Raw genomic sequence first — 72,089 nt, forward strand, 5'->3', positions numbered from 1 at the left:
TTGAAAATATATGACAGTAATCTTTAAGTGACTAAAATCACGTTAGTATTAAGTTTAGATTCAATCCTTTTCTCCTTAGTTTTTCATTCAACGCCTTACAACCTTCTTCAACTTCCTTCAACAAGCGGCCCTAAAATTAAGAAGAGATTATTTGATTTAGGTAGAAATCGTTTTTCTAGAGGCTTCTTCATTTGAAGATTTTTCAAGTTCGTCATTTATGGAGATTTTGTCAAAGCCAACTTTCTATTTTCAACAGTTTGTGTTCGATTTTTTTCTTGAAGCTTCTTCTTTCTTTGTAGCTCGAATTTTTTCATTTCCTGTTTGATTTATGTTCTACTTGTCTATTTATTTGAGAGCAGAGAATTTGTTGGATTTTCGTCTTCTAGTTTTTCACCTTGTCAAGATTCCATTTTGTGTATCAGTTTGTGCTCGATTTTGTGTCAAATTGTGTTCAAGAAGACTGGTAATTTTGCAGCTTTAGGAACTCTAAGAGAAGAAAATTGTCCCTGACGTTAATCTTCGCCGTTTGTTGATTTGTACAAATTTTCTTCTCAATGATTATCCTCCATAATTTAAATCTATCAATAAATCTTTTTCAATACAGAATTGCTATGTATATTTTGTAAGTGATTCACATCGAATTTATCTTAGTAAATTGGTTTGAAATTTCCAGGCTGAGATTGAGAACCATGTCTAACATCTTCTATTTCTCCTTTTCGATACATCATTTTGTTTCTTCTTTCTGATACACCATTTTGTTGAGGTGTATCAGTTGTTGCTCTGCACCACGATTAGATCAAAGCGTTTTAATCTTTTTACTTAATAGATTTTCAACTTCAACCTTATACTCTTTGAACTTTTGAAGAGCTTCAAACTTATGCTCCATTAAATATAAATAACAATACTTTGAATAATCATCTAAATATATAAAAAAAATGAAGTATTCAAAACTTCATCGAGCTTTAACTTTCATCGAACTACAGAGGCTTGATTGTACAAGTTCTAGAGACTCTTTGGCTCTATAACCTTTCTCAGTAAAAAGGTTTTTTCGTCATCTTTCCTTCAAGACAAAATTCACATGGAGGTAATAAATAATCTTCTAACTTATTTAGAAGTTCATTATTTATCAATCTCTCTATTTGATCGACATTAATGTGATCTAATCTCTTAAATGCCAAAGATAATTATTGTTATTTGTAAAAATTATTTGCCTTTTATTTTTAATGTTAGCCGTTTTAAACATTTTATGATTTAAAATTGTTTTAGCTTCATTAGGTTTTAATACGTACAAGTTGTTTTCCAGCTTAGCTAAACATATATGTACAATATTCTTAGAAATGAATGCTTCATGCATAGAAAAATTAATTGAGTACAAATGTTCAATAAGACGAGAAACGAAAATTAAGTTCCTCTTAATTTTAGGAACTCTATACAAGTTTTCCAAAAACATGAATCTATTTTCGAAAAACAAGTTGGTCTCTCCCACTGCACGAGCGGACATGATATCTCCTATTCCAACTTTGAGCATCATCTCACCCTCCTCAAACTGCTGGAAGAAACTAGTTTCATGTAAAGAAGAACAAACATAACAATTTCGAAAAGGAGCTCTTGGAGAAATAACAAAAAAATTTATGGTAATAGGGTCCATGTCACTATATTTTCTAAATTGCAAAAGTAGCAAATTTAAAAAGTTGATAATTTTATGATTACCATCTAATAGCCCTCCGATAGCCCTATGATTATTGTCTGATATCACTAATTTTCATATTCACAATACACAAAAAAAATAGGTGTCATATAACTTTTTTTTCTAAATATTTTTGTCATTTGATGTAGTTTTGTTTCGAAAATGGATAAAGCCCACAATGGAAAATAACAAAAATACCTCGTGATTAATTGGCACCCAGCGCACGTAATATATTTGGTAAACGATTTAGATTTGACTATTTTTTCCAACATGATCGTTTAGATTTGATCATTTAGATTTAGCTACTCAAATCTAAACGATACTTTTTTTTAAAGATTCTTTGGTACATGATCGTTTATATTTAATCGTTTAAATTTGGGTAGCTAAATCTAAACGATTTTTTACAAGATGTTTTAGTACATGATTATTTAAATTTGGGTAGCTAAATATAAATTATTATTTTTTTAAAAAAAAATGGTGCATACTTGTGCAAACCTTGCTTATTGGTTTGTGGGTGTTTTCTTTCCACATGTCTTTAACAATGTTCTCAAAGATTGTCTATCATCAAGGCATATGGACTTATTGTAGAATGGTTGTTTGTTTGTTTGGTTTGTAGTGTGATGACGTGTCATTGAGTACTGATCATTGCATGCAAAATGCTCCCGATGTTCCCACCACCTACTTCTAAGTCCGCAAACTGCACGTTTTCCTATTGTTTGTCCGAGTGTAAGCAAAACGATAGGTTTACCTAGGTAATCTAAGGTCGGACACAGGAAATTGATATCAAAACTTAGTTCTAGGGTCTACTTATTGGTCGAGCATTTCTCATGCTAAGGAACATAGTTGTTTATGCATAATTAATTCTATGTGACAAGTCATTGGCATGATCACTGTGCATGTGGTACTCACTATGTACCTCTTTATCACATAACTACTAAGTCCTCATGGAGTACACATTTTCCTACTGCATGTCCAAGTGCAACCGAAACAGTAGGTTTACCTGGGTGATCCAAGATCGAACACAAAGAATTGATTCAAGATACTAGTTCTAGGCATCATTCCGCATCTAGGCGGTATGAAAGAATTAAATAATAATGAACTCAACGAATGCAAGAATAGGCTAAACTACTAAGCTAAAAATCTGTAAAGAGGAAAGAGGATAGCAGAATGGTGATACGAACTGACTTGTATAAGATGAATGATAGAAGAAATGTCTATGCATTATCATGCGACTAAGCAATACGATACCTTTGATGTGATATCTTACTAAATCATGCCTCTAATTAAAGCATGCTTCTCTCAAAGTCATTATATCACACACGTGGTCGCTTTTCAGGATCCATATGACTAAGCATATAATGAAGTTTTTTCAAAAATAGAACGAAAATACTTATATCGTATAAAGCAATTTTTAAAAAGGAAAAAGCTCACAAACCCACAATGTAAAATAACAAAATTACCGCGATTAATTGACCTCTCTAACAAAACAATCTTGTACCTAGTTTAGACGATCTTGTACTCAATCTAAACAATCTTGGTACACAATCTTGTACCAAATCTAAACGATATTGGTACATGATCTTGCTCCAAGTCTAAATGATCATGTGAATATATCACTTATCTATTTGTGACAGTGGTCTATCTCTGTCTATCTAAGATAGACAATTGATCATTTAGATATTAGTACATGATCATGTGGTGAAAAAAAAAAGGGGATAAAATACTTGATAATAAAAAAATAACAAGAAAAAAAATATTGTCTTTATGAAAAAGATGAAACTGGAGATGAGAAATGACGAAGGAATATATTCTAAAAGAGGAGATGAAGAAATTTTGGAAGGACAAATCTACAACCTATGAAAAAATTAACTCAAGTTATACGAACTTCATGGTTTTTTTTTAAATTTTGTTATACAAGTCGTGAATATTTTCAATTTTGTTATATATATATATATATATGAACTAACAAATAATATATTAATCTAAATATTGAAAATTTAAAATTAGATTTAGCATATAATTATGAAAAATTAAGAGAAGAAAAAATAATAATAAAAAAAACTATTAAACATATATATGAAAGATTAATAAAGATGGAAAGAATAAATTCAAAAATATTAAAGGGGTTTTTCAAACCAATATTTACACCATATAAAGCGATTTTGGAAAAGAAAAAAAAATCCACAATGTAGAATAACAAAAATATCCTTCAAACACACCTTAATGATAAAAGGAAGGAAAAAAAAAAAACAATAAAACAATTTAAGAAATATAAAATAGAAAGAAAAAGAAAAAAAACCATCAAGGTTGGGAATTGAAGCTAAGGCCTTTATGCCAAAATTTATGTCATTAACGTTCTTTTACACTCTTTATCACTAATAGACTACATGTATTTTGATAAGTCTTTCACCTATAGAATTCAATCAATATACTAATGATAAAAACATAAAGCTACCATTGATAGACTACCCACACACACATTACTTCTCTACGGTTTACTCGTCAAGGTAAAAAAGAGACAAAGTTTAACAATGGGTCAATTTTTTTCTAGCAATCATTATAATTCAATTGTTCACTATAAAACAACTATAGGAAGTTTTAACCATGCATTTAAATTATTGCAAACAACAGAAAAAGAAAGCAAAAGCATTATCTGAAATCAAACATTGGCAACAAATTATAACAGATAAACTAATGTGTCATAGTAGACTAGATAAATTGGTGTTGATTTGTAGTATATCCGTTGATGCGCACAACCAAGTGTCATAGTAGCCTTAATTAAACCCGATTCTAATTGATATCAAAGCAGTAAGATTGAGATTGCTCATCTTGTTATTTATTTTATTGATAAACTTTATCGTTTCAACTTTACAAAAAATCTACTTTGATAGGTTCAAATTATGCATATCAGATAGCTAGAATGAATCTACTTTACTGATAAGCTATCCAAAGTTAGTAATATTATAAGTACTTCGGAAGGTCTTGTTAAAGAATATATAACCTGTGAGAAAGAATTTTCTTTGATCTCTACAGAAGTTAGAAAGCAAAGGTGAGGTGAAGACAACCTAAAAAGCAATAGATCTCACTAAACTATCATGGGAGGAACTCATAGCTCGTTTATGACACATGTGATCGTCATAAAGGAGTACTTGAAGGATAATTTCTAAGATGAAAATATGCATTAAAGAGTATCTCCATGAAGACAACTCTACAAATGATGATGCCTCTAATGAAGATGATGTTGCCAATCTTCCAAAGTATAAAAACTTTATAAAAGTTAAGAAACAATTCAAGAAGCATTTAACCCAAAGAGAGTCAAAATGTGAAAAAAGCAAAAAGAAATATGTTATGTTATGAATGCAAAAAGCTAGGTTATATATGAACAAAATTTTCACACCTCAGATCATCCAAGAAATTCAAGAAGAAAATAAAGCTAACTTGGGATGAAAGTGAGACGAAATGAAGACGAAAAAGTGGCATTTATCTCAAGGATCATAGTGTTAAGAATGCTAACCAAAATGATAAGGTAATTTTAAAACCCATTTGTTATAATGAGTTGTTCGAAACTCCTAAAAATATGAAACATAGCTAATACAGACTTAGTTTCAAATATGTTGTGATTAGAAAGAAATACAATTTCATGAATAGTGAAAACAAAATTACTTGATAATATTGCTTGCTTAAAGGAGAATGAGCATGATGTTGTCTAGATTGAGGAATTAAATTGTTCTATAAGAAAAATGCATCGTTTTAGATTTCTCGAGAATCAATGTATGATGCAGAACATTGAAATCATCATTCTTACAACAGCTAATATTGTCACCTTATTGACTCGGTGCCTGTTGCCTCTAATTCTCGATTCAGATTTATATATTTATACGTATTATGTATTTGTAAAATACACTGTCACAAGAAATGGTCAGATGATTAAGCATGAATATGTGTACTGTTATAACATACTATGAATGACAGATAAACAGTCAAAGAGTAGGAACTATATACAGCTGATATTTAGTTTCTCAAATTCTCCCATGCCTCGGTCCAATGGTGCAAGTGCAGAATTGAATGACCTGAAATAATGTAACAAATGAGTCATTTCCTTCTGAAAGCCATATTATGCTCTAAGAACATTCCGACCAGCAAGAACAGATGATGGGAGGAACCAAAAGCCATCCTCTAAGTTGGATTTCCAACTGCAAAATATGGCTATCGCCGTTGTTGGCACATCTGGCAGAATGTAGCTGACTTAACATTTGCAAAGGTGCAATGTTCACAAGACCAATGGTCAGTATCATCAATGTTTCGACTAGAACCACTACCTCTGAATGCACTCATCTTGCCTTTTCCACCTTTACTCCTACAGCCACCGGTACTCTTTGAGCTTGATGTTTTGCTGCAGGTACCGAGGGAATCAACATCCGACAGACCGTTCTCAAGTGCACGAACTAAATTCTCGAAGTAATTTCGAGTTACACTGTTATTGTAATCACTTGAAAAGTCAATAATAGGAAAAGTTGTGACATAGCATATCGCTGTCAATAAAGCTGAATAGATCATTTGAGGGAAGTTTTTCCAGCAGTGGAAATATTCAATGGCCGTCAACTATGATAATATTACTTCTCAAACAGTTATATGTCTCTAGCATCAATCTTGCATCCTCTAATAAACTTAAATCCTGTAATAATCTTATCAATCCACTTTCAAAGGGAATGGTTTAAGACTAACAGCAATAGCATTAACCTCCCATGCAGCATTTACCCATCTTAATGCCAAAAAAAAAAATACACTATGAATTCATGATTCAATCTCATAATAATTCGGAAAGTTTGATATTCAACTATAACAAAAGAATTGTTGAAGCAAAGAGAATCACCTGGTTAGTCCAGCAAGTTTGGTACGGAACTCGTTAAAATCTTTTGAAGGGCCATCAGCAGCATTTAGGTAAGCATGCAACTCCTTTTCTGCACATTGGTGGAGTCGTTCCAGCCCAGACTCAGCCTCACCTGTATGATAAATGGATCAACATCCCCACCATTCAATCCATCATGTGATGAAAACTGATTAAATGAGATCCATACTATCTCAAAATTTGAATGAAACGACAGACCTTGCAAGTATTCAAAGAATTGTCTCTTGGCATGTTCACGCTCAGGTAGATAATATCCATAGGCATATGTCCATTTAAGAACTCGCCTACACTCAACAATCTGAGAACACACAAATTCTGTTGGGATTCAATAAAGGAACATTAGGAATTTAGAGAAGAGCATAACGATGTACCTGTAGCCATGCTTCGCTTATGAATTTTAGCTGTGATTGAGGTTGGCACTGGATGTCACTTAACTTTTCCAGCTACAATATCGAGAATAATGTCAGAGATATCTTCTATATTTCCAAGACAAGATGAAATGGTAGATTGGGTTCAGAAAATTTCCTTTTCTTCTGAACTTGTTTTAAACTATTTTGGGTCATTAACTGAATGGTTTCTAAATGCTGTGCACTTTCAAAGTTTTCCTCATAAAGGTAGGATTTCGTTAATAACATTGAAATACAGTAGGCTTCGTATTTATACTTGCAACTTGCAAGAGATGGTAAAAGATTAATTGATATATACTACGAAACCACAGTTGGAATATACTGGGCAACTTTAGGGCTTTGGGAGCCTTTGCTACTGGGAGCCTTTGCTACTACATCTAATTTGTGGCACTTACGGCTCCAACGAAATAACAGATTTTTTAAGACAAGTCTCCTAATTTTGACTTTGAATTTTGTACAAAATATGATTCCTGGTAGACCTCTTCACATTCCAAACTCCTTTTGTGAGTGACAATCTGCTGATGATTATCAGTAGCTGGAAGGCACTAGTCAAGAAGACTTTGTGAGTGTTTCCTCTTAGGGTTCTTTTGTTCTTTTGTTCATCTTTTTAATAGATATGGCTGTATTCTATCAAAATAAAATATCGTTGTTTCCTATCAAAATAATCTATATTTTATCTACACAGACACAAAAAATAAAACCAGTCCACTAATCTTAGTCTTTAACTATAAAGCAATGAATAGGTTAACATAATTAACTTACATTGTTTGTTTTCTGCTGGAAACGTGGACCTTTACAAGCTTTATTTTTTTTTAAACCACAAATGTACCAAAAATTTGAACATACAGAAGAACTTGAGGAACTCATATGTCCCAAATAATTTGCACCAACAAAATGGTCGATAGATTATAGGGACCATTTTCTTCATTAAACTAAATCACCTCAGTTATAAATAAAGACCTTAAAGATTTGGCTGTAGGTGGTCCAGAAAGGAGAAATGAAACAAGTACAAAAATTAAAGAAAAATTCATGAATTTTTGTGAGGGGATGAATGCCATATTTGCAGTTACATCATATTTTTCAGATCCATCAGTAATGTGAGATAATTTAAGAGAGTCAATACCAAAAACAATTCTTAATTGAAGGTTTAAGTTGTTTTCGTTGAAAAGAACAGTTAAAGAAAATTGTGAAATGTTGCTTGCAGACCAAAGTTGAGAGAAGGGTTAGACATCTTTCAGAAACGGTGTCAAATATAATTCATAGTCATCTAATTTCAGGATAGACAATAGTCACGGTAGCAGAGTATAAGTCTAAAAGTTCAAATGGAATCTAACGATAATGTATTCTCATCAGTCATCTAAAGAGCAAAGCAAAAAAGACCTTTTAATACTCGACATACAAACAGAGAGTGAAAGGCTTCAGTGGACGTACCAACATTATGAGGACATAATTTAAGAGATGAAAATACCAAAGAAAATGTTAACATATTGGAAACTTCAATCCACGGAGAATGGTATAAACTTTTGTACACACTGTTAATCATATAGTAAATTTAACAGCTAAAAGATTCCTGCCCACTCAACAGAGGCTGAACATTCTAATATTGATAAGTTACGCATGTTCACCATTCTCCCAATAGTCCAAATGTTGACCACGTTATAATAAATTTCTAAATTTTGACACATGAACTTTGAGGGACAAATTTGAGCAAAATGATGTTGGGATGAAAAGCATGAAGTCACTTGATATATATTTCCTTGGCAAATAAAAATGTTGGGATGTGGATGAGATAAATAAAAATATGGGATAGTTGCAAATTTAACAATTAAATTCAAATTAATTAAGTATATAACACAATTTTAAAAAATTTGCAAATATAGCAAAATTTGTCAAATTCTATCAATGATATAAGTCTATCACCGATAGGCCATGTTGCAAATATTGGTCTATCACTTATATAACATATGAAGTCTATCAGCGATACAAGTCTATCAGTGATAGTTTTGCTATATTTGCAATTTTTTAAAAATGTTGCTATATCCTTAATTATTATTGCTAAAATAGTCGTCCATTGCAATTTTCCTAAAAAAATTTAAGGATTACAGGCTTAAAAACATTTAAGAAAACAATACGCCAACTAATCCACAATAGCAAGAATGCATACACTTACATGCACGGTCTGCATTTGATGGAGATCTGCAAGTGCCTTCTGCCTGGACTGCAGTTATAAAGCATGGTTAACTACCGAATCCAAACGTGCATAGTGAGTACATAATGAGTCCAATTACACATAACTTTTTTGAAGAAATCATGAATTTGAAACTACAAAAACAATTATGTAATCTATCAACAAGCAAAGAAAGCATTAAATAAATTAACAGAAAACTTTTATTTTAAAAATGACCAGTATCATGGCAGAAAGAAGTTGAAATGGGGAACAATGTTTTCCCCTTTTCTTTGTAGTAAAAAATCCTTTATCTATGTATCAAAAAGGAAAAAACAAAGTTCAAGGATACTAGTTCCCAATGGAAATGGAAAAATACGTTAGAACCAAAAAGAAAGAAGCTAAAAGTTACAAGATGAAATGGTTGACAAAGCAAACAAAAACACAGATGATAAGCTACAAAGAGAGCTCCACTTTATCTAAAACATATGAAGGTTCTTAAGATGTAAAATAGGCAGGAATGTCCAAGTTGCAGCTTTTCCTCAAAAAATAAATCCATAGAAAGAAATCTTCGATGATGCACTTCCTGCTGAAGAGATGGAAATCAAAAGATTACTTTTACAGTCCAAATTGTTGCACCAGTCAATGCAGTTCTTGACAAAATTCTTCATTCCAACAGACACAAACAACCAGCTTGGGCTACTGTTTAGAAAAAACAAGCTATTTTCGGAAAAAAGGAATCATAAAAAGATTGATCCATTTTCTAGAAACAAATAGCCTGTCAAAAATAACTATTGTATGGTGAGTTTCAAAAGGTAAGTTCTCTCTCCCCTCTCTCCACCCCACTCCTTCCAATCTCCCCTATCCAGAAGCCAGGTTTTTTCAGCAGTCCTCTCCGTTAAGTCTCAGAGATCACCATGGAGGTGGTTAGCTGTAAAATTGACCAGTCACACTACTGTATTTGGCAAGAAGGAGATCGTTGCTTTATTGAAGATGTAGAAGCCGGCAAAAGCATCTCTCTATCCGTTTGCCAACTTAGATGGATCTGATCAGCATTAACTGATCTTATCAGTTTTCCATTAGGTAGACACTTTAGGAATTTTGGTGATATCGACAGAGGCAGATTGAGAATTTCAAAGTTTTAAGCTAAGTTGGGTTGGATACTGAGTTGTGATCACTGGCCATATTCAGGGGGTCTCTTCAATATCAGAGTGTGCTTTGGTAGTGAGAAGCAAGGCTGGAAGTTGTTTTGCTCAATGCTGGATAAGTTTGTCGAAACACTAGATTATGCTAGGTGGTTTTCTAATAATTCCCTCAAGATTCCTCCTCCGAATTTTGATAGGAAACTAAGTTACGTTGAAATGGCAAAATCAAGTCTTTTCAATTCCCCTATTCCAAGACCTAAATTTAAGGTAACTGACCAGACAACTAGTAAAAAGGCTATGGCTGTTGGCTCAAAATTAAAAACCTTCCCTTGGATTATTGATGTAGAAGTACCTTTGAGGTCTTTGAGGTCATTGAGGACCATTTTGGAGGTCTCTTAGATATAGCCTCCGAAACTCTAAATTTGATTAATGTTAGTGAAGCTCGGATTCAAGTTAAGAAAAATTCTTGTGGTTTTGTGCCATCCACGATTGAAATCACTGATCTAAAGAGGGAAAATATATATCTTCATTTTGGAGATTATGAATTCCTAAACCATAATATTCCCCTCAAAGCCCCTAACTTACGAGATGCTTTTAATAACTCTCTTGATTGTTTGAGAATTAGAGAAGTTATGATTGATGAAGACTTTGATCCCTCCTTTCCATTAGTCCAGAAAATCCCAAAATTAGTGTTTGCAACTATCCCTAGAAGCAGAAATCCATTTGAAATTCTGAAGATTTTTTCCGACCAACCCATCGGTGCCGGTGATGAAGACAGTGGCCGGAAATCAGGTTGAAGACAAATTGAATGTACAAGCAACTGAACAGCCTCCTTTTTTGAATTTTGCTAAACCCAAGTCAGACAACTATTGCAAGATGGCAGTGGGGTCCACTTATAATGATCCTGTTTTAAATATTCCAGTAGCCGAAGAGTCCTCTTTTGAATCTTTAAATGAAAGGAATAAAGGAAAAGGGACCCACTTCAATAAATTTTTGAGTTATAACAATTTTTGCCCGAGAATTTCGGAGGACAACTCAGCAGATTTATTGCAAAAAAACGTTACAAAACTTTTCTGTTTTTAATATTCTAGTAGCCGAAGAGTTCTCTTTTGAGTCCTTAAATGAAAGGAATAAAATAATAGGGGCCCACTTCAATATATCTTTGAGTTATAACGAATTTTTCCCAAGCATATTTGGAGGACAGCCCACCAGATTTATTGCAAAAAACGTTACAAAACGTTTTAAACTCTGATTCTTCTCTTTTTGTTAGAACAGGGGGCCAACTTTCTTCAGAAGTGGGTATTTCCAACCGTTCCAAGTGTGCCAAAGACAGTAAGTCTTCTCATATTCCAATAATTTTTAAGCACTATATCCGCAAGCAAACCTCCTTCAACAATGTGTGGACTGCCTTGCTAAAATCTGAATTAAATGTGGTTTGGGACCTTAAAATTCCTCATTTGGACTCTTTTTGGAATAACACCATCAAGCATTCAGTTTCTGCCAATAACCCGGATCTTTGGGATGTTTACAGCTGTAAAATCCAGGTCCCTGAAAGTTTTTACAGGTCAGTAAATAGCACTTCTCCTTCAAAGTGTCTCAACATTTCAAATTCCCCTACCTCCATTGCAAAGACATCTTGTCAGCAAGGCTCCTTGTGCAAAGCTGATTTAACTCCTAAAGACCGGCCCGAAATTTTCTCACCAATCAGTGTTAGTAGTGAAGAATCAGTTGATCTTAGTGAAGTTGACCCTAAATTAGATTCAGAAATTGAAGGGACAGACTTAAATGTTTTGTTTAATGAGGAGGGTTTTCTCACAAATAATTTTTCCCAGATTTGCCTAAAGAGTTGATGTCAATAGTCAGTGATTGTGGAATTATTCTGGCCAAATTTAGAAGTGCAGCCATCCCTATCCTTCTCTCACCCATAATGTGGATTGTCTCATGGATCACTAGGGGCTTAAATGATTCCTCTAAATGTGCAGCATTAAAAAATTCATCATAATCTGCCATCCAAATGTGTTCATGCTTCAAGAGTCTAAGAAAGATAGTTTGAATTCGGTTTTCATAAAATCACTGTGGAGGTCCAAGGTTATTGGTTACAGTTTGTGGAGGTCTCTTCTTTTGGCTGGGAAAGGATTTTCTCCTTGTTCAATTTAGTTTGGACTTTTGATCGCTCTCTAGGCACAAATGTGGTTAAGCTGCTGACAAGTCTGATTTTTTCCAAAAATCTCGTATCATTTGGGTAAATTTGTTAAAAGCTTTATTTTCAAAATTATGGTTCCAGCGATATCAACATTTCTTCCATGATAAAGCAAAATCAAAAAGCAAAAATCATGTATGCAGTAGATCTTAGTGCTGCAGCTTGGTGTTCATTAAAAAAGGAGTCTGCTAATTTTTCCATTCAAGATATTTACCTCAACTGGAATATCTTTCTTGATCGAGCCTAACCGTTGCTGGTTCATTTTCTCTGCATTGCAGTTCTCTCTGCCCGAAGTTTTGAAGCTTTGAAGTCTTGACCTTGTTTAATTTTATTTTGAGATTGTAATTGTTTTTTTGGGGTTTTTTTCTGAATTTTCTGTTTTTCTTTCTGGACCTTGTAATAGGCTGTTTGTTTTTAGGTTGCTCCTCTTTTGGTTTTGTTTTGCTTTTATATTTACTTTCTCAGGATATGATGATCGGTGCTATGGGGGTGTCAACCTAGTTGAGATGTCCTCTTTCTTTTTCTTCTTTATTGCTCCCATTGTATAATTCTCTTGTACTGAGTTCTCATTCACAAAGAAGTTTTATCTCCGTTTCAAAAAAAAAGAAAAAGAATAGCCTATCAAATAATGAGTGAGAAGCCACATCTACTACTCTTGACAGTGTGAATAAAGGCAGTTTCAGAATACCAAGATCTTCAATACGATTGTTAAACTTTATCATGCCTTTCATTTACCTTCCAACTAGGTTCAAGTAGATTTAATAATTTTTCTTTCAAACATTACAATGTTTATCATCTTGAGTTAAAACCAAATGTGGGCACTCATTTTGAAACGATTTCTTTAAAACCAATTGCTTCAAAGCAACCCACATCCTCTAGTACTCCATGAAATTATTTCTTTGAGTCAACCAAAAAGAATCACTAATTTTGAACTGAGGTGGCCAAGTTGAAATTGCAGCATCCGTAGACTGCAAATTTTAATAAAATATAAACTGATTTTTTGAGGAATCAAGGGAGCGAACTCTTCTGGATCTTCATCAACAAACTTTAAACAAGGGTGAAGAATTGTGTCTGCATCAGAGTCAATAGTTGGTGAAGCAGAAGATGAAGGACCAGAAAATTTTGGAAAAAGCAGTACACCTTTTGTCAAAATTCAGAATGACAATCGATAAAGTAATGACCCGATGAATGCATGTTCCAAAGACATTCCTTGAGGGTCTGGCCGAACCAAGGTAAACAAAAGTTTTAAAAATGAGTCTTCAATATTGTATGGATTAGCATTTGAATTTTCTAAAATTGCTAACTCACATAAACTGCCCATCAGTTGTTAGAATTAAACAATCTCATCATGCGTAAGCATTCTACTAAAAGTAACATGCCATGAACCTGCAGCTCCATCCTATCTATTAGGATTAGAATTAGTTCTATTTATTAATTAGGATTAGGATTAGTTTCTTTTTTGGTTTATTAGGATTATGATTGGTTTCTTTTATTAATTATGATTATGATTACTTTCTTTTATTAATTAAGATTAGGATTAGTTTGCTTTTCAATAATAAATAGATGATTTATCTTCTTGTACTCACAACTTTTAAACATTAATAAAATTCTTTGATTTGGTTTACATCAAATTGTTAACTCACATAAATTGTTTTCCATGTTGATTGCCACCGGTGTAAGACCGGAAAACTATTTGTGACACCGATCACAAAAGGGAGCTTTGTGAATTGTGTTTGTTGCCGAACAACACACATCTAATAGGGGGAACCCTTAAAATTAAAAAAAAATGAAACAAAAAAATTATCAAAAATTTGTAAAAATGGAATTTTATGGAACTACTACAATCTTGGACAGAAACTATTACTTTTGTTCTGAAGGACAACCAAGAAAGACTGAGAAATATGAAAGAAATTTCAAGAATCGGTCCTACAAAAATTATGATGAAGAAGCTTATTCAAGAACACCCTATTTGTACATCACTCGTGAAGTGTTTGAAGAAATAAAGACGGATGTCAAGAAAACCTAACGTTCGTTGGGAGAGAACTCAAAAAGTGAAGCAATTTTCAGAACATTTACAAGAACTTGAAAGTAATTCAAGATATTTACTACAAGAAAGAAAACAATGAACACAAATCAGGGAGTCCAACACAAAATTTCTAAAAACGAAGAAAGTACCCATGGGCAAACTGATTTGAAAAAACTTGAAAACCTAATTACAGTCGACATGTCTAGAATAAAAAAAAATTGGGTATTTCATGGGCAAGGCAGAGGTGACAAAACCAAAAGATCCGACCAAGAAGATGAAAGACACATTGTTTGTGGAAAAGAAAGAAGAAAATCATGTGGTTGATGAAGAAGATCCTCAAAAGTATGTTGGCAATCTATTTGCAGTTGCACTTGAAGAAGAAGACAACATAGCTCTTTGGCAACCCATTTGACCTCGGAAAAGTTTTACCCTTTTTTCAGACCCTACCCAAAAGACCCCTGACTTGTGTGATGTTTCTACCTAAAACACAAACCCAAATCCAATTCAAATTTGGACCTCATTCCCTTTATAAGTCTATTGTCCGACCCATACACAAATTCAATGAAGTGCAAAATAACCCGTCCCCAATTGGATTTTCTTCACTCTTACAAAATGGGTTTTTCCTCATTTTCTGAAAAATCTACACTTATTTTATAATAGAGAATTTTTTGAACAAATTAGTTCTTGGGTTAATGAGCTTAATCATTAAGATTGGATATTTTTTAAGTTGAATGTTCCAAGATGTTTCCATTTGAGTTGCTTACTTTTTTACATTTACCTTCATTTATGTTTTAAAACTTGAGGGCGAGTTGTATTTTTTGGGAGGGATAGAACGATGTAGTAGGAATAGGGTATTATGGTCAAATCCTTAATCTATTAGGATTAGGATTAGTTTCTTTTATTAATTAGGATTACTTTTATCAAATGGTCAATAAAGCATTGCAAAATACGCTTGAAAAACATGATTTTGGAGAAAAAACCAGCAATACGGGAATCTAACCAAAATGAAATCTGCTAACTAATCCCTAACTTGAATAAAGCAAAGTTCTCAATAGTCAACACAGCCAAATTGATGTAATAGGAATGGGATGATTTTTTTGAAAAGGAAACCAGCCTTTTACTGGTAATATTAAAGCTCAAAGTATAAAAGGTTTATATGAAGAGGGAAAATAAAGAGACCAAAGAATCAACGAGCACACCCAGACATCTCATCTAGGTTGACACCCCCTTAGTGCCCTCATCACTTCCAACAACAATTACACCCAATATACGTAATAAACATTTTACAACAAAACAAACAAAAACTACAAACAAGATAAACAATATAAACTAAGAAACAAGAAGACAGCAAAAATGAGGCAAGAAGATGGTGGCTTCTGATGATCTGAAGAAGTGAAGGCAAAAGACTTTCAAAAAATGCTGCAAAAAACATGAGGCATGAAGGTGACTTCTATTGGTCTGGAGAAGGAGAAGTGAAGGCCTGTCAATTAAGATTAATTCCTTGAATGGAGAAAGCTTCGAAATCTTTGCATAAAATACACCAAGCTATCTATAGCTTTCCGATTGGCTATCTCAAAACGATCTAACCAGCACATCTCTTTATCGTGAAAGATCCTTTGGTTTCACTCAAACCAAATTTCTGCCAAGGAGGTGATAAATTTGCCTAAATTAATCTCGGTCCTTTCTTTAAAATGGGTCCCAGAAGAACTTGTGGTACGTTTGGATATCCAAAAATCTAAGCAACTTCAAATATGGAGAACTTCCACCAACAGTTAGAAGCATATGGACAGTAAAAGAACAAGTGCCACAAATCTTCTCCTTCTTGCTTTCACAGCGAGCATATTGAGAGTGAGAGGCAGCTGTTTGGTAGCTTTCTTTGCATGACTGAAGACCAGTTTAGAAGTCCAAAAATCATAACCCATATAAGGATGTTTACTCTCCTCAGGCATTTAGATTTCCACACAGTTTGTAGAGTTCTCTATTCAAAGGGGATAAAGCTGAGAGGTACCTTGTGAGAGATTTGACCAAGTTATGGACCAAGAGGATATTGAGTTATCCGAATGTGCTGCAATGGATCCATTTGGTAGGAGTGCAATCCTTAATAGCTGCAGGTATTGAGTGGAAAGGGGTAGATCATCAATCTACAAGTCAGTCCAGAAAGAAATTCTGGATCTATTACCAAGTTCGAAAAAGGCCAAGGACTTCACCTTCCTCCAAACTCTTGAGAAGCTAATTTAAGGGCTCTTTAAGTTATGACTAGATTTTCCAACCATGTGCCTATTAAACGACTATTTTCTGTGAATGCCTTGAACAACTTGCCTCCACAACGAGTCCTCTTCTCCATAAATCTCCATCCTCACTTGGCCAGGAGAGTCAAATTCTTATTTTGGAGCCCTCCCAAGCCTAGCCGTCCATCATGTTGAGGTCAAATAACCTTAGCCCATTAAACCAAGTGGTTGATTTTACTTCCTAAATGCCCTTCCCAGAAAAAAATTCTCATTGATGTCTCCAAAGAAGACACTACATTGTCCAGCAAACAAAGACATAGTATGTAGGAAGATTGGCCAAAACGGATTGACATAAAGTTGCTCTTCCTCCTCTTGGCAACTTAAATCTTCTCCATTTGGCTAACTTTCTCTGCACTTTATCAATCATCGGCTGCCAAAATGAAGCATGTCTTGGGTTTCCCTCCAATGGAAGCCCTAAATATAAAAAAGTCATCTTTTCTGCAGTGCAACTCATCTTTTCAGCCATATACTTCAGCCTATACTCTTCCAAATTATGTCCGCACAAGGCTGACTTATACCATTTAATTTTCTGCCCAGAGTACTATTCGAAAAGCGCAATTGTGTCCTTTAATTTTATTAACATGCCTTCATCATCCTTGGAAAAGAGGAGGGTGTCATCCACAAATTGAAGAATGGCTATCTGAACCTTCTCCTTACCAACCACAAATCCAACATGATGCCCGTTTGCAACTGGATTGTTCAAAAGAGCTTCCAAGACCTCACCTAACTAGAAGGAAGAGGAAAGAAGATAATGGATCACCTTGCCTAATTCCTCCGGAAACCAAAATGTGGCCCTGAGGTTGACCGTTAATGAGAATGGAGTATCTTGACTTTTTTAGACAGCCCATAATCCAAGAGATTCATTCATGATCAAATTTCTTGTTGTACGCAACTTTCTCTAAGAACTCCCAATCCACACGATCGAAGGCTTTTTCAAGATCAACAATTTTTTCCTCTTGGCTCGGTATTTTTCCACAATCTCGTTTGCAATCAGCACTGGATCAAGGATTTGTGTACCTTCTATGAAACCACTTTGAAAAGGTCTAATAATATTGACTAATAACGGATTTCAACAGTTATGCTAAAACTTTAGCTACTACCTTATACGTTGAGGTCATGAGGCTAATTGGTCTGAAATCCTTTACGAGAACAGCATCCTCCCTTTGTGTTAAACAAATGTAATTCTTCTGCACGCAAGCATCAAGTCTTCCATTTTCATAAAAAAAAATTAATTGATACTTTGAATGAGTCCTTCACCAACTGCCAATGCTTCAAAAGAATTCAGTCGTGAATCCATTGGGGCCTGCAGCTTTGTTCTTTCCAAGGGCTTTTACAACCCTAAAAGTTTCTGCTTCAGAAAATCTCACAGTAAGAGCAACAATCTGGTTGGGAGTGACAAATAGGATTAGGATAATTTGGTAAATTCAAATCAATCTTTGTTAATCCTTGATTAATTACATTTTAGTTTCCTTTTAGTTATCCTTTTAGGATCCTATCTTACATTTAATTCTTTATAAATAGAAAAATCCTCTGTTGTAAACAACTTTTGAACTTCTGATTTTATAAAGACTTTGATTTGATTCAAGCTACGCCACAGCTCTTAGAAATATTGATCTACGAGAAAGTAAGATTTCAAACATTATCTAAGAACAGAAAATTGCATGAAATCCCCAAGAGATCCACATGCTTCAAAAATTATTTAAGAACAGAACACCGCAGAAATCCCCAAGAGAGTAAGACTTCAAAAGATCCACAAACTTCATAAACGTTGCGAAAAGAACAGCTAAGAGAAGGAAAACAACTTCCAACAAAGGGGCAACCTTGCAACTCAGAATGTACCAATTTGCTACTAATTGTGAATGATTGCCCAACCAGCAAACAAAGGATTATATTCTTTTAAGTGAGCAGTTTTATCACCAATAAGGTAGCCAATTTTCTCCAATCCACAAACACATATACATACTTCTGTTTGAGTTCAACATTGGGTGAAGAAATCAAACCATACACCATTCAAGTGAGGTATACACATGCCCGTTGAGCTATGTTCGCTTTGGCAGTAGGTCATAAAAGACGGATGAACATATGGCAGTAGGTCACAAAAGACGGATTATATAAAATGACGATGATGACTAGGGTAGCCATGATTAGTTTTAATGTTTATTTTTCCCTTTTAGCTCTACAGCTCTAATACCATAAAGAAATATTACATTGCAAATAAGGAAATAATACAGAAAATACTTTTTAGAAGAAGAAATAACCAGCACACAATAAACTGAAAAAAGTTCAAAAGTCTCCCAGAATATTATTCTTTGGTGAGCAAGAAAAAGAAAGCATACCGATTGGTTGGTAGCCCATCTTTCATAATAATGTGTATACCTCTCCAGAGAATTCTTTGCCATCTCTCTGCGCTTTTCTGCATCATCATACTGATGAACAGAAAGGAGAAAAACATAATCAAGATTTTTTCTTTTAAACGGAAACAAGACTCTTCATTGACATAAAGAGTGAAACAAAAGCTCAAAGTACAAAGCACAAAGTAATGAGTCAAAATACAATGAGATTATAAGGAACAAAAAGGACCACCCCAAAATATCTAAACCAAGAGAACAGGCTATGCTAAAGAAAACGTGTAGAATCAAGAAAATCTAATAGTCGAATTATAAATAAGATCTATTCTTGTCTTCTTTATAGTTATAACTCATTGTGATTTGAGCATTAGTCTCTTTTGAATTAATCAATGAAAAGTGTTGTTTACATGCCAAAATAAATAAATAAGGTCTATGATAATACCACTCCCTCTTGCTTTGCAGTTTCATAGCGATTACATGCATAGAATCCTCCTGTCCTCTCTCCATGATCAGACCATGGACCAAGGCAAAGCCTGTGAAAATTAAACAATTTTTTTTAAAAAAAAAGAAAGAAGTAATAAAGATGCTATTAGCAAATCGCTCACTCTCACTTCAAATAAGGGAATTTCCAAACAGGAACGAAAACAATGCAACCGTGGGCAAGATATGCTATACAACAAATTTTAAAATAAAGAGAAGTAACACATCTTAAAGATTCTTGTGGCACAAAATTACCAGCAGAACTCAAATTTACAAGGTGGTGTGCAAGTAAGATGCATGCATCCTTGATTTTTCTCAATTGGTCGTTTACATTTCGGACAAGGTTTGGAATTTGCCAATATCCTGAAATCAATAAAGGAATATTTACAATACTGGAAAAGATATAACTAAAATGTTACTAGAAAATGTCTAGTAATGCTACAATATTTATTTTCTCGCAAGGAACAGATATTTCAATAAATAAACATAAAAAAAAAAACATGTAATAGAAGTAAAATAACTATGTAAAAGAAAAAATCTGAACGTGTTGTAAGAATTTGAAATGATAAATTTGAATACTAATGTTTAGTTTCAAAGATTTTTTATTCTTCTAATCCAACCATAACTCTGAAAGTAAGGCTTTAACTGTTAGATGATGTATAATAATTAAATTTATCTTCACCCACAAGCTTAAGCTTTTGGGTCAATTAGTGATTTAAGATGGTATCAGAGCAGGTGGTTTAGGAAGGTCCTATGCTCCAATTCCTACAATGTTATTTTCACTACATTTAATATTAATCTCCACTTGTTGGGCCTTTTCCATATTTCAAGCCCACAAATGAGGGGATGTTAGATGATATATAATTAAATTTATCTTCACCCACATGATAAATTCAACCATACCAATATTTGAACACTTCCTCTTCACTTGTGGATTAGAAATTGGTAGAAAAGCTAACAAATGAAAATCAATATTTTTTGGGATCAAAGTGAAAATTAATATTAATCAAGGTGAAGACTATTAGGGACAACCATCCACATATTTCCATAGTTATATGATAATGTCCACTTTGAACATAAGTTGTCATGGCTTTGTTCTTGGTATCACACAACAGATCTCATACCAACAAAGATGTTGCTCATCATTTATAGATATGATCTTTCTCTTTTCTATCCAATATGAGCTTTGGTTGCACTCTCAACAATCCACCTCTAGAACAAAATGTCATCAAGCCTCCCTTAAACTCTCAAGTCACAAATAGCCATCTACCGTGTAGCTTTTATCAAGGCTAACTCCTCTTCTTTAAACCACATCACTTTTTTTTTTTTTGATAAGAAACAAGTATATTCATATAACAAAACAGAACAACCTAAGGGCGAGGGACAAGAGGGCCCTCCCCGGAAGAAGCTAAGGAACTAAGAAATGATAGCCTTCCAATTGTTGAAAATCATTGAAAGGCGATAATTACAAAAGTGTTTGGTGTAATTCGTACTCCACCAAGAAGCTGTGTGTTGTACCACAGTCCAAAAAGAATCAAAAGAATTATATCTATCTTCAAAAATTCTACTATTCCTTTCTTTCCAAATGCACCACAAAAGGGATCGAGTCGCACATTTCCATAAGATGTTTCCTTTTGGGCTATAACCACTAATGTTGAGTCCTTCAATCATCCAGCTATCAATCTTACTAGGAAGACAAAGCTCCAAGTCAAAAATCCTGAACAGAGTGTTCCAAGCTTTTTTTGTAAAGAGACAGTGTAAAAATAAATGATCCAAAGTTTCCTCTTCTTTAGAGCATAGACAACACGTCGAGGGGCTAAGCAATGTGTTCTGAACTTTGTAGCTTCTCATGAGTGTTAAGGCTTCTGTAAGCAAGCGACCATAAGAAAAACTTCACCTTCTTCGGAATTTTATTCTTCCAAATATGACGAATCAAAGGAACAGCAATGGAGGGGGATCTCTTAGTTAAGTTAAGAAAAGTAGACTTCGTAGTAAAGTTGCCATTAATGTTAGGAGTCCATTTAAGACTATCATTCCCTTCAGTGGGGGCCCAGGAATGAAGAATTTCTAAAACTGAGGCCGCATTGGCAATCTCATTATCGAGCATATTTCTTCTAAGGACCAAATTCCAGGAATGAGTAGCAGTACACCAACATTCAGCCACATAAACATCCTTATTCAGCAACAAAGAGAATAAGTTAGGGAATTTTTCTGTAAGTGTTTCCGCGGCACACCATTTGTCCTCCCAAAATCTGATTTTTGTTCTCCCAGAACAAAAGCAGAAAAATTAAAGGTCTCCTTGTGCTTGAAAATACCAGCCCATAATCTGTAAGATTTTCCCCTGTTTGGATCTTTGGTAGACCACCCATTCTCCTCTAGGCCGTAGATGGCCACAATTAACCGCCTCCATAAGGAGGTTTCTTCCTTACTAAACCTTCAAAACCATTTAGTGAGAAGAGCAATATTCTTTTGCCTAAACGAGCCAATCTCAAGACCACCATAACAAATCAGGGTGGAAGTGCAATCCCATTTGACGAGGTGAGCAATTGGATTCGTAGACCCTCCTGTCCAAACAAACTTCCTGATCATCTATTCCAATCTATTAATAACACCGACCGGAGCTTGAGCAAGGGAAAAAAGATAACAAGGGAGGCTATTGAGAACTGATTGCACCAGAGTTAGTCTACCCCCTTTAGAGAGGGACAACCACATCACTAATCTAATGAAGATCAGTCACAGGTCTCCAAATGACTTTGATTGCACTCTCAAAAATCATCATCACAAAATGTTATCAAGCCTCCCCTCAAGTAGTTATCTAGTTGTCTAGCCTTTATCAGACCAACTCCACTTCTTTGAAGCATATCACTTGTCTAATACAGATCAATCACAGATCTCCACGTGATTATGTCATGGAGGCTCAGAACTTCAACACATGAGGATTTTATCAACAAAACTAAGCCAAGGGCATAGCCACATGCTCGACCTCAATCATAAGCACGTGCCAAGCAATGGACCAATTTACTAAATCAATCTACCACAACCATAATTGCATCTGTCACAAAATCAACAATTAAGCAATACAAAAACGTATAAAAATCAACACAGAGATATACGTGGTACACTAATAGTTTGTTAGCTTCTCTATTATTCTCATTGTATAACTCTCTTGTACTTTGAGTTCTATATTAATAAAGAAGCTCGTCTTCTTTTCAAAAAAGAAAAAAAAAAAAAAAAACAGTGTATTAGCTACATCCATGAGGGAAAAGGAGAACAATTTTATTAGACAGAATTTTTCAGAAATACAATACAAAGCCACTATGCTAGAGAGTTTACATATTGCACTTCTCTAAACCCCATAATAAAAATTGTAAATAACTCATAGATAAGTACATGTGCTAGGTTGTTCATAGCGCCACATACCAAAATCAAGGCATTCCAACGACATCATATCCTCCCTAAGTTTTTCGTAATCCCAAGATAATCGACAAATCTTCCCAAATGGTTGAAGGGATAGATAGAGGAGAGTACAAACCAGCATTTGAAGATGTTCCCTTGGCCATTTGACAAATTTAACATTGGACAAAATTATTTGTATCTTTCTGGAGTCATGGCCAATAAAATAGTGCATAAACTAGCTCAAACATTTTATCTTGCCCAAAATGTCCTGTCAAGCTTCCCCCGACTGTGCTTCTTTTGTAAGAGCTTCTCGAAGTGTGTGGAATACAAATTTGCTCCTCCTTAAACAAAAAACCATTCACTATGTATAAATCTTGAACTTTCAAGCAATGAGACATTCATACCACAAATTCGAAAAGTCACGATCACCTTAGTCTGAAGGTAAGAGAAGGTAATAACCTCAGTGGATAAAATAGTGAGTGAAGTATCCTTGTGACTAAAAGCATTGACTAGTTTATTGTCCTTGCACGATTGGTGGTTGATTACAGAGTTAAATCTTTAAATAAAAGAATCCACCTCACATGTATACGGTTGAAATCATTTTAAGACTATGAGTGATTCAATGAGAAATGGTCAGCCAATAAAAGGAAAGCCTTGGAAAGGAGATAATGCTCAAGGCTCAAGCATAAAGCTCTTGTTCATAAGTACTCCAATTTTGTCTTAAATTATTAACCTTCTCACCAAAGTACTCAATTGGGTAGCCTTGTTGAGACAAAACACTGCCAATTCTCAAGCCACAAGTATCCACAGCTACTTTAAACGAAAGTGAATGAAAGATTGGGTCATTTCAAAATAGAGCTGGTACTTCACTTCTTTTTAAGGCGATCAAAGGTGACATGTTGCTTTCCACCCCACAAAAATTTTTCCTTGTTCAAACAATCAGTAATGAAGGCTGCAATAGAGCTGAAGTTTTCAATAAAACAAAGTCAAACAGAGAAAAGCTTGGATATCTTTTACTGAGGAAGAAGTTGGCCATTGCATAACAGCTTCAATCTTCTCTAGATTTACCTTTACTTGATGTTGGCCTATTAAGAAACCAATGAATGAAATCTCCACAAGAAAGAGACACTTCTTGTTGTTTATATATAATTCATCAGCTGTTAGTCCACGCAATAAGGAATGGAGATGTTAATCTTCCTCGATATTCTTGTTATACGCTTATTCTCAAAATACACTACAATAAACTTGTTAAGGAAAGGATGTAACATTGGTTCATTAAGTGCATGAATGTGCTCGGTGCTTTGGATAACTCGAATGACATTACAAGTCATCCAAATACACCTTTATTTTACTTTATTTTATTTTTTAAGAAGCATTGTTCCTGGTATGATTATTTTTACACTCTTCCACTCATCTTTGGTCTAATGGATCTGGTGGTATCCACTTTGAGAAGCCATAGAGTGTAGTCTCTTACCCAAAGTTGGTACAATTGTGGAAAGAAGCACTAGAAAAAAAAATTCCTGGGATCTTTACTAAAACCCAAAACCAACCACTTGAACTGAAAGTTCGTGTTGGCTCGCAATAACCCTATACCACAAAGAATTAGGCTCCATAAGGAAATGCCCCAACTATTTCATCAAAAAAGTCTCATTACACAATCTCAAGTTGCCAAAACCTAAACCTCGAAGCTCCAAAGGCTTTGAAACCACCTCCCACTCAGTAGTGACAGACCAAACTAATCGTCACCCTCCTTTGAAAAGAACCTTTTCCAAGTAGATAATTATTTCTGAACTTTCTTTCCCAAACAAAATTATAAGAAACAGCTAGAACAATTAAGAATAAAAAGTAAAGGATGTTACAATAATAATAATTGAAAAAATAGCCCAAAAGGAAGTATTTAAGTAGAAAAAACTCCAAACCTCACAGGACTCCTCAACACCCTAAAGACAAATTTCAACATTGGGAGGATGAGAAAATGTTACAAATATGACTCGTCATTTACAAAAATTGATGGAATGGTCTCAACCATATCCTTACGGATTTTTCCTTTATTTGTTCACCAATAACATTCTTCAATTTATTACGTTCATGAAGTTTTCAACAGCCTCAATTAATTGTGAAATTGAACAAGACATCTAAATTGTCAAGAACCAATTACATACCAGTTCATATTTTCCGACTCAGCACTATTCTTCAATATCCATCTAGCTACAGTGACACAATCAACAGGACGATGAGCTTCCTCAGTACACTGCGAAAGAACATATTTTGTGATAATGATTTAGAATGAAATTTACAAATCATTTTTCTAAATAAGGAAATGCATAACACTGTTAAATGAAAAAGTTCCAAGACAAGATACCAAAACCCACAAATTCCCAAAGAAAACAAAAATAACACATAAAAAAAAAGCCTAACCCAATCAAAGTAGATTGTAGAACTTAAATTACAAAATACGTAGACAATGAAGAACAATGAAACTTAGCCAAATCCAAAACATCCCCAATCTCTATTCTTGAGATTGAGTACATTACTTCTTTCCAACTAGTCTTAAACAGATTCTTTAACTGCTTCCATTCCAATCATTTATTTCTGCTCTACCTGACAGACCATGTCGACATAATATTAGCATCATCAGTAAATCATAAACCCAGGAAACATGAACCTCCTTGCCCAGAAAATCCCAAAAATTTCTATACCTATTTTAGCATGTGCAGCAAAGGGTGTCTTTTTCTCTCTTTCTTTCTTTCTTTCTTTTTTAATTCTATCTGATCTTATATTAAATTTCACGTTTTAATTGGCTTTGGGAAAAAAAAAAACATTGTAAATTGTTTTGACTGTATGTCAAAATAATCATTAACAAATCTGTGTTTTGGGTTTTAATGCATGTACACCACAGCACAATCAGCTTGTGCAGAGCAGAACTTCAACCAGCACACAGATGATTTTGTGGTTAATGCTTGTACAACGTTTTTGTGTACTGAGTGGAATGAAATAAACAACCATTAAAAACCTGCCGTCTTCTTGAGCTCTTAAATCAAACTAAGAACCTCAATAAGCCATTCCTCGGCATGATTAGCCTGCAGATCATCATTATAAGGGAACGACTCTTTACAATTACTATGTAAAGAGAAGAAACCGAGCAGATGGGGTCTACATTCAGCGACTCGATTTCCCTTCAGTTTCTTGAGTATTAGAAGATGTAGGAATCATACGGATGATCTCATTTTCTAAAAATGTTGCAATACCTTCATTAAGTCAGATTTCAAAATGTTCAAAGCTCTTTCAAACAACTGATAGGCTATACTGCCCTCACCAAGCTGACTTCAATTTCCCACCTCCGCCTTGTGTAGCTTCTGTTCTATAAATTGGGATTCAAGGCATTACTTCCACAACTTTTGTGGGTCAGACCCATCCATATTATCAAAAGTAGACCTCTGACGCACACGTTCAGCGTACATCTAGCAAAATAAACCTACAAGTTCATTCTATATTGATCCTCCATAGAAGAGAGAGAGAGATCATACTTTTCCTTACAGAAGCCCATTGGTAGATAAAGTAATCTATATTGATCCTCCATAGAAGAGAGAGAGAGATCATACTTTTCCTTACAGAAGCCCATTGGTAGATAAAGTAATCTAACCATAATAACTCTATGAGATTGAGAAATAATGATAAATATAGATGAAAATTACAGTACGTTTTCAAAAAAGGAAACAGCCTCGTTTATTTTATCAATAAATATTGAGACAAAAGCTCAATTACAAGATGATTATACAATGAGCACCCAAACCAAGGATCAGGAGATGCACCTGAACATCTCAACTAGACACACCCTTAACACCCTCATCATATCCATACCTGATAAAAAATCACTAATAATGTCCAAGTTCAAGGCTAACCATAGCCAATAGAACTCAAAAAGAACTTAAGAAGCAACTTCTATCCAGTTATGTTGAATAAAAAATCTAGTTAATAAACAGTATGAAGCTGACTCACATTCCAGCAAAAGCTATAGGAGCATCTGCAAGTAACATCATAGCTTCCACTTCCAACTATAAAATCTACAGCATAATCACATCCTGGAGCGGGGCACCATTTGGTCTACAAAGAAACCGAAATATGGCATTAGCTATGCCTAATGTGAACACCAACTTTGCTGAAGCAAACGCCCAACGTAACTGGATAATTATTATACATCAGAAATATTTAAATGGAAATATAATCATTGAGCAGGAACAGAAATAATTTATGATATTCTTCTTGAATAATTTGTGATGCTTTTGAAATGAAAGATTTCAAAATCATGTAAATGTAAGAACGAGCTCATCTTCAAATTCAATGCATGATTAATTTATGTTAGATGGCTTAAAGAGGCAAATTTGTGTTTTTTCAGCAGCTACTTCTTGTTTAATCAAATGCAATGTTGGGCGTTCTTCCTGTTACTTTTCTTTTTGATACAAAACAGATATATGGTCCTCCAATAAACCATGGAACATCCAACATTTCAATGCATGCCTAATCATTATTTAAGCTATTCTTGCGTATTACAATAAAAAATAATAAATAAATAAATTTGTAAACATAAGAGTTCAAATTGCAAAATACCTTCCGATTGTCCTCAACATATGATCGAACAAAATAACGAAAGTACTTCTTTTTTTCGTCATCAGAAACTAATAAATTTATCATATCTTGACCGACAGCAGCACCACAAGATGGATCTGGACATCGCAACATTAGACATCCTGGACCATCATTGATAGATGTGCTAATGTAACCTACAACAAGAGCAATAAGAAAAAAAAAGATAACATTATCTTCTTTTCTTCTCTTTTTTTTTCTTTGATAAGAATATCACAAGTGAAAAGAGAATTTAAATTCTAACCTTTCGTACATCATCACTTGCTAAAAAATGATGAGGTTATTGAATTTCAAAATGTGATGGGTCAAATGTTAGAAGGTTAAAATTCTTTTTCTTTTTCCTTTTTCGAAAAGGAGACGAGTCTCAAATTTTATTAATAAAACGAGACTAATGCTTGAAGTACATGAGAGTTATCCAAAGAGCACTTAGATGAAGAGACTGAAAATCAGTAGACACACCCGAACATCTCAACTAGGTTAACACCCCCTAGAATCCTCATCATATCCACCAAAAATATGCTAGCGCCAAAATATCAATCAATCAAAGAGTCGAACTCCTTCCCTATCCCATAATCTAAGGGAACAGTGATACAACAAAGCTACAACTGAGAATAAGTAAAGAAATTCAAATAGCTAGCTTATTACAATCAAGACAGAATGTTTAATAAATCTGGAAAAAATAAAAACCCCCAATTTAAGCTTATCTCCTAGATGCTATAGGCTTCAAAGTTTTTATTTAGGGAACAAGCTGAAGCGTTAGGGGCTGCCAACTCATAACGATCTATCCACCTCATCTCCTTGTCATGAAATGTCCTTTGATTCCTCTCAACACAAATCTGCAAGCAGTACTTTGACCACGTTTTCCCATAACAACCGTTGTTTCTTCTTCAAAGAGTGCCCTGATAACAACTGTTGTACGTTATGACTAAAAATATTTTCGACCTCCCTCCTTGGGTGTTAGTCTTCCATAATGCTTTTTAAAGGCAGCTGCTTATCGGCAAGGAAGGAGAGAGATGGGAGGATAACAACTTTACTGAAAATCTGCCCGTAGGATTAATGACCAAATTCATTTGTCTAGGTTATCCGACACTGCCTTCCTAGAAATTAGCTCTAACAAGTCTTCGTATTCCAAAATTTCATCATCTTTGAGCAAGCGACGAAAGATAATAAACCATGAGGAGATTAAGAAGTACCAATGTTTCTCAGACACCAATAGAAGATGTGGTGTCATGTTCAAGTGCGAAATCAAAATCTAGAGCAATGACAAAGTCTGTACGTGAATTGATTTGGATATATCAACTTCTTGTTGAGTTGGGATTTGAAATCACTACACCAGAAAAAATGTGTTGTGATAATCAAGCAGCACTTCATATCGCAACTAATTGAGTTTCATTTTTTCTGTTGGTTTTCGCCTTTTTAGCTTGTTCTTCGCGATTGTTTGTATTGGTCGTTTTTTTTCCCTTGTATTGGCAGTTTATTTGGATGTTTTTTTATTTTCTTATTTAGTATAAGTCTTTTGTACTTTGAGCATTAGTCTCATTTTCCATTATTAATAAAGAGGCTTGTCTCCATTTCAAAAAAAAAAATTGAAGGATGTGAATCCAATCTGAATCATCAACAAGGGGGAAAGATAAAGGCCTGCCAGTTTAATAAGATATCTTGCATAGAGAAGTCTATAAATTGTTTACTTAGAGAGCACTATGAACAGGCATCCAGACGTGCGAACTCATATCTATCAAACCAAGAGGATGCTTTATTGTGAAAGACCTGTAGATTTCTCTCAAACCATGAAAATTCTTATTTCCATTTCAAAAAGAAAAATGAAATGCTCCCAAGTGATTACACTTCAATTGTTCTTTTGTAATTACAGTCTGTCCTTTATTATTAGAGATTCAAAGGCTCTTTTGTGTAGCTCTTGTTGTTGTTGTTGTCAATGTGTGTGCGCTTGTGGGGGGAGGGGGGTGCTGTTCTCTCTATCCAGGCCCTTAGGTTGTTCTGCTTCACCTTTTTGGAATATATTGTCCTTGAATGTTTCTTATGCAACAGAAAAAAAGGCTAGAACCAAGCAAGTATAACAAAAATGGTTTGTTATTAGTTGGCAAACCTGTCCAACAAGCATTGCAAAATGGATGGCCACAAGCAGCTGACTGGATCTTATCAAGTGGATAGATTTCAAAACATATACCACAAGGTAGCTGCCAAAAGATAAGATATATCATAATGCTGTTTACATTCTCAATTTTACCAATCAATTGTTTATGCAAAAACAGTTAACAGAATCTCAATAAAACCAAAAAAAATGAGATTGCTTACTTCTAGTTCATTTGAATGTCGCAAAACTGGTTTCTGTAGTAAGCCAACAGATCTACGAACCTTTTCTTCATCTGCAAACCATTCATCATGCACTTTACTGACACTCCTGCAAAGCAAGATCATTGTAGAATCCGCAGAATTTAGAATATGGAATTGGGCATACGATATTTACAAAGTGGAGAAAACATGAAGTGAACGCAGGTGAGGAACATATTACGGAAGGTCCCCAAGACAATATTGTCGTGTAATAATTAAATCTACAATGTTATGTAATAAAAAACGTTAAGACATGTACTTTTCATTAATAGGGTTCACTATGTAAACCATCTGTATTCAAGTACTTCACATACAGTTGATAAATTTATACCAGTTGTAATATCGGAGCAGGATGCTAGCGGCTACTTTTGAAATAGAAAGGACAGTGGATACTCTTGTGATGTCTTCCTCCTGACATTGTTGAATATCTGCCTCGGCCAAGATTATATAGTTTTGCTGAAAATTTATAAAGATAGATACTTGTGAGACATTTTTATAGGAAACAAATGAAATTAAATATGGGCGTTCCTATCCAAAAAAATTCAGAAACATTTCAAATGGGTAATAAATGTAGTTAAACCATGATTACAAGGGGTTCAATTTACACCTAGTGAGAGCTAAGTAAGACAAATATGAATGAACCAATATCATGTTCCTCATCGAAGAAAGTAAAAGAATTCCTTTCTAACCAAGTAGACATGAACGCCCTAACGAAATTCCTTTCCAACCAAGTCGACGTAGAATGTTCTAATGAAATTCAGTCACAGCATTTTCTTCTCATTAAAGCAAGCCGATATTGGAGAGAAAGAGAGGAAATACCAAATGTCGAACAGGAAAGCCAACAACCAGTGATTATAAAATCCATGAAAAGCTTGACAAATTGAAGAGGTTTAACCTAACCCAAGGAGGGAGAACTACTCTTTATAATTACGTCCTTGCTAATCTTCCCACTTATTATATGTCAGTTTTCGCAATGCCTGACAAAGTGGTATCATCTATTGAGAAAATCATAAGGAAATTCTTTTGGGAAGGAAACGCTTAGTAAACTTAACAATTTGGTTAAGTGAGTAGCCTTATTTTTTAAAAACGGAGACAAGCCTCTTTATTAATAATAGATGAGACTAAAGCTCAAAGTACAAGAGTATTATACTGAGAGCAAAATATGATAAATAGAATATCATCCAAACAAACTAAACAAAGATGTACTCGGGCAATACAAATGTGAAGACAACCTAAAAACGATCACAAAGTAGAAACAACAAAAGAACCAAAGCAATAGAGAATTGAAATATTAGTAAAGAGCTTAATACAAAGAAAATATAAACACTTGGTCGAAAAGCACCCACATCTAACTGAAATTTTGTATTCCACATGCTTCAATTTGGAAGGAGAAGGAAAACACCAAGAGCCAATCATCTACTTCAAAACTATCAACTGAAATAATTCTTTGCCCATAGTTCTTTGCAGTCCACTGGTAATCATGATAACGAAGACAAAACATCCAAAAAGTTACTTTTAAGCTACCAATGTTCTTGATCCAGATCTAACTGAGGAAGAAGATGAGGAGGTGGAAACTGAAATTGATAAAGAGGAAAAGTTTAAAGGCCTTTTGGAGGGAAAATTTGAGGTCACTGAAACGGCAAAAGTTTCAAATGGCAATGAGGGAGTCTTGGCTAGAATCTTCACTTTCCTCCTTAAAGCTCCTCTTCTCCATTATCGGCTTGCTGCTTTTAAGACTGAAATTCTCTCTCTTTCTTCTTTAAAACAGACTCTTCAGCTTTGTCTGAAGTTGTTTCCACTACTTGTGTAAGTTCTAAAAATTTACAATTCTTATGCTTCCGCATTTTTTATAATAGCTTTATTGGAAAGGCAGTTACATTAACATTTCTCCTTGGCCAAATCTTCCATTTGTGATGTTTCACTATTTTTTTTATTTTTTTAAAAGGAGACAGTCTCTTTGTTAATATTAATATAATAATAATAAGACAAAAGGTTATAGTACAAGAGAATTATACAATGAGCATGTAACCATGGATCACAAGGTGCACTTAGGCATCTCAACAAGGTTGACACCCCACAGAAAAGGCGACCGAATAGGCTTAAAACTCGCATTGGGACAACACGAGATCCTTGGAGAAGGAACACTAAGAGGAAGTTGAAATGTGATGACTCCATCGGGGTCTTAAGCTAAGAAGCTTGCTCTGAAAAATCTCTAGAATCTTACCAAGCACAATTCTGACGACAATGCAAACCAGTTAAGAAAAAGCAATCAAAACCAGGTGCTGTAAAGAGTCACTAGCGGTAGAGCACAAGTGCAGATTGAAGGAGACAAACAGTGCCCAAAAACCATTTTCCAACGTAGATTAATGATTAGACATAGACTTCTGACTTCTGAAATCCCATAAAGTTTTCACAGCTTTTTATTTAGAGGAAGGAAATAACTCAAGAAATTCCCAAGGGGGCCAATGGCCACTATCTTTGATCAATTATAACCCCTTTCTTTCCAGTGTGACTAAAGCCTTAAAAGAATTTGAAATTCACCCACTTCTTTAACCTTCAAGATTTATTGAAACAAAAGTTCCAAGCAAACTACTTTATGTTAAACAATTAAACATCTTCTTCTTTCGAGTCATACTGACTGCTGGAAACTGTCTTGCCAAACTTAATTACCTCCAAAAGATCAAGGCTCCAAAATGAACTCTGTTAAAGAAATAACTTCAAATCAAATACACCATTTCTCTATGATCAAACAGTCCATATTCAAATGTGATCAAGAAATATTTTTACAAATGGTTCATAAGCATCAAAAGAACAAGAGATCACCACAAGGAATTGAAGAATCTGGAACAAAACTTTACTTTTTGATATTAGTAGATAAACCAAAACCGGAATAATCTTCTTTATCTGCTTCCCAACTACCATTTTTTTAAACTTCTAGCTCCCTTGAATTCCAAAAGGACTTTCAATGCACTATCACATCAAAGACTACTTACAATGCTGGAGAAAAAGTTCAAAGAATTCAAATGAAAGATGTCACAAGCTTCGATGATGTCATGCAAGTGCTTTGGGATTTCTTCTCTGAATTTCTGGAGAGAAGGTTGTTCTTCTTCTAAACCTTCCTCCACAAACAACTCACAAACATTGTTGATTATGATCTCCAAAATCTCATAATCTTCAACCCCTTCCCCTGCATTAATTTCTTCTAGTTCCTCCCTACGTACACTTGGAACTGATTCAACATTTGAGTCAAGAGCTTTTTAAGCATCATGACTGCCACTGCCAGCTTCCTCTAGATTAGCAATCCCATATTGCACCTTGCTTGGATTTTACTCTCATCAACTCACACTCGTGATGAGAGTTCAATGTACTCTCGATGGGACTGATTCAACATCTGAGTCAAGAGCTTCTTGAGCATCAAGACTGCCAAATTCCTCTGGATTAGCAATCCCATATTGCACCTTGCTTGGATTTTGCTCGCACTTATGATAAGAGTTCAATGTACCTCGTCTGGTATTGCAACCAGTAGCTTGGATTAGAGAGCTGGAAACTTCCAAAGATCCGGATTTACATCAGTGAACAAAGACTTGAGAGATTGATGACCCTGAGAATGCTTCTCTTGAGCCTTGAATGAACAAACTCCAAGAGACTCAGAATTGAAAGAGCAGTCCAAACATTGTTGAAGGAAGTCTTTTTCCTTATAAAATGCTTCAAGAAGAACTCTAGGGGCAAGAGATCTTTTTAGCTTTATTAAAACAAGCTGACAAGGGAGTAGAAGATCCTTTTTCTTTGATGATTGACTTGCTTGGTGACACAGTAATTAGAGAAGAAGCAAGAGTGTCACCTTCTGATGAACAGAGAGAAGAGAAACCGTAAGAGATTGGATATAGAAATTCTGACCTGGTGACGCTGTTATCAGTAGGAAAGATACAACTGTTTTTTATTATTATTTTTAGAGTTGGGTGACCTTTGCTCTCCTTTTTTTGTCTTTTTGCTTGCTATATTTTCAAAAATAGGAGATGTTGGGGGATGCCTGGGACCCACTAAATTAATATCAGCTGTCTTCTACACCTTTTTCTCTCTTCTTTAATAGCATCTCTTCGTTTTCTAGCGGTAAATGCAACTCCCATCTGAATTTTATTATTGACCTTCATGGTGATTAATGTCTTGTTGGCACTCTTGTTCATAGAAAAAAACATTATTATTATCTTTATTGCTGCAAATATGTGACCACTAGACTCCTTTAAGTGACTTTTCAAATGGAATAAAATTAAAAGAAGTCTCCTTTGGCGGGAAAACTAAGTCTCTCCTGCTTGGTGGTTCTGATTTTGAACGTCTTTTGGAATTCTCTGATTTCCATTTGTCTTCTGCCATATGTTTACTAATGGAACTGCCAATAGCCGGAAGTTGAAGAGAGGACTTCCCAAAATCTGACATTGCTTTGCATTTCCGATGAGTTGATATTAGCCTCTGATGAAGATGTTTGAACAGCCTTTCAGACAACTTATAAGGGTTCCTTTGCGTGCTTGGGATGGAGTTCGAAGGAAGGAGAAATTCAAACTTGGAGCTAAATGAAACTTTCTCAAAACCTTCGTCCTTCATAACTTGGTTTAATCTGACAATCTCTAAATTGTGGAATGGTGATGTTTCACTATTTCACAATTTAGAAATGGCAACTCCTATTTTGAGAGTCCAAATAAAAAGCTGATCTTTCTTATGACCCCCTAGCCACCTCCATCTCACTTTCAATGAGAGGAATCTTCAAACTTTATCTTAATTAAGAAGGTGAGAACCCAGTTTCTCTTTGTTTCCCTTCCAAAGAGTTACAAAAACTACAAAGCAATGCTTCATTTGATGTCAATTACTTGGAAGGGATGGGGAAAAGTTAAAAGAAATATGTTAGGAAGGTTGGACAATGTTGGCTTGGATAAGGACATGTTGGCCAACCTATGAAGGAATGTTCTGATAAAGCGTTTCGTTTTTTTCCACCTTCCCAACAATTGGAGCCCAGAAGAAGGAAGTTTTAGGCCGACCATTCACAAGCAAGTCCAAATAGGTCGCAGGCAAAATACCCCAATTAGCATACTTGTTGTCTGGAGTGAAGATCAATCAAAGATCCATGTTGATTCCCTAAAATTCTAGGGTTAGAAAAAAAATTTCTTTTTTGAAAAGGAGACAAGCTTCTTTTATTATTAATAAACTCAAACAAGGTTGACACCCCATATCACCCTCATCATATCCAAAATACAAAGAACAAGAACAAAACTAAGGTCATGAAAAGACCAAATAATAGTGAGGCTCAAAGTTCTTTCTAAGAGCTAATGGATGCGATAGATTGTCAAGGTGTGTAACTTTGGGGATGAGAACATGGTATCAACTGCAAATTGAAGATGCATAATCGTTAAGGAGCAGTCTTTACCACAACAAAATCTTTAATCAATCCATCACTTTCTCTGTAATCAATCCATCACTTTCTGCTATATTTAACACCCTATAAGACAATCCATGATAAGAATGAAACATTTAAGGGTCACCTTTCCAAAGACCCCTTGAGGCTATAAACTTCCCACGAGAATTGCCATTTACAATATTGGAGAAATTGGATGAAGAAATATAGCATGGATTCATCTTCTCCACTGGGTGCTGAAGCCTTTTGATTCAAATATTATGATAAAGGAAATCACCCACTCTCTTTGAGGAAATATGGTAACAATAACTTCTCAAAGCCACTCTCTCCTGTCTACTCACCTAACCTCATTTCTTCTTTTTTTTTCTTCTTCTTTTTCTTTTTTTTTTTCTTTTTCTTTTTCTTTTCTTTTTATTTATTTTCTCTCTCTTTGCTACTAGCAAATGTTTTAGAGGAGAGCACCACAAGCATTGGTCCACAAAACTCTCCAACAGTTCCTGAGTCTTTGCCCTACAACTAAACCACCAGATTACCAGCCAATCTAATCCAGAACAAGTCCTGTAGAGAAGGAAAGCTTCCAAAAGCTTAGATCACAAAGTAATCATTGCGTGGCAAAAAGAAAACTACGCTCTTGGTCTTGGTTATCTCTTGTTGTTCATACTATTTTAAGTTAGATAAGCCACTGCCAGCAGGCTCAGCTGCTACGCTCCACAACAAACCAGCCATTATGCTTCGACCTCAACCTCGGCATGGAACACTGTAGTTCTTCCCGAAAAAGTATCACATTTCATGGTCTAAAACTAAAAGTAACAAACTCCAAGAGTTTAATTTCACTTGACTACCCAATCAAACCATCAAAATGAAACAAACCCGTATGAAGAGAATGATAAAATTTATCATGACTAATGAGGTGCCGTTATCAACAGAGTGATAAAAAAAAGTTCTCTAGCTGTGTATTCGTGGAAAGAGGCAAAACAATCCCAATTTCACACTCAAATTTGGTAAGAAAAACAAAGAAATAAAAAAATAATCGGAAATTGAGATTGGTATAGAGTAGAATAGAGCAATCAACAAATACCAGCATTCGCAAAACCACAAAGTTTGAATGCCCATGGCGAACACACAGAAAATAAAAAATAAAGATGGAACAATAAGAACCTGGTGGCGATAGGAGACCATGTCGTCGGAATCATCGGAATCATTATCAACAAACTCATAATCACCGACATCAGCATCGTCGCTATCAATTCCAGCAGCATCGTCGTCGCCGCCACTGTAGAAATCCTCCTCATTGTCAACAGAGTCATCGTCGTCGTCATGAGCATCGTGCATGTCGAGCTCATCCTCCGATTCCATTTATGGCGTGACCGTTTGGAATCACGAGGCCCCAACAGTGACTCAACAGAAATTGAGATAGAGGAAGTGATGAAAGAGTAGGAAGGTGAGAATGCGAATGATCGAAGGAGCTGGAAATGGGGGAGCGAGGAAAGTGAGAAGAAAGAGGTAGTGGTTGATGACTGATAAGAAAAGAGTAGCAAAGTAGGGGTTCGTACTAAAAGAGAGATTGAAAAACCGAATTCACATTTTCAAATTAATATTTCTTTTGGCCTCAATGTTTTTTCTTTTCTTTTTTCGGAAAAAACATTTTTTAGAAGTTTTTCAAAATTAAAAAAAAAAAAATGCAAACTATGGTGTAATATTTATTAGATAAAGTTATAAAATTTTAGAACCCCCTCCAATTTTATCCTCTAATATATACTATTCTATGTCTCATAAATAATACAAATAAGGTTGGAGTGTACACTTAATATACACCATAGTTAAGTTCTTTTGCATTCTTATTTTCTTTTCTACTCTTTCTTCTTTCTTCCTAATTTTCATTTCGATCATTTTAAAAATAGCAAAATAAATTAAAATATTTATAAAATATAGTAAAAAAAATTTATTCTATTAATGATAGCTAGCGCGGTTGAGATACTCTCACCTATGTAATTCTAAGGATAATTTCATTTGAAAAGAAGGTCATAAGTTAGCTCAAAATTAAGATTAAGTTGCTTAGGTCATCAAAAATCAACATAGTCAGTTTTTTACAATCAACGATATTATAATTTAAAAGTGACATTTCATGGTTCCATTCTTATGTAAACTTTTTAGGATGTCTCCACTTTCATGTCTTTACATGAACGATTCAGGTTCACATCGTTTGTACTAACTACAAAGCGGACTGCATCCATAGTGTACCCAAAATAAGGTGTCCAACCTTATTCATACTATTTACCGTTTAGGTAATATACTCGAACTTGATCCACGTTTATGTCTCTACATAAAATTCAAGTCTACACTAAATAGCCTTAGGATCTTAGTTTATTGAATTCAAGATTATAGTATTCAATTTTCACTAATAAGTTCTTAATATCAACTTTATTGAATAGAATATAATCTAAACTGCAAACTAAGAGTTTTAGGACATAAATTCCAAAATAAGGTATTTTTCTATTTATTTGAATTAAATTATTTAGAGTTGTACCTTAAATGTAATGTCCCAAGCCTAGGATTCAGAATTTTGATATCCGATATTCTCCTACATCCTCTACGACCTAACAACATCTTTCTTACTTGTCTTAAAGGCTTATTAGAGTGAAAGTCGTCTCCACAAACCAACATGAGTCCTTTCAGCATGCTTTATCCTCACTCACATGTATTCTAGAAAAATTTACAGAAAGTCATCCAACATAGAATTGTTTCAAGCTAAGCACACTTAACTTTGAAGTTCCTATGATCAAGCCACTGAAAAGGAAGATGCACATTATTGGTATAGATAGTAAGTTTTAATTCTTTTATGTCTTTCTTATCTTTACTTTTATGTCATCAGTATCCCTCCCATTCAGATGTGATATCGATTAATTAGCGATTAACTCCCATCATTTGTGTCTCGAAAGGAGAACAAGTGTGGTATCTTGGTGCTGAGAGGTTATCCACCTTAAAAGAGAGGCAATGTGATTTCTACAAATAAGGAAATTTAGATAGCTATCGCCTAATCTATCTTTATCATTTGTATCCCCAAAGTTGAGCATGAAGGGGTAATAGTCCTATGTAGTGGAATATTTAACATAACCATAACTCAAATTAATTGGAATCTAAAAACACCAATACATTGGCAAATTATAGAAACTGATTTCTATAAGGCTAAGCATGCTTTCAAAAGACATGAAGAAATTACAAAGAATAGGAAGAAGAGGCACTTACTCTCATTGACGACTCTGGATCTGCCAATCACTAATTGGGGGTACCCACCACTTGAAAACTTTCTTATTCTCTAAGTTAGAGATCTTGGTTTGTGGGAACCAAAAATTGGAAGAGAATTTTATTGGAGAGAATAATTTGAGAGAATTCTCACAGAGAATTTTTCAGAGTTTTCCAGAACACTTTTGTTTCCTGACGTCCCAATATCTCCCTCTTCTTTAAGTTGAGAGAATATGGAAATGTGGAAAAACCTCAATGTTCCCTATTAGATTAATCAATTAATATTACACTACAAGAAAGTGGGGATTTGTCGGCCTGCATCGACATAGATACCCAAAGGCATCGAGAAAAGGTTTCCCGACGTGTGTGGTGTCGTTGGGAAGGAAGTTGGCAGTAGTGCATTAGAGGAGGAATTTCTGATGTAAAAATGGAAAGGCATTGATAATTCCTTTCTCCCGACGTTGCTATTGCTGACGAATAAAGAACATAAAAAATAGGGCACTGCATGTCACACCGCCTCCTGAATCACCTGCTTAGACTCGAGAGACAGTGTGATGTCGACTGAAGCCATTCACCTTTGAAACAACTTTAGTTGACCTTTACTTGAAAACATAAAACATTTGTCAGCGAAAGTCTTTAAACTTTGATAATTGAAAAGTCGTAGTGTAACCCATTTGTAATGCCTTTTATAAATACCAAGTAAAGTGTATAAAACATGAAAATATAAACTTTTAATAAAAGACAGTAATGCTTTTAACAAATATGTTCCTTTCATGATTGAAAAATATTGGTTTCGCAACGGTAAGTTCAACATGCGAAGATTCACAATCTGTACCTGGAAAGAGGGAAAACATTTTGAAAGAGTAAGTCGAAAGACTTAATGAACAACAATTTTATAAAACAAGTTTTCATAAACAATTTAACATAAAACTAAAGCTTGAATATCATTTATCTATAATAAGTCATTTCATAACATGAAACTTGAAACATTGAACTTTTGCATAGCTTTTGGAAGACAAAGATCCTTAGCCACATGCAATACTAAACATCTTCATCCTAAGATGAAATAATCAATAGGAAAATAGCTTTCACTGTAATCCTCCTCTTTTAAGGCATAAAAATATACCATTCCTGATGGCCTATAAACTATAGGTTCGTCAACCCTACCATTAGTATGAAGTTAACCACATGTATACAATAGGTCCCGTGGAATATTCAGGCTAGGAGAAAATATATTGAAAACATTGAAATATTTTATTTGCTTTCATTAGTAAATCATTTAAATATAGTATAACTTGCAACATCGGTTCAATAAACATTTATCATAAATCATAACTTTGAATAATAACTTGGAAATCATATTTTATAAATTATTTCACAAGCTACTGTTTGTGTAGCTTGAAACCATGTGTAATAGTTAGCTTTCAAATCAATGTGTTACTCATTGCACTTGAATGGATCCTTAGTCAGAAAATTCCTTTACAGCCTCCTTGATATGAAAAATTCACATTTTAATCCTTTAATCATGTAAGTATCCAAAACTTCCCTTAAACTTTCATAAAATATCAATACAGCCCAAACAAAAAAAAAATGTCCCTTCAGCACTCATGGCATGATGTTTGGGGCTTGGCGCGCGCGCGCATGGCCTAGGGGCCTTGCCGCATGTTAACATCACTGAGGTGGGGCGTGCACCGCGTGCTAACCGTACCTTACAGTGAGAGATGTCGCAGGTGTCCTGGCTATAAACCCAACTGCCCATCGCGTGCCTTGCGCGTGTTGTGTTGTGCGCACAATCTACACACTAACATGTTTTCACAAGGTCATACACATAGCCTGAGCGCATGCGCTACCGTTCGGCTGTGTCATGGCCTTGCCATGTCTCAAAACAACCCAAAATAACCTCTATGAAATTAAATCACGTCCATCTCGTCTAAACAAGCATGACAGTGACTTACGATCCAAAAGTTCATTTTTGTTTAGAAAATATGACCTGACTATGAAAATTCATAAATTAAAATTCATAATTATTTTGATAAAACTTTCTTCTAAAAAGTTTGTCTAAAACAGCGTAGCTTTCTTACCTCAAAATCTCATAACCAAACTCCAAAAGACCAGCTCTGTTGCCTTTTGGAAATGCACCTTGCTCAGTTTCTCTTTCACAATGACCTTCTTGCCTACTCTTGATCAAAATGCCAACCTTCTTTCTTTTAAATTTCTTAGCAACCCTTCTTAATAAACTAAACACAAATTTAAAACTTTTAGAACTGATCTGAAAGAAATGGCACGTGTGAATTGTGAGAATTCATTGAGTGAAGTTGCCTATTTATAGTGAAGCTTTTCATGAAAATGAATTGAGACATCCATCTTGCTTAATTCACCTCTTAATCTCCTTATTACACCTTTGGCTTTTAATCCACCTCATCCCTGGCTAAAAAAATGCATGTAATTTAATGGGGCTTTTGCAAAAATAGCAAAAAAAATTATGATAATAGAGTCTATGTCACTACATTTTCTAAATTTCAAAAGTAACAAATTTAAAAGTCAATAATCGTCTGATAGCCATATGATTTTTCGCCTGATAGCCATTTGATATTACCAATTTTTTCATATTTGCAATATGTAAAAAAATAGGTGCCATATGCTGTTTTTTCTAAATGTTTTTGTCATTTGATGCAATTTTTCTAATTTAATTAGGATATGCAAAAAATAGGTGTCATGGGTTATTTTTTTCTAAATGTTTTTGCTATCTAATGTAATTTTTCTAATTTAGTTTGGATGCCTAGATTAGCTTTAAATTGAATGCCCTTAATTAGCCACGTAGTTATCTAAAATGCCTAGCTAACCTCCATGACTTTCTCGCATGCCATCCTTAAACGACTAGTCTTTGCTTTTCGCCTAAATAACCTATATGACTCTTCTCACATAGCCTTGACGCCCAACTCATGCTTGCTAACCTCATAATGCCTTCTCGCCTAGCACGTGACCAACAAAATCAAATCTTGCTAACCTTGCTAACCTCTTTAATCATTTCGCCAAGCATTCTCTTAATGTCTTCTCACCTAGCATCATTTGTCTACTAACCTCTAGCATCATTTGTCTACTAACCTCTAAGCCCTTTTTCTCGCCTAGCAAGTCCAACATTGTCAATCCATCCAAAACGCCTTGACTTATCTTGGAGGTTATTTTTCATGATTTTGGCCACATAGGTCATCTTCCAAAACGCTTAGCTTCGAGGTTTTTCAATCATCATTTGGTCACCAATGAGTGTCATTTAGAGGTTATTTATGCACTTTTGACCATTATCCTAACCTCTAAAAACCTAGCATATTCTTCTTTGACACTTAGCCAAATTTTCCCACTTTTCCTTCCTTGATCACAGTTTCTCTTATCTTTGCCAATTCTTAACAATTTCCAATATTCTTAGACATTTTGGAATTTCACATTGTCGATGTCCCATTCAAGCGTTGATAGAAAGGGTTTTCCAATGCCACATCAGAAGAACGTTTCCCTAATTCGTTACTCATGACGTCAAGGGACGGGCATCATTCTTGATGTCTTGTATGCGTTAGGATATAGTTTTAATATTTTTTTCCAATATATTGATTTTTTTTAACTGCAGGTACTCTTTTGGGTTCCAATTCGATTTAAATTGAATAAAGATCTGAAAAACAACTAACACAAAATTAACAAATAGTTATATAAAATACTAATTCAAAATTTATATTAGAAACTAAATGTTAACGTTGAATAATTAAATTTTTTAAAAAAGAAATTATAAAAAAATAAAAAATGCATTCTTCTAATTGTCACGGAAGCCATATTTCTACAAGTTCACAACTACAGTGACATAAAAGTAAATTTAGATATATATCACCAATAACAAATTAAACAACTTAAAAGCTGCAAGTGTTCAAGATCCTCTCTATGCCCGAGTCATTTCCTTAATAATCTTGTTCATTTCTTCCATTTGTCGGGCATGCATCTTCGATGTTTTTCGTTGTTATTTAATTAATCGTTTAGCTCCTTCAAGCTCATTTCTTTGTTTTTTAATCTTGGATTTCGAGCACTCAAGGCTAGCTTTTAGCTCGCTAACCTCTCTATAGTGCATTTCTTGCAAATGTAAAGTCGAATAAATGTTATCACTCTTTTGGGACTTGGGCTTGGGCCCCCAACCAAAACCTTTTGAGTAGCTCAATAGTCTACTCAAAATAGTCTCCATATCTTGTCCTCAAAGAGTGGTGAGAACCTTTTGGGTGGGTTAGGATTGAAATTTGATAACTTGTAGAAATACAAGTTATTGTAGCATTTTAAGTAAAATAATGAAATCTTATCACTTGAAAAAGGGAAGAAAATGGAGGAAAAAGTAAGCGATTTGGTTACTTCGCAAAATGAATGTTACAAAAGAACATTATCCTTGTTTTATGGCTCATTAGTGTTCTTATCGCAGAATTTTAGGCAAAATGGAGCGTAGCATTGCTAAATCATGTTTACGCGAGAAGTCTCGCTCAACCTTTACATCAAAAAGAAGATAAAATACAAGTTAGGCAATTAAACGACTAGCAAACAAAATCGATTGACGGGAAACTCTGAGAAAGGACGAAAAGACGTTTGTGCTTTTTTAGAAGCATTAATGGCGTTGGACGTTTGGTCAACATTAACTTGCACCTTTAAATAGAGTTTTCTACTTCAATTTTTGGTGTGTATTTTTTGCCAGAGAGCAAGTTCAGATATCATCCATCTTCCCCCTTTCCTTTGAGTTTTAGGTGAGAACTTGGAACAAAAAGGGTGAGGGAGATCATCCCTACCACTTCTCCTTCACGAATAGGCAAAAATTAGATTCAAGGAGCGTGGGAAATCATGCTTTGAGACGTAACATTTCTATTGTAATCCATTTGTATCTTTTTATTGTATTGTTTTGTAACATGAACACCATGGATGTGAGGCCTAAAGCTATTTTTATTAAAACAATGCATTTCTTCTTCCACTCTCCCATCTTTTTCATCTCTTCCATGTTAAGATGTTTGGTTACATAGTAGTGATAAATTGTATTCTTGACTCTTAGAGAATTAGAATGGATGTTTTATGAGTTTTGCTCAGTTAAATATGAATGCTCATTACATAATCGAGAGAAGAGCAATGACTGATATAGTAATCGCGTGACAAGTGAGAACCTCATTTAACTAAGCGAATGATGACAAGACTAGAGAAATACAATCTTGTCATCAAACTTATCCTTTGCATACATTATTGAGAGGAAACCATGTGTGCAGCGAAAGCATCGAAAGGTTGCCCCTTTGATTAAGGATAAGCTATTGATAAATCATTTAAGATGATTAGATACAAATCATATATTAACTTTGTGAATTTGCATCCCGAAAGGTGAGCAAGTATGTCGAAAGCATCGAGAGACTGCTTGTCTTAATGCTTAGTTAATACATGTTTTGCATCACCTCGAAGTGTTGAGGTACAAATATTTTCCATTAGATAACTAAACGTTCCTTCTAACATCTAATCTATAATGAGTTCAATTTTCCACGCTCTCATCTGTCATGCTCACCTTGCACCATAGTGTAAATAGCTAGGTTATAATCCACATATTGTTCATATCCATATACTGTATAGACCATATCACATACTTTAGCAAGTGATAATGTTGTTTAGGAGCTTCAATTCCTTAATGTCCTTGACAGCAAAAGATTTTTCAAAGACCTTAGATCAATTTAATTGGGAACTTAAAAATACCGTACATTGATAATAGTAACTGAAACAATTTTCTAATTGAGGCTAAGCATACTTTAAAATTATAGACTAGAGAAAGAAAAACTCACGTAGTTTGACGCATCTGAATCTACTAAAACTCCAAATTGGAGATACCACTTGTTGTAGAGCTTCTTATCCTCTTAGATGAGATTGATTTGTGGGAACCAACTAAAATGGAAAAATATTTTGAGAGAATTCGCAGAGAGGAAAAGGCTTAGGTCGAAAAATATGTTTTCTTCTGCGTATTTATAACTCCCTCTTCTTCATAAAGTTGGAGTGAATCATGATATTCTATTAATTTAAAAATATTAAATTAACTTATTAATTAATTAATTAATTAATTAAATTAAGTTAATAATTAAATAAAGAGAATTTCGAAAATAGTAAATTTTACAAAATACCTACCATCTATAGCAAAAATTCTATCATTGATAGTCATTGATACGCTATAGTGATAGAAGACTATCATTGAAAGAATCCAAAATTTTGCTATAGCTTGTAAATATTTTAATTTATTGTGCTATTTTTAAAAATGTCCCTTAATTAGATCATATTTAATTAATATTTCATTTAAATCATGTTTAATGAATATCTCTTTTATATCCTATAGTTTTAATTTAATTTAATTTAACAAAATTAAACTAAAGTATTAATTAATTCTCTAATTAATTAATTGTTAAATTAAATATCTTATATTTAGTTTAATTCAAATTTAAATCATATTCAAATATAAATTTCTAACATAACCTATAGTTTTAATATGTATCATATAAAGATGAAATTTTAACCTATAGTTTTAAATATGAATCCATTTAACATTAAATTAATATTTGAACTCATTCAAATATTTTATCTCTCATAAATTAATTTTGAATCATATCCAAATTTTAATTTATATAATAAAGTTTAATTAAAATATAAATTTTACATTATAATTTATTACCATACATTATACTAATTTCCAAAGTAAATTTGAACATTTCAAATTATAACCAATATAAATAAATCTTACCCTTTACGAGCTAGAAAAAAAACCTAATGGACCTATAAATCTGAAACTACAATGATATGAGATTAATTGGCTAAACTCACTAATTATATTAATCAATGTTTGTTAACTATGTGTACACTTCGCTAAAGGCTTACAACAAACTCTTCTCACTGTAGATATATTTTTGTATCAATGGATATAGACCAATACTAGTAAGGTAGTCCTTCACGAGTGTTTGTAACATCAGCTAGGTCAAATTACCATTTTACCCTAGGTTACTTCTAGTCCTTAAATACCAGTGCTTCTCTAATGAACAATCTGTTTATGGTCCAACTAATAAACAGAAACCCTTCTCAGGCCATAGAGAGGGTAGGACTCTTTTTGTTCAAGTCACAAAGAGACCATTTAAGGAACACTCATCTACTTACCCTAAAGTTAGGAAGGAGTGAATTCCATTTTGTGTGATTTTGTTTCCAATTCTCCACTTGGTCTTGTCCCCAAAATGATAAACATATTAAGTTGGCAATCTGGTCATTCATATTTGTACAAATCAAAGAACAATCTTTCGCAAACAAGAGTTCATAATACACTTAGGATTAAGACTGAGTTACCTAGGTCATTGCTTATTTTCTTTCATGCAATAGATTCTCTCAAGTGTTGCATTCATAGATTATCATGAATGGCTGTGAGTTTAGTGACTACTTACGGTAAAACAGGGTTATGTGATAAAATGTACACACATATTCATGCATTGCTAACATGATAATTAAACATTGTCATGCAAGTTTTCTTCTCTATCGCCCAAGTATAAGCGATGAGAGGTTTCTTAGTAAGCCCATGGTCAAACTGAGAGAATTTAAGCTCCTAATTCATCTAATTGCTTACTAACTCATGCAATATACACTATACAGTAGATCATATGAACAATATATTAATTACCCTAACTATTTACTCTATTGTGCTTGGCGGTGCAAGGTGAATATGGTGTTGTGGCGTGATAAAATGTGAACTCAGTATAGACATGGCGGGGAAGAAAAATTAACTTAATAAATAAAATGACTAATGTTTCACTACCTTGAGGCAATACAAACATCTATTAACTAAGAATTAAGGTGGTCAACTTCTTAGTGTACTGCCATACTTGCTCACCTTTTGGGATGCAAATACACAAGTTAAGCGATGCATGTATCTAATCATATTGAATGTAGTAACAAATAATCCTCAATTACAACATACACACTTTAGTGTGTTAGCAACACACATTTACCTCTCGGTAATGTATGTAGAGGATGAGCTTCGTGACAAGAATGCACTGCTGCATTCTCTTACCACTTGCTTAGTTCAACGTGGTTTTCACATGCTTAGTGATTATGATCTCTACTTTTGCCCTTCTTTAGAATGAAAAAGATTAAGATACTCATGTTTAACTGAACAAAACTCTTGTGACATTCATTATAACTTTCTTAACATCGAATACATCATTCATTACTATTTAGCTAATCAATTACATGTATATTGAAGAGATAATGAAGATGAGAGAATGGCAGAAGAAATGCATTGCTTTCATAAGTAAAACTTTTAAGGCCTTTCGACCATGAGGTTTTGCTTACAAAACAACACAATCTAAAAACTAGAAAATGGAAATACAATGATGTGTTACGCTGCAGAGTTTAATTTGATCTCTCATACTATTTGGCTATGATTTTTGTTTATATATGAGAGGGGCAATGGAAGGGGTGAATCTCTCTCTCTTTGTTTTAAGCTCTCACCTAAAACTCAAGGTAAGGGAGAAGAATTGATGATATAAGAAGCTTGCTTTCTAGCCAAATGTTCACACTTCATTTTGGTAGTGAGAAGCTCTATTTATATACAGGGAGTGATGCTGACATGCCGACATGCACCATTAAGATCTCTGAAAAGTATAGCTACTGTGCAGCCTGATTTATTTGTCATTTTCTGACTTTTCCGCCAACCTCTTTTGTTCGATAGCGGCTTGATCGCCCGACAACTACTTTCTTGCCTTGGAGAGGTTGGTTGGGTCTCTTTGCATTTAATGTGATATTCATCAAGCTTCACTTTTTTTCGCTTAGAATCTTGCGATTTGAGCATTAAAACATAGTAAAGCAAGGATGAAGTTCTTTTACGTTTGGCTTTTCGCGGAGTACTCAATTTAACTTCTTTTCTCTATGTTTTCTTCTATTTTCATGCGATAAAGACTTCATTATTTTAATTAAAAGGCTACAATAAATTGTATTTCTACAAGTTATCACACCTATAAATTTAAAATAATGTTTGTCCTCATGCATCATCTCAAAATTCTAAACATGATTTCTTTTGCCCTCGCGCTAATCCTCTCAGAATGCTTTTCTAAGTTTTCCTTGCACACTCTTATTTCTTCTTTTCTTCGCATACTCCAAACTTGAAAATATTTCCTACTTTTAAAATGGCAAGTTTAAGTCTCAAAATACTCTTATTCACTTTCAGAAAATCTTATTTTCTCTTTATACGAAATGGTCACTGCTTTAAAAAATTCTTAGTTCGTTTCTTTTTCTTTTAAACTTTTTTATCAACCACATTATTCCTTTTTACATTTGGTGTTGAGTTGGAAATCATAGACACTCTATGAATCGGTTCCTCTCCTTAACTATAACTCTTATCTGTACTTATTTATTTAATCTTAACTTTTGGTGAAGCTTTGCTTCTTATTTACTTGTGTGATAGGCGGTGACATAGGAGTTCTTATTCTGATTGAATTAAAGAAGAAAAACAACACATGGGAAACTTTATTTGGGTTTTGTTTCTTCTTCTTCTTTTTTTCGAAAGAAAAAGAATGAGTTCCTTGATTTTCTGAAAGCTTTGACTCAGACCTCGCACACCCCCAAATTTAGAGCAGCGCAAGGTCTTCATTGCGAAAAAGTGAATGGTAAGATGAACATTGAAGAGTTTAGAAAAGAGGTTTGAGGTAAAGCTTGCTCGCCTAAAACCTTTAAGAAATATTTACGAAGTTCATTTCACTAGGAAAAGCGTCAATACGAGGGACACGAAAATTATACTTAGCATAATTGTCCTCATGAAGTATATCCTAATGTGGAACAAAGGAACACACAAAAATAATAACTAAATGAAGCATTTATCAAAAGAGTTGTATCGGGCAGAAAGAGAAATCACAAGAAGATTTATAAAAATTTCATTATTGTGGCGAAAAGCATACCCAAAAGAACTATATAAAAATATGCGAAGTAATAATTAAGCAGCAAAAAATTCCAACAATACGAACAATACGCCCCCAAATTTAGCTCTTGGGGCGAGGAGTAGGGTTAGCATCGCCAAGAGTCGAATCTGGAATTTGGAGAAGGGGAATTGGCGCAATCAATTGTGGTGCGATGATAGGTTGCGGTACACGCTGCACAAACACCGCGTGCATGTATTCCATTTGAGTTTTAAATTGCCTATATGTCACTCTGCAATTTGATGCGATTGGTTGGATGAGCTATCATCAAACTGGTTAGGTTGGTCAGGGTGGACGAAAGTTAGGTTGGTCAGGGTGGACGAAAGTTAGGTCGTCATGGAGTTGAGGTTTAAAACTGTGGCTTCTAATCCTTGCACTTGAATGCAAATGCTAGCAATTTTGTCGATATAGGTTACTTGAGACAATACTAGCATTTTGTTCTTACGATCTCTTATGATTTGGATCCCAAGAACATATTATGCCTCTCCCAAATTTTTTATTTGGAATTAGGTTGCTAGCCAAATTTTAACGTCAGTTGGGTATCCTACATCATCCCCAATGAGAAGGATATCGTCCATATAAAGTACTAAGAAAGCTACTTTAACTTTGTTGATTTTCTTGTATACACAATGTTCATCAATGTTTGGTCAAAATCGTAAGATTTGATCGCAATATCAAACCTATTGTTTCAAGATCTGGATGTTTGTTTCAACCCATAAATGGATTGATTCAGCTTGCAAAAGTTTTGCTCCTGACTTTGAGTTATGAATACCTCAGACTGAGACATAAAAATACTCTCTTCAAAATTTTGCCATAAAGCCTATTCCCCACCCATCGAAGAGTTATGAGTATGGTTTATTGGAGTAGGGGCATTTTTGACAATTTCATAGCTGTACTTTTTCATATTAACAATAAAAAAAATTAATTTTTATTTATCCAACCTTAAAATTTACCATTTTTCTAGTCAGTCCTTGAATTTTTCCAATCTCAATTATGCCCTTAAGCCCAACATTACAACAAAGGCAATAGTGAAACTTTTTAAACTACAATGTTATAATTGAAACTCACATCAAAGTTAATTTTTTCTCCGTTCCTATAAAGTCTATGGTCAACCTCTACGACCTTCTTAACTTCCATGGCCAACCATATGATCGGCTTTCATGGTTCTTGATTTTATGATAAGACTTGATATTTAGCATTTATGATTGAGTTTATGGGTTGGCCTCCTTACTTACCCAACCTCTATTGGAATTAATTCACTCATCCTTAAGAGAGGCATGATTCATTGGTTCATCCTTTAGCCATATTGTTTTACCAAAACAATATGTTTCAATCTCTTGAGATGTCAGGTAATTCGTAAAGCAGATGTAACTTGACAAAAGAATAAATGTCTTCAAATAAATTCTGATTTTTTCATTTCTTTTTTTCTTTTTTTTTTTCTTTTTTGGTCGTCTTTTCAAGCACTCTCCATGTAGACATAAAAAATATTTCTATACAACAAGAAATAAGAGCCAAATGTGATAAAAATAGGAAGAATAAACAAAACCCTTTTCGAAAAACTATCAAACTGGATTGATCCTTCTTCAATAATGGTCTCCAACTTGGGACAACTTGAAGATCTTCGACACGATACGAAAGTTGATGGTGCCACTTCGACCCAGTTTTGAAAACTTCTTACGTCCTTCACCATGTTTGAATAAAATGGTTATTGGAAAGAGAGTTATTTGGATGGTCAAAGTTTTAGGTGGGAGAGATGATCAGCTAATGCAATTTTTGTTGGGAATGAAGAAAATTGATGGTAGAACCTCATATATATAATGTTTAAGATGGAAAAGATGGAGGTTAAGAATAGAAGGTTTACGGTTTGAAGGGTTGAAGGGTTGAAAATCAATGGTGGAAGTGCAGTCAATTGAGATTTTATTTGAACAAACCAGCAACCTTCTTTTTTCACCTCCATTTCAAATTTTAGTGATATCTTTTACAAATACCATATTTAGTAAATTGGATAAGGCCGAAGTATTTATCCCCCCTTTGAATGAAGAAAACATATATGTTTACAAGCAGTGTCCATACAAATATTTAGTTAAGAATAACATGTAAAAATAAGTAGATGTGAAATAAAATATTCTTTATACTAAAAGGATTTTTTAAATCCATAACTGTTTCAAAGGATTGTTGAAATCCATAATTGTTTCTTTTTTAATTTGAGTTGAAGTAAATAATGACAAGCATACATTAATTCAATTAACATGTGATATAACAAAATATTAGTGAAATAAGGAATAATTGCAAATGTACCTACTCATGCATGCTAGGTGTCATGAGGCGTTTTGAGCTATTTTTTGTGGTTTTTGAGAATTTTAAGTATACTTTTGATGTTTTTATGGTCATGAGAAATTAATTGGATAACTTTACCATATTTTCAAGTCAAGAGGAGATTGGACACATTTATAAGCTACGGATTTAAGCTTGTATCTGTGAGTGGAAAATCTTTTATTTAAAGTGATTTCAAGCATGTTTTTAATGATGATTTATAATTAAATGTTTAAATTATGTTATAAAAATTTATTCAAGTATCTTATGGTTTGGAAGTATCTATTCAAGATTATTGTTTATTGAGAAATGTTAAGTTTATTGAAAAGGAGTTTATCAAGGCATTATTGTTTAAGGTTATAGTTTTATATATGTTTTATGAAACTAAGCTAACTAAAAAATTACTCGTTACAAGGTAAGCTTAAAATTACTTGTATGGGGCAGGAATAAAAAACTAGTCGTAACGTGGTAGCCTTAAAATTTACTCGTGATGGGGTAGGATGTAATTTACTTTTAATGGGGCAGGATCATAGATGGTATCGAGTAATCTTTACCATCTCCCAGGAGTAGATGTTTGGGTTTCAAACAAAAAAAACTAGAATTTATGTTACTGTTTCAAATTGCTTTAAAAGTTAAAGCTTTTAGTTTATGATTCAATGTTTACCGTTTAACGAATTTACATATTACTGTTACAAAGATTTATGAAAAGTATTTAGAAAACTACACTCTTTTGTTAACCAACAACGCCAAAAACTTGCTTCTATGAGGGTTGTTGTGTGCACAAGTTAACTTAGGACTTCAGGGAGTAAAGAAATACACAATTAATTATGTGCAATAAGTCATTAGTCATGATCACTGTAGGCGAAGTACTCACTATGTACCTCTTTATCGCGTAATTCTTAAGTTCTCACATAGTACAAGTTTTTCTATTGCTTACCCCGGTATAAGCGAAGCAATAGGTTTATTTGGGTGATCCAGAGTCTAACATAGGTAGTTGCTATCGAAGCTTAGTTTTAGAATTTACTCATCATTTAGGTGGTGCAAAAGAATTTATTAAATTATGTGTAAACAGATCAAAACTTCCTACATATGTACGCTTAGAGAATCTGTAAATGGGAATAGATGGATATGAAATGGAGATGTTAACAAACTTATGTGAAGGAAGGAGATGAAGGAAGGTCTACGCATTATTGGGTGATTAAGCAATGTGAGAGCCTCGATGCAATATAACTGGCTTAACCAATTTATGATTAAGGAGAGCTTCTCTCGAAGTCTTTAGAAGCCACACTTGCTCACCTCTTGGGATGCAAATGACTAAGCTTGATTAAGCGAGGTATACCTTAAAGAACTCACTTATAATATATGTTGTTCATATTGTAGAATGGTCTAAGGCCTACATTCTTTATATATATTACATGTTTATACCCTATCAATCCATTATTTGTTAACTTCTCACTTGTTTATGTGTTATTAGTATTTAGATTTGTGATAAGTTCTTGAGAAGGAGTCTAGCTTATAATTCTTATCGCATTAGCTGAGCTATATTCATTGCTTGGTGATAACGTGTATAAATACCTGTTATTACAACCTGTTTTATTAGCATAATGAGATCAAAACGCATAAGAAGATGACCAGAACGTGTAACTTACGTTGTAAACACACAGTATTTAGAAATACATCTTACATAAGTATCATGCTCTTTTTACGCGATTGGTATGTCTGAAAGTAGGGTAATGGACAAAGCAAGAAACTAGCAAAGTAGAGACATCTCACACAAGAACTACATGATGGAAACTTATCTAGTGATTAACATCTTCGAGTGAGGGGCCACGTCATCACGCGAGAAAGGCTCACTAAAGGATAAGAATGGTAGTTCAAGATGATGTGGCGTGCAACAGACACCTTTCGACAGACAATGCTGACATGCTTAGAAGAACATAAATTTTTGGCTAAAAGTTGCCTATACAAAGCCTTTTCCTTCATCAAAAAAAGAGAGAGCCTGAATGGATGCAGGGCTTGAATGAGCTAAAGATGCCATGGGCCAAAACCTAGAGAGTCGGTAGTAAGGATTAGCCTAACCACCGTGTGTACATCAGTCATTCGTTTTCTTTGAGCAGATTGTAACGCAAATGCTGAGAGTTTAAGAAGAGAAGAGTCCATATCCCGTTTCCCTCTAACTTGTAATATCTTTCCATTCTTCTCTCTTTCCATTTTTGCATTTCATTGTAATATATGTTGTTCATGTACAGTGGCCAAAGGCCTACATGTTTATACCTTTTCAATCCACCATTTGTTGACTTCTTATTTGTTAATGTGTTATTAATAGTTAGGGTTGCGATAAGTGTTTCATAAGAAATCCAGCTTATAAGTTTTATCTCATTAGTTGAGCTATATTCATCGTTTAGCCAGTGGCAATCACCAACTACACGAGAAGGCATCTAGCAAGGATCAGGCTGACCAACAGAGTTGCATTTTCATTAGGGTTTCAGAGAATTCAAAACGTTTCATCTCTTTTTAAATTTGAATTTTATAGGTAATGATTTCATGCCGCCCTTGAAAGTCTAACGGTCATGTCAGGATATCATGTCTCAATTGAAATGCATGATGTTAACCTTGCAATAATCAAACCTTAACTTCAGTTAACGATCTCCTTGAAAACCCTTGCGAAACCCTAATCACAATCTTTTCGTCGTACGAGTACACTATTATACGATGAAGGGGTACATAGTGAGCATTTTGCATGCTATGATCATGACTCATGACCTACCACATAGAATTAATCACAAAATACAGAAAGATATAGTGGGCACCTTATGCTCGATGAACCTGCTTTGTGACGTATTGCGATTGTACCATACAAATACAAAATCACTAAGTCCGTCACACAGTCTTTCGAACCACTTGACCAGTGTCAATCGCCAACTACTTGAGAGGGAAAGTAGCAAGGATAAGGCTAATGCTCGCAAGGAAGAAGTTGAAAACAAGCTCTACCTTAGTAAGATACTTCCAACATTTGAATCCCGAAAGGCAAACAAGTGTGGACATATTGCTCTTGGGTTAAATTAGTAGAAAAATCGAACATTTTGTTGGATAATCTCACTAATACTTAGTGAGATAAGTGGCTACATGAGATGTAGACACCTATTTTCACTAAGTTTCACTAATAGTTAGTGAAATGTTAGGTGTTGAGTTTTGGCCAACTAATCATATGCAAGGTTATAAATATGGTTCATTTCAATTTGAAAAAATCTTTGGCCAAAATTTGTAATTTTGAATTACAAAATTCTCCCCAATTTTATTTCCCTCCCAATTCTCAAACACAAATTTCCACCTCCAAATTTCATCTCTCTCTAAATTTCCTCTACCTAATCGAATCCCACAACTTGGTTCTAAGCCCGAAGAATAGTAGGTCAATTCTAGTACGTGCTGGTCCCATCTTCGAGTTCGTGAAGAGATATCAAGGATCGGGAGGCTATGAGGGTATATATTTTCTTTAACACTAATTTATTTTAATAAGAGCTTTTTAAGCATGTTAATTTCTAAATATTTTAGTGGCAATTAGAGTAATTTTTATCAGTAATTGCGCTATGCTTGTATCAAATTACTTCTCGTTTAGAATATAATAGCATATTCATGGGTATTATTATACAATAACATGCATTTGAATAATAAATTTTATTAAATAATTAAACAATAAACCAATTATCCATAAAATTATTATCGAACACAATAAAAAACCAACACAACCTCCTTTATGTTTTTTGTATTTTTAGATTTTTTCAAGAAACCAAAGAAGGTGATTTCATCTCTTCGTTGTTGGATCAAAGCGTTCAACACCTTCATCTTCAGACTTGTGTGGTTGGACTGAATTTACTACTAAAACTACAAAGTAGTCTAGGTTGTTCGGATTGGTGTTATAAATTACTTGATTGATTGAAGGTCATGAAAATCTTTGGTCCATCAACTACTAAAGTTAAATCCTTATTTTTATTTATGTTTTGCATAGTTGTTGTTTAAGAATTTTATTAAATTCAAGGCTTTTAAATCTTGAAACACTAGTTTATCTAGGTTTTGTGAGAAAAGATATAAAGGTTAATTTTTCTCTATACCTCATATCAACCCCATGTGATGTAAGTCCAAAAGTTGAGTGATGTCCAATATTTTAGGTTGAAATTTTTTAGACTTTAAAGCAACATTCAACATACAAATTTGAAACTATAATTAGTTTACCATGCTTAAAACTACTTTTCCCCCTGTAAATAAGGATTCTTAAAAACTCCAACCATTTCTCTAATTTCTCGAGAGATATTATGATCATTTTCCACCCTTCATTTTGGAACCTTGCCAACGATGATGATACAAATCCATTTTTAGCTTTTACAGTCAACTATGATTTTTGTATATATATCAAAGTTCGTCTTCCTTTCTCCCAAATCTTATAAGTTCATGCCTTAAAAGCCTATTTGTTACACACCTACATCGCTGTGAACAAAATACCACACAAAACAATACATCAAGAATAGATATGATGAATGGAATGCAAAATTGTGTTGAATTAGCACCAATAATTACCGTTCCACATAAAATGTGTTCAAGTTCCCCAAAATTAGACACCATTGTTGAAGAATACCCTAAGGGTTTTGGGGTTTTAAAAAGGAGCATTTTATTTGTTATTCCAATTTTGTTCTCTTTGATATCTTATGTCATTTTGTATAGGCAATATTAATATTAGTCTTACGTTGAAAAAATATTTGCTTTTATTACTTGGGTTTTGTGGTATTCAATTTTACCTTAGTTTGCAACTCAACCTTTAAATTATTAAAAAAATTACCCCTAGTATGCAATTCATTTAAAATTTTAAAACATTCAACTACAACCGAAGTTATATGCAAAATAATTCGACAAATTTTACTAGATTGATGAGTAAAAAGAAAAAAAAAAATTATAGCACGACCATGCATTTTCACAGTCAAGCTTAATCGAGGGGTCCAAAGATATCTCTTCATTAAAAGAGCGATAAATTCAATCTCGTTTAATCATTGTCAACTACATAATTCATAACGTATTCGAGTACAAACTTTATAGTTATCCAATTAAAGATAACATTTGATTAGGTTTAAGGATCAAAACAATCAATTATTTGAGATTATTTATGACACATGTGCATGTAATAATCTCAAAAGGGGCTAGTCTAATTCTTATTCTCTAATAAGAAAGTATGATTATAATTTATGTCTCTACGTATAATCTTAATTTATTATTGTTCCTACAATGATAATCGATTAGGGACATTTAAAATATAGTAACATATTCATCTATATTATTATACAATGACACAAATGAATAATAATGAGAACAATAACTTTTATTAAATAATTAAACAATAAACCAATTATCCATAAAATTATTATAGATCACAATAATAAACCAACAATTCTCCCACTTGCTCTATACATAATCAACTAGGTATCTAATACCCATGCCTCTAGTATGATAATCATGTTTTGACTGAGGAAGAGCCTTAGTCAAAGGATCTGCTACATTATTATCTGTAGGTACTTTGCATATTCACATCTCCTCTTTCAACAATATCGCCTAAGTATGTGTTTAGACCGTTGATGTGATCTAAGTTCCTTTGATTGTGCAATTGCCCCATTGTTGTCACAGAGTAAGGCAATAGAGTTTGCAATATTGGGAACAACTCCTAGATCCCTAATGAACTTTGTTATCCAAATATCTTCCTTAGTTGCATTCGAGGCAGCTAGGTCATCACACCCCCCCGCCCCCGGGATCACATACTCTCAACCAAAGAGACAGCGTGACATCAACTGACATCATTTATCTTCTAAATAACACCAATTGACCTTGACTTCTGAACCTTTTGTAATGCTAAACAACTTGAGTAAATTAAAAACTTATGGAGCAGATACTATGATAAACACACTTGAAATAAACTTCTTCACATTAACTAAAAATAAGTTTAGGCTAAACGCCATTTCTTTGGAGACAACACATTAAGCCAAAAGAAATATCCGAACTAATCTAACCCAAAACAAAACTTATGTACATGACATATATAAATCTAGAATTGACCACAACAACAAAAATATAAACAAGATTTACACAGCAAACTTGGAGACAATGGTTAGGCTCTAGGATCACAATCTCTTATTGGAAAGTGGAAAACATTTGGAAAGGGTGAGCTAAAAAGCCCACTGAGTGACGATTTTGTAAAACATGCTTTTTTTTAAAAAATACACTTTAAAGAACTTCCTTGTGCTAAACTCTTTCAATCTTTCAAATACTCTTTTATCTTTGTATATTCTATACCAAGGAAACTCAGTCACGATAGTAACTAGCTCGACTTATCGTGCTTGATTGAATAATTTTGATCACAATAGCAAAGCACCTTTGGTCTTACCATTCTGCCAAATCTTGGTCAAGATAGTGACGCACATTTGATTTTACTAGCCTGCCAAATCTCGGTAGTAGTTGGCTTGTGGTTAGCAAAGCCTCATACCTCAGACTGTACACATTGACCGTCGAAAACTCGATATATAGAATACCATAATTTTCTCTAGAAAATCATTCTCATTAAACTCATAGTTTTCAAGTAGCTTTCTAAAACAGTAAACAATTTTATTTCAAAAACTCAAGCTTGCTCATGAATCATTACTTTCAAATCTCATTAATAAATACATGCCTTTTCAAACTAAGCATACTCAAGTACTTTTCATAACATGCTTTGCAAATCAAATCATAATCAGTAAAGCTTAGCAATGATTTCAAACATATTTAGAATCATCATTTAGAAATCATTTTGTCACTCATAGATGGTAGATTAAACCATTGACTTATAAATTTGTCTGATCTCCTATTGACCTGAATTAATGAGAAATAATTTCATTTAATTCTATTTAATCCTAAAAATATCAAAATACTACTTAAAAATTGCAAAAATATATAAAAAAAAAAACAACAAAAAAATGCCTTTTAGTATTTGTTGGCACATGAGGATGGACGCTAGGGGGGCTGGCGTATGCTGATGGGTGGCAAGGGGGCTTTGCACTTGGCCTCCCTATGTCATGCCCAGAAGCTGGGTTCTTGGCTAGAATCCTTCTTTCAACTTTGGAGGGTAATGTCTCAAAATTTAAAACTTAAATGACAAATCTTCTTTCTAAAAAGTTGCTTACAAATGTCTTAAGTAACTTACCTCAAAATGACAACTTCCAAATCTAAGTTATGTGTTCTATAGCCTTCCAGAAGTGCACCTTGTTCAGATTGCTCCAAAAATTGATCTCTCTCTCTTTTTTTAACTCAAACTTGAACCTTTTTTTACTCCAATTTGTCTAGCAACCTAAGACTACAAAGTATACTTAATTTTTTGAGATGTTTGTATGGTCATCACTTGACACCATCTATTTGGTTACTTTACACTTCTTACTATCCTCTTTACACATCACATGCTTGGCTAATGCTTGTCACTACTTACTTAGCTACTTGACACCACCTACTAACCTCTTTACATCATATGCTTGCTTCACTCAAAGGCCTTGCATGCCTTCACCTCCTACTTAATAGCAACAAAATTTTCTTGTCATGACATGCCTACTTCTTTTTACCACTAAACCTATTCTTTTGATAATCTTCTTCCCTTTTTAATCAAAGTTTCCATCACTCTCCAAACATGACACTCTTATAATGACCTACTTCCTATGAAATTTAGAAAATATTACTAAAATGCCCTTTTTAACTGAGTCTTGAAATACAATTTCCTTTTCGTCCAAATTACTATACTTGTCTTAAATAGGTTTTTACGAGCTCTTCGATACAACTATAAATACTAAAAATCTCAATACAAATTACTTTTCAAATTTTCCTAAGTAAATCCTTAAACTCCTTGGAAGTTGTGAAAATTAATGAATTCCCTAAATACGTAGGAATCAGAGTTTACATATGTACTCAACTTTTGTAGTTAATCCACTACAAGAAATCGAGGCATTCCTGATGTTGAAATGGATATCAGCGAAAAGTACGTTGGGAATATCCCACCATTTCCAACAACGCTAGGCAAGTGTCAATGGAGATATCCACTCCCAACATCTATGGTTAGATATCGGGAATGGTCCACTAACCCCCAACGTCAATGTTCATAGGGTCAGAGAAAGATATATTCTTATTTTAATTTTTAATTTTTCCCAAAGCCATGCTAACACACATTGGGGATGGTGTTAACCATTCTCGATGCCATAAGTGAAATGTTAGGAATGGAGAGAACTTTACCTGATGTTTGACTTTATGTTATTGGAAATAGGGGAATCTCCTGATGTTTTCAAAGTGCGTTAGGAGATGCCATACATATTTGAGTTATGTGTTCATAGAATAGAGAACTCAAATCAAAAGGAAAAGAGGAAGAGGCCGAGAGAGAGAGAGAGAAAAAAAGAGATTGTCTGCTCATTGTCGTTGTCGCTATTAGTGCCAGTGCGTTGTCATCATTAGTGGCCGCTATCACCACTCTCTCTGTCACAACCTCTTAGTTGGAGGTAATTAAAAGTTTAAAATCCTAAATATAAACCTCTTTGCAATTGTTCTTAATTTCCTTTTCTACCATTGGGTTTTTTTATTTTAACTTTTCCAATATTTCTTTTTTATTTCTGATTTTGTTATATTCAAAAGTTTGGAATGTCTTGTAATCTCTCTTTATGTTCTTGGCAATAGTGGTGAGTTTAGAAGGTAAAATATGATTTTATTTTTCTTGTTGTTTACTTACTGCTTAGTATGTCTTCATGATTTGAATTTTTGCCTGAATCCTTGTATGTTTACGCTTGTTTGCACACAACAGCTACAAAAGAGGAGAAAGTTGAAGAAGATGATTAAATAGATGGTTACCCTAGGAATGCAGATGATGACGATGGGAAGGTTTTTTTTTTTTTAAATGGAGGATCTAGTGGTTACCCAATAAACCAATTCATACACTATGTCAAGGGATCTTCGGACACTATATTTTTTTTAAATATTTTAGTGGCAATTAGAGTAATTTTTATCTGTAATTGCTCAGTGCATGTATCGAATTCCTTCACATTTAGAATATAATAACATATTCATGGGTATTATTATACAATAACATGCATTTGAATAATAACTTTTATGAAATAATTAATCAATAAACCAATTATCCATAAAATTATTGTAGAGCACAATAAAAAACCAACATATCCTCCTTTATGTTTTCTGTATTTTTTTACTTTTTCAAGAAACCAAAAAAGGTGATTTCATCTCTTAGTTGTGGGATCAAAGCATCCAATGCCTTATTCTTCAAACTTATGTGTGGTTGGACTCGAATTTACTACTAAAACTACAAAGTAGTATTGGTTGTTCGATTGGTGTTATAAGCTACTTGATTGATTGAAGGTCGTGGAAATCCTTCGTCCATCCATTACTAAGGTTAAATCCTTATTTTAATTTATGTTTGGCATAGTTGTCGTTTAAGGATTTTATTAAATTCAAGGCTATTAAAACACTAATTTGTCGAGGTTTGTTGAGAAACGAATTAAAGGTTAATTTTTGTTTATATGTCATATCGAACTCGAGGTTATGTAAGTCCAAAAGTTGAGTGTAGTCCAACATTTTAGGTTGAAATTTTTTAGACTTTAAATCAACATTCAACATAAAAATTGGAAACTATAAATAGTTTACCATGCATAAAACTCCTTTCCCCCCTAAATAAGGATTCTAAAAAGCTCCAACTATTTCATTAATTTCTCGAGAGATATTGTGATCATTTTTCCACCCTTCATTTTGGAACCTTGCCAACGATGATGATATAAATCCATTTTTAGCTTTTACAGCCACCTATGATTTTTGTATATATATCAAAGTTTATCTTCCTTTCTCCCAAATCTTATAAGTTCTTTCCTTAAGAGCCTATTTGTTAAACACTTACATTGCTACCAACAAAATACCACACAAAACAAAACCTCAACAATAGACATGGTGAATGGAATGCAAAATTGTGTTGAATTAGCACCAATACTTACCGTTCCACGTAAAAGGTGTTCAAGTTTCCCAAAATTAGACACCATTCTTGAAGAATATCCTAAGGGTTTTGGGGTTTTAAAAAGGAGAAATTTATTTGTACTTCCAATAATTTTGTTCTCTTTTATATCTTATGTCATTTTGTTCAGACAATATTAATATCAGTCTTACGTTTAAAGAATGTTTGCTATTATCATTTGGCTTTTGTGGTATTCAATTTTTTCTTAGTTTGCAACTCAACCTTCAAGTTACTGAGAAATTGGCCCTAGTATACAATTCATTTAAATATTTAAAACATGCAACTACACCCAAAGTTATAAATAGGAAAAATAATTCGACTAATTTTACTAGATTGATGAGTTAAATGAAAAAAAAAGGAAGATTGATATGACAACCAAGATTATAATTGAGTAATAGGTAGATGAACAAGTGATTAAAGGTGGTAATAGTTAATAAATATTTACATTAAAAGTAAAATTGATCCAACCATTCATAGATATATCTTGTAGAACAAACGTGAAGTTTTTGGCGATCTAACACATGTCAACCATTCATAGATATATCTTGTGGCAAAGTCCTTGGCCACCTAGCGACCTTCCTCGCCCAACAAGCTTTATGCTAATAACAATTTGACTCTTCTCATCTAGCTTCTACATACTGCGTGAGTTGACAGTAGCCACTACCAAGTGATGCTTCTGCAAAGACATGACAGAAAATCAAGGGTTAAAGTTCAACGTTGGATGTCCTTCGCTACTTGGAGGGGGGAATAAAACAAAACCTTTGAAAGGGTTAGACGATAGTGAGTGGGATTCTTTATCAACACTTTTATGAATCAAATTTTACCTTGACAAATTACAATCATTTCGTTAAATTAGTCTATACAAATACATTGTGTTTCAATAATAGATTATAGAGTTTAAAGGATAAGACATCCCACACGAGAACATACAGTATGTATGAAAAATCTCATCCATAGGGTACAAAGATCATCTCATTTCATCATTTCAACTCACATCAAAACTTATACTTTTATAAATAACATGCATTTTGAAACTATAATAGAAATCATATATCTCAAGGTTTTAATGAAAACATATTGAAGGATTTAAACACATTGAAAATCCTTTTTTGTTTTTGAAAATATTTGAAAGAAGAACCACTCACAAATAAGTTAGCTTCTTTGTCTACTTCCTAGTCACGAACCTTCTGGCACTTTCTTGCAATGCTTGCCAAATTCAAGCTTATAAAAATCTCTAGAAATCTTGGGAATTCTATCAATTCTTTATTAAATTAGCATAAGGTAAAAGCAGCTTCAGAATAGCGTGGGGTCTTATCGCCTAAAGGTAGATTATGATCAAAGTCTCACATACTAGAACACAAACATGGTTAGCGCGAATGTTAGAAAAGGACAAAAGGGATGTCTATGGCACATACAACTTTATCATAGAATTAAATGAAGCCTAGACTATGTCACGACTTATCCTACCTTGCCTATAAATAGCAGTTGCATCTTCAAGTCGAAGTGTGCAAAAACCTTCACCAAAGCGAAAGCTCTAACCTCCGTTCCCCTAATTTGTTTTAAGTGAGAGCTTAGAATAGAGAGAGAGATCCTCTTTCTGCTTCCCCTTAGTATAAAAGGCAAAAATCAGAAACAAAGAGTATGAAAGATTATACTCCGCCCCTTACCTCACTTCCGTGTATCTGCAGTTGTAATTATATTGTATTAGTTTGTAATGAAAACTCCCTAGCCAAAAGGCCTAAAGATTTGATTATGAATATGATGCATTTCTACTTTCACTCTCCCATTTTCTTATCTTGCCACATCACTTAAATTTAAGTAATCATGTGTAAATAATGTAAGGCATAATGAATACTAAAGAATCTGGATGTCTATGTTACTTGTCTTGTTTATTTAAATGTGATCATGAATTCCTTGTCCTATTCAAGTGAAAAAATGAAGTATTAATTATTGTCACTTGATGGGTGATGACCTGAATTTAGCTAAACAGGAGGTCAAAAGATTGTAGCAATAGAATCTTGTCGTCGAACTCATCCTTAGCATACATATTATAAATGTGAGTGTGTGATATGCAAAGGCAACGAGAGGTCCCTCGCCTTAGTTTAGGATGAGTTGCTTGTATTTCATTGAGAATGATTAGGTACAAATCATCTATTAACTTTAAGTATTTGGGTCTAGAAAGGCAAGAAAGTATGACAAAGGCGTCGAGAGGTTGCTCGACTTAATTTTAAAGTTAATAAATGTTTTTATCACCTTGACATGTTAATTATCCTTGAGTTTAACCTAATTAGATAAATATTTTGTTTAACCTAATTAGATAAATATTTTTGCATGTCAGCGCCTAATACTTTAGTTTGCATTTCATTTCATTTCATCGCCATCTCCATCTAGCTACTTCCTCACATATTAGTGTAAATACATATGATAAAATTATATTGTTCACGCCCATATACTATATACATAGCATAAGGTTAGAACACAAGATTAACCCTTTAGGTCACTGAAAGCCCTCATAAAACACATACTACAACAGAACATATAAAACCATCATGTCAAAATTTTCTCTTGAAAAATTACTCCCAATTCTAGAGAACAGTTTTCTAAAATTATTCTTTTCTATTCCCCTACCATATTTTAACAGAGGTTCTTACAAACTAGATTCTTCAAGAGTCATAATAAAGAAGTTATTGTACAAAAGGAAGGATTTAATGAGAAGATTATTGGTTGATCAAGAAGTTCTTTTTGTAGTTACATATCGATAATAGTAAGTACATTGACAAGAGATCTACAAGTCAAGGCTAGTTTTCTTACTGACAATTGTATAATTTTGGGCAAGTTCACTTTGAAGAAGATTGGCAGTTCTGATCTTCTGCATGGGTTGTGTCTTCAATCTGGGAAATATCTCAGCTACACATTCATCAATATGTGCTATCACTAGTGATAACATTTTTTTGTGGCATCAAAGACTTGGCCATCCTTCTACTGACGCCTTGAAGTCATTGCAAAACAATTTACATTTGAAATCCTTTGCCTTTTCTCATAATTGTGCTACATGTCCTTTAGCAAAACAGAGAAAACTCTCTTTTATATCAAATAATCATCTGTCTTCCAACCCATTTGATCTTATTCATGTTGATGTTTAGGGCCCTTTGTCCACTGCCTTTCATGCTGGTTACTCTTATTTCTTACCATAGTTGATGATGCTACTCGTTTCACATGGACTTTTATGCTAAAACAAAAAACTGATGTAAAGCTAGTCATTCCTCAATTTTCTAAACTTACTGAAACTCAATATGGCAAGCAAATCAAACAAATGTGTTCTGATGCTGTCCTAGAGTTAAAGTTCAGTGATTTCTTTAAGGAGAAAGGAGTCCTACATCAATTTTCATGCACTAATTATCCTCAGTAGAATTTTGTGGTAGAGAGAAAGCATCAACATATACTTAGTACAATCCGAGCAGTGTTCTTTCAGTCAGGTATTCTCCTAATCTTTTGGGGAGAATGTATACTAGTTGTCGTATATTTGATCAACAGAGTTCCTTCAAGAATGTTGAATTGGAAGTCTCCATTTCAACTACTCAACAACAGTCCCTATGATTACAAGAACTTAAAAGTGTTCGGATCTCTATGTTATGCCTTCAATTTGTCACATAATCACTTCAAATGTCAACCAAGAGCATCACCAGTTGTATTTGTAGGTACCCCTAAGGTATGAAAGCATGAAAGCACATAAACTATACATCATTGAACAATAGAAGTTTTTTAATTCAAGAGATATTTTTCATGAAGATGTTTTTCCTTTAAAAAACACACCCACCCACAACCTATGAAAGATCCATTGCCTGGTTTTTCCCCACCAATGGCTTTTTATGACGCTTTAAATATCCCTTCAGATACATCTCCCCTTTTCACAACCACAAGCCATGACAATATCCTAGAGACCATAATTCAATCCACAAATATTCCACCTTCACCAACCCAATTACCCATACTTGAAGAAAATACCACTGAAATTTTCAACAATCCTCCAGTAAGAAGATCCACCAGAGCCACCAAACAACCATCCTACCTACAGGCCTACCATTGTAATCTCCTTGAATCACAATCCCATACCAAAATTCTACAAAATATCCTTTAAACCAATACTTGTCATACCAAACTCTTTCCCCTTCTTTTAGGCATTCTATCTTTTACGTTTCCACCCTACATGAACCATCCTTTTACCATGAAGCTGTCATTCATGAGAGTTGGAGAAAGGCCATGGAAGTTGAACTAAAAGCTACGGAGGCTAACAATACATGGAACATTGTTCCATTACCAATCGATAAGAATATTGTAGGATGCCAATGGATATATAAAATTAAGCATAAAGTTGATGGGACCGTTGAACATTATAAAGCAAGGCTTGTTGCTAAAGGGTATAGACAACATGAAGGTCTTGACTATTTTGAAACCTTCTCTTTGGTAGCCAAAATGGTTACTGTCAAAACTCTGTTGACTATAGCAGTATCAAAGGATTGACACCTAGTTTAATTACATGTGAATAATGCTTTTGTTCATGGAGACTTGATTGAAGAAGTATACATAGATATGGCTCTTGGTTATGAACCAAAGTTTGCCATTCAGGGGGAGAAAATGGTGTGCAAAATTTTCACATTTCCTCACTTCACTTGGTTGTCAACAGTCGAAGGCAGATTACTCCCTATTCGTAAAAGGCTAAGGTACTGATTTTCTTGCATTACTTGTCTATGTTTATGATACTATTATTAGGGGAGCAAATATTAGTCTTATCTGAAGCTTACAAAGCATGCTCAAACATAAGTTCTTACTTAAAGATTTGAGGTCTCTCAAGTTCTTTCTTGGGCTTGAGTTAGCTCGGTCATCAACTGGTATTTAATTTCTTTATCACAAAGATACTACACACTACGATTATTAGAAGATGTTAGATTGCTTGGTGCCAAACCAGTAATAGTGCCAATGGATCCCTACAATTAAACTAAAGAATGCTGAGAAAAACTTCTTTCAAGACCCAACTGCATATCAGAGGCTTATAGGTAAGTTACTATACTTGACTATTTCAATGCCTGATATTACTTTTGGAGTACATAAACTTAGTCAGTTCATGGCACATCCGGATAGAACCCATATGAATGCAGCAAACCACCTATTAAGGTACATCAAAGGGTCTTCAGGCCAAGGAATTTTCTTGTCCAAGACAGATGCTTTATCTATAAAAGCTTTTGTAGATGCAAATTGGGGATCTTGTCCAGATACTTGCCCTTCATTCAGTGGTTTTTGTGTTTTCCTTCGCAAGTCTTTAATTTCATGAAAGTTAAAGAAATAGCAAAGTGTTTCACATTCATCAGCTGAGGGAGAGTATCGAGCATTAGCAACAGTTACTTGTGAAGTCATATGGCTCAAGAGTTTGCTCAAAGAACTTCAGATTTCATTAGCCACACTAGCTTTTGTTTTTTGTGACAACCAAGCTGCCATTTATATCGCTAACAATCCCTTATTTAATTGAAGGACCAAACATATAGAACTTGACTGTCATTTTGTTCGAGATAAAGTAATTGATGGATCCATTAAACTGCTTCTTATACGGTCGTCGAATCAGCTTGTAGATGCACTCACCAAGCCTCTAAATTCCAATACTTTGTCTCTTCATTTACACGAGATGGGAGTAAAAGATATATACTCTCAATCTCGAGGGAGATTATTAGAAGTAATGTTGTTAAAAGAGTTTCTCTTATTAGTTGTTACTATTAGTTGTTAGTTGTTACTGTTAGTTACATTCAAGTTATCAACGATATCTATAGAAAGTATTATAAATATCACTCTTTGTTAGTGAATAAAATAAGTGAAAGTATGCTATAGAATATGTACAATAACTAGTTTGTTTAGGTTTGTTGAGAAAATATTAATTAAAGGGTTAATTTTTCTTTATATGTCATATATAATTCCAGGTTATGTAAGTCCAAAAGTTGAGTGATCACTATTTTAGGTTGAAATTTTGTAGGGCATAACACTATAAATCAACATTCAACGTACAAATTTGAAACTATAAATAGTTGACAATGCTTACTACTCTCCCTCTAAATAAGGGTTCTAGAAAGCTACAATCGTTTCTTTAATTTCTCAAACAGATGTTATAACCGTTTTTACACCATTCATTTTGGAATGTTGCCAACGATGATGATTTAAATCCTTTTTTAGCCATTACAATCACGTATGATTTCTCTTTATATATTAAAGTTCGTCTTCCTTTCTCTCAAATCAAACAAGTTCTTGCTTTAAAAGTCTATTTGTTACACACCTGCATCCCTGCTAACAAATCACCACACAAAACAATACCTAAAGAATAGATATGGTGAATGGAATGCAAAATTGTATTGAATTAGCACCAATAATTACTGTTTCACGTAAAAGGTGTTCAAGCTCCCCCAAATTAGACACCATTGTTGAAGAATACCCCAAGTCTTTTGGGGTTTTAAAAAGGAGAATTTTGTTTGTTCTTCCAATTTTGTTCTCTTTTATATCTTATGTCATTTTGTTTAGGCAATATTAATATTAGTCTAAAGAATATTTGCTATTTTCATTTGGCTTTTGTGGTATTCAATTTTACCTTAGTTTGCAACTCAACCTTGAAGTTATTATGAAATTGTCCCTAGTATGCAATTCATTTAAATTTTAAAACATGAAACTACACCCAAAGTTATAAATATGCAAAAAAAAATTAGACAAGTTTTACAACATTCGACAAATTTCTAAAAAATCGAGGGACCTTTACATGATCATATTAAAAAAATTGTAAATCTGTGGTCAACTTTTACAAAATTTTACAAAAAACATCCCATTGCAAACCATATTCATAATGCAAAAATCCCACCTAACTAATGCAAAATTTAAAATTTGTAATTAAAACTTGAGATGACTTTGATACCAATTGAAGGGATAGGCCCTTGGTAGCTGAAGATTTTACTGAATCATTTCTCCATTTAATTTAGAAATTCCAAACTACAGTACATTGACAAAAATAATTAAGAAACTAATTTTCTTATTCAGCATGCTTTAATAAAATATAGATTAGAAAAAGAAAAACTTACATAGTTTGACGTCTCTGAATCTACCAAATCTCAAAATTTGGTACACTATCTATCAGAGACCATTCGTATTCTCTAGAATGAAATTGGTTTATGAGAACCAATTAGGATGAAAAAATATTTTTTCAGATAGCAAAAGCATTGACTTTTTCTATTACGAAAAACTTTTGTTCTTATGCATATTTATAGCTCTATTTCTGTGAGGGGTAGGAGAATCATGAGACTCTATTAATTTAAAAAATATTAAATTAATAAAAATTTCAAATCTATTAACTAATAAATTAATTAATTAATCAATTAATAATTAATTAAATCATATTTAATTAATATTTCATTTTAACATTATTCAATCAATTTATCTCCAATATCTTATAGTTTTAAGTTAATTTAATTAAATAAAATTAAACTAAATTATTAATTAATTCTTCAATTAATTAATACCTAAACTAAATATCTTATATTTAACTTAAATTAAATTTGAATCATATTCAAATGTAAATTTCTCTCCTAACCTCTTACCGTTTGCTCCCTCGACAACCTTGATGGTTTTTCCAAAATATTTTGTAGGAATTAAGCATTCTTGAATGCAATTTTGATTTGCATCTAAATCTATTAGTGGTTTGATTTTAAAATTAATTAAACAATACCATTTTTGACAACTTATTTTTGAAATTAGATTAATTTCAGGATGTAGATCATTTTTTTAAAAAAAATTTAAGTCTAAATCCTATGTGAAATGTTGTTTTGCTTCATTTGAGAAATTTCTTTTTTAATTTCCAAAATTTGTATTTATGTTAGAAATTTTCCTTTTTAAACAATTGATTTCAAATTTTAAATAATCAATAGAAACATGTGTTTCTTCTTTTGGATTTGAAAAATACTAGAAAGACTATTTTAATTGAGAAATCATTTTCTTTTTTGAAGAAGATTCTCCTGTTAAAGAATCTCTAACTGTTTCTAAAATACATCTTTTTAAATCCTCATTTAAAACATGATTAATCGTTTGAAATAACAAATCCTGTTTGGAAGTTAAAACATTTATTTCATTTAAAACACACTTACATGGGTTTTTAACACAACCACATGCTCTTGGTCCTGACTTGAGATTTCTGAGTCGGTGTCATCAGCTATTTCCTGCAATTGAAAGTAAAAAAATATAATATGAATATGATGAAGGAGACAATTCTCAAAGGATACTAAGAATCAATTAACTTGCCCTGTCTTTGTTAGGTGACATTTATTAAATAGATAAGAATTATTCCATTGTTCATCAATAAGTCTCTATCTAAAGGTCGATTATACAGTCAACTATGCCAACTATGAGATGACTTTTCTCACTATAATGTGCAATTTCTCCTTATTAAAAATCATGGTCCAATTAAGTCTGACTTGTAATAGGAGTTGTTGAATGAGCTACCTTTCTACTGAGAGCATCAACTACCACATTTGCTTTACCTAGATGATACAAAATCTCATAATCACAGTCTTTCACTATCTCTAGCTATTTGCGTTGTCTCGTGTTCAACTTCTTTTGGGTGTAGAAGTACTTCAAGCTCTTGTGATCTATGAAAATTTATATATTCAACTCTCCATATAAGCAATAGCTCCAAATTTTTAATGCAAAAATTATTGCTGCCAACTCCAAGTCATGAGTAGGATAAATTTGTTCATGGTTCTTCAAATTACAGAAAACACAAGCAACCTCCTTACTATGTTGTACTAAAACTCAACCCAAACCTTTTTGAAAGGCATCACTATAAACCAGAATGCTCCCTAAACCATCTGGTAAGGTAACAGCGGGTGTGGTAACATGCTTTTGCTTAAGGGTCTGAAGACTTTCTTCACAATCCTTGCTTCAAAGTAGTTTCCTTATTAGGCAACTATGTTAATGGAGTGGCTATGCTAGAGAAGTCTTCCATAAATCGACATCCACAACTATGTTAGTAATAGCCTACTAACCCTAGGAAGCTAAGTACCTCACTAACTAAGGTAGGTCGAGACCAACTGATAATGGCTTCAATATGTTTTGGGTCGACAAAAATTCTCCATCCTTCAGCAGCATATGACAAAGAAACGTTAATTACTTTAACTAGAACACACATTTAGAAAACTTTATATACAATTTGTTCGATCTTCAAGTTTCCAACTTCTCTTATAGATGCTCATTGAGCTCAGTCTCTATCTTAGGGTAGACAAAGATGTCATGTATAAACACTATAACAAAAGTGTTCAGGTTGTTCATTAGATCCATAAATACAACAAGAGCATTGTTTAAGCCAAATTACATTACAATAAACTCGTAATATCCATATCTAGAACAAAATGTAGTCTTAGGAATATCATTGTCCCTTTTATATCAAAAGATTTTTTTTTTAAAAAAAATAATTTTATTCTTTTTCTTCGCAGAAGTACGATTACCCAAACTTGACCCCACAAATGATAGTGGCAGAGCATATATGTTGACAATGTTATGTTATCACCACCAATACACTTTAATCTCACTATTAGCATGCTTTAGTATTCAAAATCCTCTAGGCATTTAACAATCTCGAACGTGAGAGAAAAGTTCTCCCATTCCCTTAATCTTTGCCATGGGCCTAAGCTCAATAGTCATTTCCAACCTTGTTTGGATTTGCACATATCACTACACAACCATCAATTATTTATTTTTGATAATTATAATAAATAACAATTTTAGTAATAATAATTAAATATGTATAGCAACATTTTAAAATTAAAAATATAGGAAAGTCTATCCGTGGTAGAATTTTATCGTTGATAGACTCATATGGTCTATCAGTGTTTAACCGATATTTTAAACAAGGTTTATTCACGATAGATTTTGACAGATTTTACTATATTTTATTCTTTTTATATTTGTATATGCAAATATTTTGAATTTAATTGTTAAATTTGCAAAAAAAAAAAATTTTCTTTTTTTGCAATATGATTTGATGTTCAGCTAAATTCACAAAGAAGAACTTTTAGCTTCCATTACTTGTTTTAGCAAGTCAACTAAGTCCTTGAATTGAGAAAGTTGTTAAATTATCGTGAAAGTTTGATCAAATTAACAATTTAATATATGCCAGTATAAAAGGAACCTTCCCCCACATACATTAGTGTCTTCACTGATGCAATCGTACTAGGCCTTTCTATAAAGCCTTCACAATAGTAGTTGGGAATCATATATGAGCATTCAAATGTAGTTTGTATAGTTTTCACATAACTTAATGAAAAACATTTAAGATTAGAAACTTCATGTTTTATCAAATATGGTGGTAAAAACAACTTATAAGACATGTATTCACATTTTTAAACTTATGCTTTGTTCATCCCTATATCATTTAATAGATCAAACATGTTTATAAAAAACTAGTTATAACATGTTGACAAATTGCTCTCATAAATCAAACTTCAAAGCCTTAAGCATTTAAATAAAACATTTAAATGCAAGTCACTCATAAGATATTGCTTGTGAAATCTTGAAATTTACATTAGAAATATGTCATTCACAAACTTAAAGTTTAATCCTTGGCTTGAGAAAATTCTTCAAATTCCATTTATACTGAAAAAAGGGTACTTACACTCCATTTAGTTTGTAAAATTTTGAAAGCATCCAAACTCTAAGCAAAAATTTCTAAAACACTAAAAAAAATGCCTAAAAACAGCATGTGGATAAAGGCTGAATGTAGAGCCCTATGGCTTGGCCTCGTGCTAGCCTATGCACGTCGCGCACACCACACGACCCACGCCGTATGCATGACTAACCTTGTCTATGCACGACATCCCTTATGGCCTAGGCGTGTGCTTCACGTCTCTTGACTGTGTGTTGGACATGCCTCTTGCATGCTTCAAAGTCCAAATAACCTCTTTTGTCTATTTTGCACAGTCAGATTACCTGATCCTCCTAACACTCGGCCCACCCTGGTCCTCCTAACACTCGACCCAC

At 33.7% G+C, this 72,089-nt stretch overlaps 1 protein-coding gene across 7 annotated transcripts; it reads right to left on the reverse strand.

Annotated features, from left to right (window-relative positions):
- Nucleotides 1–5,398: 5,398 nt before the first annotated feature.
- On the reverse strand, nt 5,399–37,010 carry LOC101218052 (probable E3 ubiquitin-protein ligase ARI8). Of its 7 annotated transcripts, XM_031880914.1 has the most exons (16): nt 36,606–37,009; nt 30,375–30,499; nt 30,008–30,113; nt 29,799–29,889; nt 27,659–27,831; nt 27,050–27,154; nt 25,213–25,301; nt 19,910–20,017; nt 19,617–19,707; nt 19,163–19,252; nt 9,168–9,221; nt 6,968–7,039; nt 6,795–6,894; nt 6,561–6,690; nt 6,007–6,161; nt 5,399–5,757 (listed from the first exon to the last, which is right to left on the reverse strand). In XM_031880914.1, the coding sequence occupies exons 1-16, from the start codon at nt 36,801–36,803 to the stop codon at nt 5,699–5,701; spliced, it is 1,746 nt and encodes a 581-aa protein (XP_031736774.1). In that variant the 5' UTR covers nt 36,804–37,009; the 3' UTR covers nt 5,399–5,698. The 7 variants fall into 7 exon arrangements, 4 of the variants coding, with proteins under 4 accessions (XP_031736774.1, XP_031736775.1, XP_031736773.1 ...); XR_004214467.1 differs by lacking the exon at nt 6,007–6,161 and having other exon boundaries at nt 6,795–6,911; nt 36,606–37,010; XM_031880915.1 differs by lacking the exon at nt 6,007–6,161.
- Between the last annotated feature and the right edge of the window lie 35,079 nt (nt 37,011–72,089).

The sequence above is a fragment of the Cucumis sativus genome, chromosome 2, assembly GCF_000004075.3.
Source record: "Cucumis sativus cultivar 9930 chromosome 2, Cucumber_9930_V3, whole genome shotgun sequence".
Taxonomy (NCBI): Eukaryota; Viridiplantae; Streptophyta; class Magnoliopsida; order Cucurbitales; family Cucurbitaceae; genus Cucumis; species Cucumis sativus.

What these genes read in the sequence shown, in the direction of transcription:
- LOC101218052 (XM_031880913.1), bottom strand. Translation starts at nt 36,803, where the DNA reads ATGGAATCGGAGGATGAGCTCGACATGCACGATGCTCATGACGACGAC. An exon ending in CTGCTCCGATATTACAACTG is followed by an intron (nt 30,114 to 30,374) that starts GTATAAATTTAT and finishes CTTGCTTTGCAG; the next exon opens with GAGTGTCAGTAAAGTGCATG. An exon ending in TGTAAATTTGAGTTCTGCTG is followed by an intron (nt 19,708 to 19,909) that starts GTAATTTTGTGC and finishes TAATTTTCACAG; the next exon opens with GCTTTGCCTTGGTCCATGGT.